The following is a 72089-nucleotide window of genomic DNA, read 5'->3' as shown; positions in this document are numbered from 1 at the left end:
TAAAGAAGAAGTCATTTTTTTAAGACATATTAGACATCAGTTGCGATAACACTATCCTGAAAATTTTAAGTTTTTGCATCTATTGAGAAAAAAATAATTTGAAACCTATTTAAACCTGCATCAAACAAGTTGGTTTACGTTTAAAAAAATCTCTTATATAAGATTAGCGTTTCAGATAAATAGTTCAGAACTATTTGGTTTCCCCAGCGACCATCATTTAGAAGTAGAAGTGAAGACTGACCGACTCGAAGTAGGTTGAGTATATTTCCTACTAAACTTTAAGCAATAAAATGGCTCAATACACGTGTATTCTCTCAAATTTGATTTCATTTTTTTTTTGCTTTACGACTTCTTACTATCTGCAATCATGTGTACATTTTGAACGATGATCTTTAACCTTTTATCAACTATTTCGGTTGTGATAAATTGTTGGCCTTCAAATATTTGGCTTTGAGCGTTCCTGATGAAGGTAGATCCAGAAAAGCACTTAGGACGCATGCAATTTTTAACGTTTTGTTTTCATTTTTTATCGATTGCATTACGATCATATATTGCCTTGTATCATTGATTTCAGTTCTAAGTATTGGTACGGTAGGAATGCTGAATTCATGGTGTCGCAATGAACGTTGCACTAGCCTCGAATGTGGGAGGTTGTTGATATCTATTTTACACTGCTACCCGCTATACATGCTGAATTTAAGAGTAAGATCATATATTAGTAGCTTGGAACCAATACATTGTTATAAGGTATCTGAATAAACTCATCATAGATACCAGGATGGAAATTTTGTATTTGCGCCAGACTCATCAGTGACGCTCGAATCAAATTTAGTTAAAAAGGCCAAATAAAGTAAACGTTACCATACAAGTCATAGTTCTGGTTTTGTAAAAGCTGAATACAGTCATATTATATAAACGTATACCATAAACATTATTTTCAGCATGCATATTTATGTAATAGTTGCCGCTGTACATTAAGCGCCCATCTATATCCATTTGTGGGTGTCGGCATTTTGAAATCGTGATTTGAAATAAATCTTTAAAAGTTCATATCAACGATAAATGGTAATCTATTCGGGAATCGGAAGTATAAATATTGTCAATCACCCGATCCTATTATGTTAGCTGCTACTATAAGGATTCTATTAGTGAGGTTAGTCTGCTAGTAGCACTAACAACGGCCGACTTTCATACTGTACAGTACAGATGTTACCACTAGTAGCGGCTAACAAAAGATGTTTGGTTCCGCTAATCTTCCGGAATTGTTTTAGAATATTCAGCATCAATAGCCATCCAATGAAAGCATTCCTTACAACATTTTCAAAAACATTCTAAATAATACCGTCTATCAGCAAGTTTATAAAGCACAAATAATTATTTTTCGACATTTGTTACAGTTTCAGATCTACAGTAAATATGATGGTAATGACCTTACACCAGTTACTAGATAACACAATATATCATTGACAAATGATCACAGTCATAGATGATGAAAGATCGAGTGGGTTAAACTATCATTGCTATAATTTTCGAACATACGCATAGTAACATTTGTGCCTTTATTATTTTCTAATTTACCGTAACAACAGCACTTTGTCTAGTAAACTCTGTAAACGTCATTGCCATTTTCATCATTTAAAATCCTTTAAATTATTTAACGCAAATTAAAAAAAATGATGCGACTTGTAGTGCAGTTCAAATAATATGAAGTCTTGTTGGCTATTTTCAGGAACGTACAGTCCTTGCTATTTTTATGTTTCTTGTCGCGACGTTCTGTGATAGTATTAGCTGCCAGACCGTCCTAGCGATAGTATACCATAATATTTGTTTAGAACCGCTAAGAAATGAGTTCCTAGTATGATACTCCTTTAATGATTTTAGGCTATTAATAATTAGAACCTAGAGCATTCTTTTTTGTTTACTATTAAGTACAATGGTAAAAACCTGTTTAAATTCTTCTTTTTCTTGTCAACTGAACAACATGTACACATCGAGAAAATTAGTGCTGGACTATGCTTTAGCTTGCATCAAAAGCGTGCATCAATGTTATGATACTGAAGCGAAACAGCTATGTCTATGATAAGGACATATATGTGATGACATTTTAGTTGCAGTCTCATCAGAAATGAGAACTGTAACTGTGTAGATATATTGTTGGTGGGATATGTACAGTGTACAGAGTATTGGTTCAATATTTTTATTTAACTGGTTTTATTTGTGCACCGTTGTTTTTGTGGCCGTGGATTTGTATATAGTGACAATTCATATGATTCCAAATCAAGTTTAATCTACACTGACAAAAGACAACAGTGTCAGCTAGTGGTTCATCTGACAGAGTTGGCAAATACAGAATAGATAGATACATCTAGATAGCAACACCTGAAATCGATTTAGAAATGGAAACGAGTAGAAAGATCACTAGAATAAACTTGATAAATATTAAGATTAGTTCAAAAAGAAAACTTTGAAATACCTTCAAATACAGGAACACACATACACTATGCCTCATACATTATAGATATGGCAGTGCGTATTGAACAACTAAATCTGTGAAAGCAGGAGCAATAAAGAGCAGATGCTTAAATCATACAGTCATATGAAATAGCCAGTTCGATCAAGAGACAAGACATATAATAATATGAGTATATCCCCAATATGCTTATTATGTAAATGTGAAGAAGAATATCTGTTATACTTCTTAGATCCTTGTACTAAACACTCACATGAACGACACCTCCAGAAAATAAGGTTATTTCTGCCTAAACAACTTGAAGGATGGTCTCTATCAGACCATGGTTGACTGACACATGCTTATACAAATTGTAATGCACTTTATGCATTTCATTATGTTCATACAACCTTACACAGCTGTTTTGCTATTCAGCTATGATATGCATACAAGTATAATGAAACAGATGGTGGACTAGTTAATAGGGGTTGATTATTTGTACATTGTTTAGTAGTGTTAATGATTTGGATTTCCGTATCTATTATATATTATTATAATATATCAGCATGACCAGTAGTACTTTAGATATGGAGCTGTGATGAACTGGACGTCAAAATATGGAAAGCCTCAGCTGTCATATATTAGAGATTTACAAAACGTTATGCTGAAGCTTAAAATGTAAAGTTAAGACAGCGTGATGTTGAATTGAGTCATCAAAATGCTTACTCTAAATTACAATATGCTAAGTTGAATCTGCGCAATGTTGACTTGCAATGACAAGTGCTTTAGTCGTGATAGTATAATGATAAGTCACGATGTTGTGATGATATGCCAAACACGCGTAACGTTGGGTTTAAAGTACTTGATGTGAAGTTGACGTTGCATGGTGTTAGCTTGCAGATGGATACTGCTCAGTCATCCACATCGACAGCTATGATAACAAATAAAATGAATAGCTAAAATGTATGGTGCTGACTTGATATTAATTAATGTTGAGCTGAGATAGTACCATGTTATATCATTGTGATATTACGATTGGTCTATCATGCAATCTGTTGATTTAAAACACCATGATGCACAGTTGAAAGTACATGATGTTAAGTTAAGATAACACGATGCTACACCACTTTATTGAAACGAAAGGCTTACCATACAATTTGTTGACTTAAACCAACACGATGCAACGTGTTAAGCTAAGATGCTCACTTGAAACTACAGGACGTACAGTTGAAATTTTTTAATGTTAAGCTACGATAGCACGATGTTATATCATTATAATGTCACAATAGGCTTATTATACAATTTGCTAATTTAAAACTACACAACGTACAGTTGAAAGTACGTGATGTTAAGTTAAGATGGCACGTTGTTATATCATTAGAATGTCACGATAGGCTTACCAAACGATATGCTCGTTTAAAACTACACGACGTACAGTTGAAAGTACGTGATGTTGAGCTATGATAGCAATATCTTATATCATAATGATATCACGATAGGCTTGCCATACAATATGCTCATTTTAAACTATACGACGTACAGTTGAAAGTACGTGTTGTTCAGCTAAGACAGCACGATGTTATATCATTATAATGTCACGATAGGCTTATTACACAATTTTCTCATTTAAAATTACACCACGTACAGCTGAAAGTACGTGATGTTAAGCTAAGATAGCACGTTGTTATATCATTAGAATGTCACGATAGGCTTGCCATACAATGTGCTCAGTCAAAACTACACGACGTACAGTTGAAAGTACGTGTTGTTGAGCTCAGATAGCACGATGTTATATCATTATGACGTCACGAGAGGCTTATCATACAATGTGTTGACTTGAAACTACACGATGTAAATTTGAAGAAGTTTGGTCTTGACTTGAAACAGTAAAATGTTAAGTTACAAAAACAGAACGTAAAGTCAAAATAAAACAATGATAGGATGACATGTACTTGTGCAGAATTGAAGATTTTTGGTGTTGACTTCGAATAGAGTACAAATATTAAATCGTTTTATGTTAAATTGAAAGACAATAACGATGCGTAGAAGTGCTGCAATTCTATGGAAAAGAATGAGGGACAAATCCCCAGGATTTTTTCCTCTTTATTTGCAAGTTGATGAATATTAATGAAATTTAACTCCGAAGTCAAAATGATATACAAAGAAAGTTTTCCATAAATTCATAAAGCAAAAGAATTACCCTTCGCTATATATTACACTTGAATACAGTTTTGCCTATATTTTACATGTTTTGTTTGGGTTTTTTTTTATGATTAAAAACCAGACTTTTTTTTATGAACAATATTTAAGAAAATATTTATCTATGTGGTGTTTTAATATATACAACATAATATTGCGCTTATAAGACTTCGGTTATGACTGTGAGGGTCAAATTTTACTCATATAAAATCACATCTATGTAAGAGTTAGCAGGGAAATTGTATTTACCACTCCCGTTTTCCACGAAATAAAACATAAGAATCTGGAGTCTTAATCTTAAAAAACAAAGATCAACTGATATGACAAATAATACCATTAGCGTTGGACTGAGATGGTGAGAGATATATTAGAATGTGACCCCCTCCCCCCGGTTTTGTTAGAGGTATCTGAAAATTTGTATTTTCTTTTCCACGAAATAAAACAAAAGAATCTGGACTTAATCAAAAGCGATGCGATTACGATTTCCATAGAATGTCAGAGACAGTTTGTCGACTAGTTCGTTGATAATTCGGCTAGGCAAGTAAAGTATGTCTTGTAACAAAGCAGGGTTTATTCATATTCATATCAAACTTACATGTTCTCGTCCTGATATGCATGTAATATTTGCCACTGTACGTAAAACGCATCCCTTTTCCCCGAAATAAAACCAAAAAATCTGGACTTAATCAAAACCGATGCTATTTGGATTTCCATAGATTGTCAGAGACGGTTTGTCAACTAGTTTGTTAGAAATTCGGCTAAGCAAGCAAAATATGTCTTGTACAGAGCAAAGATTTATTCATATTCATATCACACTTACATATTCTCGTCCTTATATGCATGTAATATTTGCCACTGTACACTAAATACAAATACATTTTCATCAATTCTTTTTTATGAAAAGCTAGGAGCCTATTTTAAGCATGTTCATCGATTTGACACCCTGTAGTTCATGTTTTTTTTTGGGGGGAGGGGGGGGGGGAGTTCCTCGAAAATTATAACACATTCCTTCTTTATTTGCAAAATCGCCAAGTGACGGGTGCCACATATGAAACAGGATCTGCTTACCCTTCTGGAGCACCTGAGATCACCCCTTTTTTTGAGAGTTTCGTGCTGCTCAGTTTTGTTTGGCTTTTGATCTTTTTTCTCTCGTTTATTTCGGCTGATGAGTTTTTGTGATGCCATTGTCAGTTTGGTTAAGATTTTTACTATCCCTTTTGTATCTTTCGCCTTCTTTTATCCATTTTTGTGTATTTTTTTTTCCGATTCTCCCCTCCCCCTGAACAGTATAATAGATAGATAAATGACCCTTTTCAACAAAAGGAGATCTACAAGTAACTCGACTTGACCGAAATGTTCTTCCTCATTAGATATATTGTCTTTAGGGTAGATCGGGTGTCTTCCGCCATCTTAGGGAGCTACCATTTGATTTTTATTGGGGGGCTAGAATGAAATTTGAGAAAAAGGCAGGACAGGAGTTTTGAGTTAAAAAAAAAGGCAGGATGAGCAACTTGGCATTAAAAAAGGCAGGATGACAATTTATGTAAAAAAAAAGTCAGAATAAACTAATTAAAAAAAATGCAGGACCAATAGAGGGAAAAATAAAAAGGCAGGACAGAGATTACAACTAAAAAAAAGGCAGGACAAAATTTTTCGTCCTAGCCAAGTCTGTTTTCGACTTATGAGTTTGAAATCCTTTTGGCATATTTCGTCTCTAATGATGGAATGTGTAGGGACTTTATCTATTTCGTTTTGTAGACAGAAAACGAGTCTCGTGATCCCAATTTTTATTTTTATTTTCTAACATTGAGTTTTCCATGTATAGTTTATACAAAATCTGACAATACTGCATAACCTGTATCTTGCAAAATGCTCTGTGGCCCAAACTTTTTATTATGTTTTTCAAAAAAGAATAAACTACATTTTTGCAAATAATTAAAAAAAAATCTATCGATTTTAATTTAGACCACACTCATGAAAACTATAAGAGAGAGAGAGAGAGAGAGAGAGAGAGAGAGAGAAAGAAAAACTGTTGACATCAAAAAACATATCTACAAATTAATCAAAGCAATACCAAAATAATTCATGGACTTTAACAATTTTTAAAGATTTTTGATTTTTTTCTTTTTCTTTGAAAACACATATAAATAGAGAGAAGCTGCAAAGAACCAAGAAAATCACTATGGACAAGAAAATAAGTGACGGAATTCATTAATTGGCTTCTTATTATAAGTTATAGGGGTCATTGTCCATCAATGACTTTACCAATTTAAAAAATAAAATATTCTCCGAGTGGATATATACATAAACCTGGGCACTATCTTACTTGGTGCTGGAAAAAATGGTTGGCACTGCTGTAAATGATGTATTTCTTTTTTTGAAATTTGACGATTTAGACTGGAGGCTCTAGGTCAAATTTCATTAGGTTTCATATAGACTTCATGTATAAGCGAAAAGTATACAACAGAATCTACCATACTTTATATTTGGGTTGTTCATAAAAAAAAGTCTAGTTTTTAATCATAAAAAAAAATCCAAACAAATCATGTCAAATATAGGCAAATCTGTATTCAAGTACAAATATATAGCGAAGGGTAATTCTTTTTCTTTATGAATTTATGGAAAACTTTCTTTGTATATCATTTTGCCTCCGAACTTGCAAATGAAGAAGAAAAAATCCTGGGGATTTGTCCCTCATTCTTTTTCATAGAATTGCAGTTTCAATTCACATAATTCTGTAATGTTTTACGCATCGTTATTGTCTTTCAATTTAACATAAAACGATTTAATATTTGTACTATATTCGAAGTCAACACCAAAAATCTTCAATTTTGCACAAGTACACGTCATCCTATCATTGTTTTATTTTGACTTTACGTTCTGTTTTTTTAACTTAACATTTTACTGTTTCAAGTCAAGACCAAACTTCTTCAAATTTACATCGTGTATTTTCAAGTCAACACATTGTATGATAAGCCTCTCGTGACGTCATAGTGATATAACATCGTGCTATCTGAGCTCAACAACACGTACTTTCAACTGTACGTTGTGTAGTTTTGACTGAGCATATTGTATGGCAAGCCTATCGTGATATTATTACGATATAACATCGTGCTATCATAGCTCAACATCACATACTTTCAACTGTACGTTGTGTAGTTTTAAATGAGCATATTGTATGGTAAGCCTATCGTGACATTCAAATGATATAACAACATGCTATCTTAGCTTAACATCATCTAGTTTCAACTGAAAATTATGTAGTTTTAAATGAGCATATCGTGTGGTAAGCCTATCGTAACATTCTAATGATATAACAACGTGCCATCTTAGCTTAATATCACGTACTTTCAACTGTACGGTGTGTAGTTTTAAACGAGCAAATTGTATAATAAGCCTACTGTGACATTATAATGATATAACATCGTGCTATCGTAGCTTAAGATTACAAAATTTCAACTGTACGTCCTGTAGTTTCAAGTGAGCATCTTAGCTTAACACGTTGCATCGTGTTGTTTTAAGTCAACAAATTGTATGGTAAGCCTTTCGTTTCAATATAGTGGTGTAGCATCGTGTTATCTTAACTCTACATCATGTACTTTCAACTGTGCATCATGGTGTTTTAAATCAACAGATTGCATGATAGACCAATCGTAATATCACAATGATATAACATCGTACTATCTCAGCTCAACATTAATTAATAACAAGTCAGCACCATACATTTTAGCTATTCATTTTATTTGTTATCATAGCTGTCGATGTAGATGACTGAGCAGTATCCATCTGCAAGCTAACATCATGCAACGTCAACTTCACATCATGTACTTTAAACCCAACGTTACGTGTGTTTGGCATATCATCACAACATCGTGACTTATCATTATACTATCACGACTAAAGCACTTGTCATTGCAAGTCAACATTACGCAGATTCAACTTAGCATATTGTAATTTAGAGTTAGCATTTTGATGACTCGATTCAACATCACGCTGTCTTAACTTTACATTTTAAGCTTCAGCATAACGTTTTGTAAATCTCTAATATATGACAGCTGAGGCTTTCCATATCAAAACGCACTGTATACAGTCAAGGGTCTAACTTAAATAAGTTATTAGAGAAAAATAACATACATGTCGTTGTTGTGGGCTAAAATATAAAAAAAACTGTGATAACATATGTATGTTACATGTTTCAAAGAGGAAATATAGTATTACATCCTTTACTTTGTTAAATTGTATACAAGTTCTATAGGTATTATTATTGTCTTTATGTATGAACTAAACTTTAGAAAGATATAACAGTTTATAATTTGCCAATCAATTATAGTACACTTATGTTATTACAGAAAATACATTCCTGTAATAACTCAAGGGTGCGCGTGCTATTAAAACTTCTCTTCATCTCTTCAAAGCCATTTCTCAGACATATATCACAATGTATTTTAATTTATTGTAAGAAATAATGATCAGAGCATGTAATGAGGTTCTGAGCAAGCTTCCCAGTAATTCCCAAGTGTCTCACTTTATACGTTACATGCCTGTAATAACTAAGCTTTGTTATTACAGCTTAGTGTATCCCTTAAAAGCCTTGTCTAATTGATTTACCATGGTTGATCAAAAATGTATTAATTGAATTGGAAAACTTATTATCAAGGTTATGCATTAAGTTTCTGCGCCAAGTTTCAAGAAATCCCAAGAGCCCACTAAAAATAAAAATATAGTTTGATATATTAACTAATGACGAACATATTTACTACAGATTAAGATATAAAGAGCAAACAACTCATGAAAGTATCTGTTATAACACTTGTATGTTATTTTTCTCTAATAACTTATTTAAGTTAGACCCTTGACTGGTATAATACACAACTACATGTACAAATGCATATATGTATATAATCATTATGTACATGTATCCATGTCGTATGTGCATGGATTGTTGGTTTAACAGCATGTCTTAGTGATTCTGATGATAAACAGCACACTTGTAATTAAGAACATTGACAAGGCCAAGACTGGCAGACAAACAATTTTAAAATATATGGAGCCTTCAATGTATGTAGTAATAATATTGTGTATTTGCTGCTACATGTACATGTTTAAATCAAGCTGAAGCAAAAAAAAAAAGAGCATACAATGACCCACATCCTTAAATATTCTAAATCGAATGGGTTAAATATTTTCAAAATGGTCACAAAGCCATAAATTTGCAATTTCTTTAATGAAAAATGTGCAAAAAAATGAAAATACCCATAACACTTCGGTTTTGTTTATTTCATGAGCAGAAGATTATATAATATAGTCAAATACGAACTTATAACCCCATCAAATTAGCATATTTCACATGAGTTTTAAGAAAATCAACCAAAAACTGACAAAAAAGACTTATTTTTGCGGAGTTATCTCCCTTTCCAATGTTAATTTCCATAAGAAATTAAAAATAAAAAATTTGAGTTTTCCTCAAGTTAGATTTTATGGGACTTTTTTCTGTGTATATTTGGGGCTAAATGCTATAGATTAGAACTAAAACATTTTATGTTGCAATTAGTTTGAGGTTTAAACTTAGTTTGACTGGACTATATGGGTTCCAAATAACAGCTTATGCCAATGCAGTGTATGTACATATTGTTTTTATATTTTATTTTGTGTATGACTGTTTAATTTGGCTATGTTTTAAGATATACTTTATTTTGCTTTATACTATGCTTTCAACTTTTATATGTCATTTATGGTATCTTACTACAAAATGTATGTTTAAATGTGTTGTTTTTATGACTTTTGTATGTGTGTATGTATTTTGCTTCCCTAATTAGCTGATTTGAAAAGCTCACTAGAGCTGACTAGAGCTTTTGTTTATGTAGATTATTGACTTTAGATAAAACTTTTAATTGATTGAAATGGCTCAGGTTTCTCCCTCAATCCTGGATTTTGAAGTAGCAGATAACAATTGGTCTAGATCTTTTATGAAATGTGCAAATTTTGAGAGTACTACTAGGAGATCCTAGGAGTATGTAGTTCATGTGTAAGACTTCTAATGTTAACATAGAAAATTATATGTGTTTTATCATATTTACGGCTGTTTTTTTTCTGAAAAACAGATTATGTTTTTGATGAATAAATGGAGAAAGGGAGGGAGGTATACGCCAATGATACAGTAACCCACACCCAACTACAAAACTAACCAAACGATTACAAGAGGCACCATACAGCCTTCAACCCTCCACGGAACAAAATGTTAACATGGACAACAGTTTAAACTTATTTTTTTAATAAACTATAAGTGAGATTAATATGAAAATTACTTCCAAAGTTCCGAATTTAAATATATGAAAGATTATAATTTCGAATAAGAAATAGGTCCATAATGTCCATTTTGACGAAGGAATAAAATGATTATGTTTTTGTCATATTGTATAAGTGTATTGTGTTGCATCACTTAACCCGTTTAAGCATTTTTTTATTTTATGCAATAAAGTCCCGATAATATAAAAAAAAAAAGCTCTTTCGGTCTAGTATTCAGTATGAGAAAATGTACCTTATCAAAATATGATTGAAAAAAAAGAATTAAAAATTCCAAGATACACGTGTCATTGTTGTTAGGTCAAGTACATTTAAACTGTGTACGGCCTTATTTTTTACCCGACTAGATGAAAAATCACAGAGAATAAGATGGATGAAGATGATTATTAACAGCAGAATTCTATTCTGAAATAAAAAGAAAAGAAACTTTTTGTTTTGGATTCATGATTTTTTATTACACATGTAGTTGTTTTTTGCTTGGAACTTCCAGTTAATGCAAGTGCTCACAGACCGGTTCTTTGTGTCTTTTGGTGTTTATGTCTTTGGTGTTTATGTGACTTGATTATTACTCCTTGTATCCATCTGATGAGTTAAGTCCTTTTCAACTGATTGTTTTAGTTTGTTGTTCTGTACCACTACTGCCCGGGGGTTAAGGCAACAAAAGGGGATGGGGGTGGGGGTAGCCTGCAAACATTTAAACTACGCCATAGTCTACATGTGTTTGTCGTAAGTCCAGAGTCTGTAATGCTGTGACTGTCGTTTGTTATTGTATATCATATATGTTTTTCGCTTATTGTTTTGAACATAAATCAGGCCGTTGGTTTTCTCATTTTGAATTGCTTTACCTTTAATTTTGTCGGAGCCTTTAATTTCTTGCTAAGAGGTATGGGGTTTGTTTTAAATTGTTGAAGGCCGTACGGCGACCTCACATTTACGTCATTTGTTTTCGGGAGGATATTTGTCTCATTGGAAATCACATCGTATCTACTTATTATATATTACTATGTACTTTTTTATGTCCTTTTGTATTCCGAATAGAACTACTTTTAAAGAAAATTGCTATTGAAATGCATTACTATATTACCCTCGTGATCTCTTTATACATGCGTGTTCTATAATTATGATAACTCTACTGATAATATCTTAATTTTACTGTAGACGACTTATTTCCTCGAGCGATGTATTTTTGCGAGTAGAAGATCAACGTTAATATGTGAAACTCAGATCTACTAGTATGGGAACATAAAGAAATGGCGACAATATATTGTCTCAAAAATAGGATAGAACGGGATAAACGCGAAAAAAAAGTTTCAGCGAAAATATGTTTAACAGTATTTCAGTAGTTGTACATAATGTCTACATATATAAGAAGATGTGGTATGAGTGCCAATGAGACAGCTCTCCATCCAAGTTACAATTTATAAAAGTAAATCATTATAGGCCAAGCTACAGCCTTCAACACGGAGCATTGACTCAAACCGAACACTAAGCTATAAATAAAGGGCCCCAAAAAATTACTAGTGTAAAACCATTCAAACGGAAAAACCAACGGTCTAATCTATATAAAAACGAGAAACGAGAAACACGTATAAACTACATATTAAACAGACGACAACTACTGTAATCAGATTCCTGACTTAGGACAGGTGCAAACATTTGCAGCGGGATTTAACGTTTTAATGGTACCAAACCTTCTCTCTTTTCTGAAACAATAGTATAACATTTTGATCGTTATTCTTCCATCATTGTATCACATAATTGAACCATGTCGAACATGAACTAAACAATGACACTACTTAACCAAACCATGACACCGAGTTTTCAGTAACCTTATATTGTGTGAAAATGTAGTTTTTTTTCGGAATAATTGACGGCAGGTTTATAGCATAACGAAATATGTGATGTAACAGACAGTAAACAAATCACTCTTCTTTATGCATAAGAAACGAATACCAACTTGTAAATTTTGACACACGCAAGCATTATTCTGTGTAAAATTATAACTATATAATATACATTTTAGTGTACTAACATATTAGCCATAAACAAAGTCTTGTATGTTTTTTTTAAATATAGTTCATTTATATGTTCGGAGTTTAGTTCACTGAACTAGTACACAATTTTATTTAGGGGCCAGCTGAGGACCACCTCCGGGTGCGGGATTTGCTCGCTGCGTTGAAGACAAATTGGTGGCCTTCGGCTGTTTTCTGCTCTTTGGTCGGGTTGTTGCCTCTTTGACATATTCCCCATTTCCATTCTCAATTTTACCAGCTTGAATTTATGTTCAGAAGTTCTTTAGCAAAAAATCCGAATGTTTATATTGTGTCATTGTTTGTCATTTAAAACTCTTAACACATTCATGTCCAACTTAACAAAATTATGACATAATCACTGTACTAAACTCTCATCGATATGACGACGTTACTACCCGTATTGTCTTTCAAGAAACGACACACTGATTTTCAAAAGACAACATATTGATTTTCAAAAGAACTAGAATAGTCATTAATGATGCAAATAGCACAATTATTAATTGGTGTGTCAGCGCTCATGGGATATTTTCCAACAAGGACACTCCAACCGGATGTTATTATTCATGTAAGTACCGATGCATTAACCACTGAACTGATGATACCCTCGGAAACCAGCAATATATGATACGATTGTCAATGATAAACAAGAAACTATATGCAATTGAAGTTTGCAACTATTGGTCTTCAGTGGCGTAGCCACTGGCAAATACATTGTAAACAGGGATCTAGGGGGCGGAAACCAACCCCCTCCCCCACAAGCTGAACGATTATAGTAAAATTATTATTGAACAAAATGCTTACAATACTACACTGGTGCTACTGGTCTTTAAAAAATGAACAAAGCCCGTACCGCAAAGCAAGCTATTAAGTTAGCAGTCCTCATGCAGAGCATCGAACAATCTTTTTATATAAAACATAGAGTAATAGGTATTACGAAATGTATATATATATATGTCTGCAAATGCTTCCCTCTTCAAACAGAGTAATACATTAGTCAACTAGAAGGCTGATGTACGGGGAAACACACCATGTATTTATAGCTTCTTAGTAACAAGTATGTAGAACATCTTTATACAAGTTTTCTCTAATACGGTAACCCCGGAAGATTTTCGACTTCAATATACTCAAATATTGTTAAGGATGTACTTAGGTGATGTTTAGGAATTTTTGTCAGATGTTGAGACTCCTTGTGTTTTTTTCTACGATACAGGGCAAAATATTTTGTCCCATATCACCCATTTTTCTTTTCACAAAAGACTTCAATAGCTCATAAAAGGTCATTTACCAAAATTTAAGCAAATTCTAGATTTCTTTTCTTTAGACTTGAGACCCAAATAATACCAATGCAAATAAAAGTCCGGTGCAGTCTTTTCCCGCCATTTTTCAAAAGTTAGAACTCTCGAAAAGGAGCTCCATAACCTATCAATATGTTTAGCTTATTTTATTCCTTAACTAATGCTCTTTTGACTTATAGTATCAATTCTAAATTCTAGATTTTTTTAATTTCACCTTACATCCTTCAATGCATGTTACATGTAAGGAACACGGCGGGAAGTATTTAACCACCATTGACGACAATTTTATGTTTTTCGATTAACGTAATTTGAGCAAGAGTTATTTCCCCTGACGACAAAAAACAAAATCAACTTCTTAACCTGACCGGTAGATTATTATTCTCTGAAAAATATTCATAATTTTAAGTCTTGTATATCTTATCTCCACGATCACATGCAAGGGTATCCAATCAGATATGATTGCACCATTTGGCATAGTTTAATTTGGTTTAACAATGGCGCCCAACGAATGTAATTTAAACTGAAATTACGTCATAATGAAAACATCTACAATTTCTACTCACATTTTCTATTTTTTTTTTCTTTTAATAAATATCGGGACAAGAAAATTATGTGCGAAAACAGCACTTTATTAGTCTGTTTTAGAAATTAAATTCAAATGACCGTCTTCCATTAGAGCCTGTTTATGATATACTTAGCAATCACCATTTAAAATTATCATATTAGCATTTTCGAAGAACTCTCAAACAGAACTTGTCAATGTGTTTTAAAACTGTAAATAAAAATCATGCAGTTGTTCTTAAATAAATCATGAATATATTATACTCCTACATCCATCCACTCACAGCACTGTAAAGTAGATTTAACACGATGCTGTAAAAATACCATTTTCATTGCCTCATACAGGATCTTTTGAAAGTTGGGTCGTATTTCCAGACAGTAGAAACAAAGTGTGACAATTTTATTCTAAAAAATCTTATAAATCGTAAGGTTTTAAATTTTTTTGGAGATCAAAAAGGAGTACGCCCTTTGGGTCCATTTCCGATTTTTTTTCTCTAAGCCAATCGTGACACAGAGATGTGTATTCAGTTCACACGAATGGTTCAAGTCCTACCGTCTCCAGCTCTCTCCGTAGAGGTCAATGGTTCAACACCTCTACCGTCTCCATCTCTCTCCGTCAATGGAGGAATCACATGAATATAACGGGACAACCATTTTAATTTTCTTCGAGAGTTTTATTACATTAAGATGTTTAATTATAGCTCGAACTGTCTCACATTTTGGTAAAATTTCGGAAAATATAAACTTTGTGCTTATAAAGTATATGTGTTGTGTTTTATTGAGAAAAAACAATATTCTTTTGTTAGACTAGAGTGATGTCTTATGAGCACAAAGTTTATGTACTAAAATCGATGCGCGAAACATCGAAAATAACGGATATGCGAAGAATTTTTGTCAAAGTCAAATAAATCGCACAAGTTTCTGTAGCTGAATGAGTCCTATACGAAAGAATATTCACTGAATATGCAATGATAATCTGGTATGGTTGGGTACTTAGGGTAAGAATGTAACAAAAAACAAAAGAGGGTTGGGAGCAGTAAGGAATTTAGTTTTCTTAACTTGACTTAAGCATGTATTTCAGTTGTCTTAATTAAAATTGAAAGTTAAGTAAGTTAAGTTAAGTAACATTTAAGTTAAGTAAAGTTACGTTTAATAAAGGAAATTCTTTGTTCATCCCCGGCAGTGATGTTTGAACACGCGATCTTTCTGGCGTTAGATTGTTCATCTTGCCACTGAGCCACAGAAACCATAGTTAAAGACATGACATTTAAGTATCTAAGTCCACTTCTCTGGAAGAAGAGAAACAAAATTTGGAAGCATCATCCAACTTTTTCTCTCTAAGGAAGCTGCTTTTGCAAATTCCTTTATTTTCAAGAAAATATAGGAGAAAGAATTTCAGAAATGTTCGTATTTTTCATAGGTATGTAACTATTTCTTCATTTAAGCGATACGGTGTCCAACATCCTCATAATCAAGCATTAAAGAAACAAAGTTTTGTTACTGCTATTCCGACTCCGCTAACAAATTTCAGGACATATGTTAGATGTTTTCTTCTCTTTTGCCAAAAAAAAAAATGGACAAAGAGAAATTTTGAGTTCGTTTCAAAAATGTTACATTGAGTTTGTCTTAATGGTGATACTCTATGAATCAAATATTTCATATATGTACAGGTTTTAATAACAGTTTTAATAGTATTCTTGTAACAGAACACGGCACAGTTATCAAAAATAGTCATTTTATTTTTATAATAATCTGTGAAAATAATCTATCTGTAAAAAAAGATAAAAATAGTTTTCTCACACAATAATCTTGTCAATAAAAAGCAAACTGACATAATACATTGAATGATACAAGTGTCAGGTACATCATGCAGCTGGTATTTTGAATATTAATTTGAGCCCTCAACCACATCTGTACGTCAACGAATGTCAACGATCATACAAGACTTCGTGCAAACTAGTTTTCCAAAAATTTGGCTTATCGGTCAAAATGACCGATAGGAACGTTATTAAAAGGGTTAAGTTGGTGCTATGTTTTTTTTAGAATTAAACGCACTATCGTTTGTTGATGTGGTTCATAAGTGTTTAGACCGTTGGTTTTCCCGTTTGAGTGGTTTTACACTAGTAATTTTTTTGGGGGCCCTTTATAGCTGGCTGTTCGGTTTGAGCCACGGCTCCGTGTTGAAGACCGTACTTTGACCTATAATGGTTTACTTTTATAAATCTTGACTTGGATGGAGAGTTGTCTCATTGGCACTCATACCACATCTTCTTATATCTATAATATACTCATCTACAAGGTATGTTGGTCTTTTACCAGATAACCAAATTTCCATTGTACTTTTAAAGGCGGTGTGAATTTATTACCACAGCATCACAAACGACTAAAGAAGAATGAAAACAATATCAGTCGTTGGTTTATTTATTTCACACTTTTGTCATCGCCTGAATACAATTAAAGTCGTTTGTTTATTTATTTCACACCTTCGTCAACGCATAAAAACAATCCATCCAAGTTGACTAAACAAGAATCAGAATCCTAACCAATGAGACCAGCATTGCATACCTGAAATCAAATTGTAATGCGTATAAAGATATTACACTGCGTCTTAAAATATCATGGGAAGCTGATTTTAAATGCGAAGAAATCAGAACGATAAGAATAAAATTTATAAATTTAAAAATGTCAACTTAAAATGGAAGGACATTTTGAAAATGACCCTACCTCTGTGATTAAATGGTTGATTGTTTATAATTGTATGATTCCAAAATATATTCATTGACAAACTTGTTATTAATGAAAAAAGGCTCTAAATCAACGAATTTAAATTTGGTAAATCTAAGTTGAAACTATGTGTACAATATAGATATTAACTTTCAATGCTTGTTACTTACTACTGGTAACTCGCAAACATAGAACTCCAGATCTGCACAATCATCAGCTTCCCAACCCCAAACACCGTCACTGTTAAGATCTATTTCTACACAGCTACCACGCATGTCCGATTCATTTTCTAAAAAGAGAAATAAAAAAACAAATTATTTTAAATATTTTAGGTGTAATACCACCATTGATTTTCCACTATTAGTCTTTGTTAAATTTGCACTTTTCAAAAAAATGTGCAGAATTTATCTTTGTTTCAAATAAAGAAATACTTGGCATGAGTAAAGTTTTATCCTGTCCAGTACTATAGAAAAAATTTCACATAACATTTCATTGCATATATGAAAGTAATCATCACTGGAAGTTAACCAATCAAATTTTCCTCTTTTTTTACCTGTGTACAAGCTTTAGTAACCATGTAACCTCAAGTTTCCAAAATATTTTAAAGAAACCCCAAATAAAAAAATAATGGTGCTTTGAAATACCCAAGATTTATGTTTATGACCCAGAAATGTTTTACTGCAATGAAATGTAGGATCAATTACCTGCAACTGTCAAATTCAAGGGAATATTTTTTTTCGACCTATTTTCGTATGCAACCATTTGTGACGTACTATGATTTGGTGGTATTACACCTTTTAAGATGTTTGTAGAAAGAAAAATTATTCAAATTATATTCAACAGCTGATATACAACAAATATCTACTACTTAGGTATCTATGAGGGTCTGGATGGGGTTACAGAATACGGAATAATGGGCAAAAAGTGCAGATTAAAGTCCAAAAAATAAAAAGAATACAGAAAACGAGGGCAAAAAATTAAAGAATAGAAAATAATGGGCAAAAAATATAAAGAATACAGAAAAATTATCTAAGGAATTAAAGAATATTAAAATGAATTACACCCCATCCAGACCCTCGAGTATTTCCGTGTTAAACACGCAATCTGATTGCAAACCTTCATTAAGTTACTTCACTTAAACAAGAGGACTGGTGCAATAATAAACCATAAGTCGAAAAGTAATGAACAAATGATTTGATGGAGGTAGCCGGAAGCAAAGACTTTCGTTAAGAAAACTGACAATCCTAATTAATTAAGATTTGATTACAACATGCAGGATTCGAACTCACAATCTCAATGTTGACAGGTTAGTGGTACAGTAGATCAACTACTTAGACCACTCAGCCACCGAGGCCACTTATTAACGACAGAAATAGTGGTATAAAGAACAAAAACGAGGTATAAACAAGATTTGAGCAACGCGAATCCGAACAACAATCGTGGCTAAAATAAGGTGAGTTGGAAGGATCTATAGGATCCTGCACACTATACTAGTGTCACGTGTCGCAATTAAATATCCGATGATGTCAAGCAAGAGGAAAAGAAAATGAAATTTTGATCAAGACAAGTCGAACATATCTGCGAGGATAGTTAACGGTGACACAAATAAATGTAAATCCAGAACTGTCAACTGAATTATGATGGCGTCTGTAAAATGTTAGAAAAGATATGACTTTAATTTAACTAGTATGCACCTTTGTAAACTATGACAATTCATTTTCATATCATTTCACCATACTCTTGTACTAAGTATATATTGAACAAGTTCTGAGGTCCCTTGTCATAATACTAACCTACTCCAAATGGCAGAGCGTTGAAGTTAAACATTTTGTTGTTTACTTTAAACATAAAGTTCCCGGAACTCCTTAAATCGTTGGCACCAGTCCAAACGTCACCGTCGTTGTCACCTGGGTGATAGTAAATGTAAATTACATGATTTAGAATTGAATGCTTCGTTTGTAATTTTACATGGTTCTAAAAGAGTTAAACGTGCGCAAATTTGTTGTATGAAGTGCGGAACATTACATTTTTCTGCTACAACAATCATGAAATTGCTAGTTAAATTTCGGGTTTTTTTGCCTTGTTTTAACGTTGTCATGCAAAGCACGTGCAGTCATTCATGTTGCATTGTATCAGGAAATAAAATGTAGCTTTTGGAATGCCTCCGTCAATCAAAACTTCGGAATCGTATGAAACTTCCTATTTAATTTTCTAGTGATTATATTTAAGAGAGGATGACAGTAACCATTGAGCATTTCACTGTAAAAGCATGGAAAGTTGTAAAATATTTTGTTTACGGAATCTGTTGATATTGAAAGTTAATGAGGGAAAAAATCACTGAAAACAGTAAAAGTTATGTGTTTCTCTCAATTTCAGTAATAAACTGATTTAAATGTGACAATACAGTTAAAACCGTAAAGATGGCTAGTTTTCCCATTTTTGATTCATATTTTAATCTTACTATCAATAAAGTGATTCTTAATGATGTAACTACCTTATTAAAAAAATATGCTTATGAAACAGTCTTGGTAATTTTCTATTCAGTTTTAATCATTCTTTATGCTCTGAAAAGTATGCAATTGTGGCTAAATTTTCGAAATATTTTATTAAAATATGCAGCCATTTCTGCTGGTGGCAATAGTTTTTATATATCAAGCATGGTTGTGTCTTTCTAAATAAATAATAAAATAACTGTACAAAGTCTGTTTCTATGAAAAAACCGATTCAAATTGGAAGAAAATCACCATTTTTGCACGCAATTATCTCCCTTGTCGGAACTCTTCAGAAAGAATAAAGAAGATACTGAGCACCAAGGTCAGACTACAGAGGCCTGAGAGCAGACGATGTAATCATTCCAGTACACTATGCAGTGTTGGCAGGCTGTGTAGCTTATTTGACTAATTTTGTATTCTAAGTAACGAGTTTACAGATGGACAATATTATAATTTACTATATATACATGAATTTTCAACATATATTTCTAGTTCTGACATGAGTTGAACTGTTGACATTTTACAGCTACAGTAAATGTCATATTGGTCCGAATTTGTACATAAAAAGAAATATGCAATACAATAAATATCCTATTCAACAACATTGAGATTAAGGGAACAACTGTTTCAACCTGAAATTTGTGAGAGAGAGAGAGAGAGAGAGAGAGAGAGAGAGAGAGAGAGAGAGAGAGAGAGAGAGGGGTGGGAGGTTGTGAAAAAAAAGATAATGGTTAAAAATAGTACCGAAGCGATAATTATAAACCCACACCTCAGTCAACTACTGGTTATTCAGAACTATAATATAAATCTGGTTTAAACTCACTGACTGTGAAAATGATTCCACAGCCTGGTTTCTTTTTCCCAGTGCACAAGATTGTGGTCAGAATGTGAGATTTTATTTTGGTTTTCAAAGGTAATTAAAGTCTCAAATTAACTTTCAATATGTGTGATTCTCTCAGGAACTGTCAATAACAGGATTTAAGCCACACAAAAAAAACAGTATAAAAACTGTGGCATTGTTTACTTAGGAAATAAACAAATGTACCAAATTTCAGTTACAGAAAAAAAATTAAAATAGCCTTTCAAGACGTCATAATTATTTGGACTAGTAAGGCCCTTAAATTCTGGTAACCTGAGCTAACCTAATTGTATATCAACCCTTTTTGGCCATGTGAGCTGTTGCTATTACTAAGTTTGCATCTGTCATCTGTCGTTTGCTAACAATTTAAAAAAAATAATCTATTAAGTAATGGCCAGAATTAAATGAAATTTGTATTAGGTCCAGGGACACAGTTCTCGTCCTTTGATTTACCTTGCATAAAAAAAGAGTCCAAATTGGACAGTGTAAAACTTTCAAATTGAAAAGGTTAAAAAAAGTATGTCTGAAGCTGTCAAACTGAATTACAGACCCCCTTAACATGAAATTGTCCATATTTTGAGTTAGCACTTGTCTATTGTATTTTCTATGATTTTGATATAATTTGGACCAAAATAGTACACTACACTAAAAATATTTTTGGATCACATGGATACTAGAGCAGGTGGACTTTTTTAAATTTTCGTTTCTTAGTCTAAAAGAAATGCGCTACAAAATAACTGTGTTCTTGTGTCTGTATGATTGTTCCTAAGGGAATCCTTTATTTAAGATCCATTGATAAAATATGTAGCCTGGCTCTTTTTTGTTTTGTATCTGATTATATACTCTGCGTCGGTTTTAACTTCAAAATCAATTTAACCAAGTAAAGGACTATGTCAGAGCCACCTATTTTTCCAAAGCCCAGTGTTATTTCAGAAACCATGGTTATTTCAGAGCCAATTGTTATTTCAGAGCCTTGTGCTTTCATGCAACACGTGTGAACTATGGCAAGCAGTTTTACTATTCATTCTAACTTCAATATATCTAATAAACTTATAAGATATTTCATATAGTTTATAAGATATCTTATATAGTATAAGATATCTCATATAATTTTCGTTATAAGATATCTTATAAATTATATGAGATATCTTATAAATTATATGAGATATCTTATAAACTATATTAGATATCTTATATAGTATAAGATATCTCATATAATTTTCGCTATAAGATATCTTATAAATTATATGAGATATCTTATAAACTATATGAGATATCTTATAAACTATATGAGATATCTTATATGTTATATGAGTTATCTTATATATTATATGAGATATCTTGTATATTATATAAGATATCTTATATATTTTATGAGATATCTTGAAGTTCGAATAAATAGTAAAACAGCTTGCCACAAATAACCGTTGATAATCACATCGTCGCTGCTTTAATTTTAAAGGAAAAGTAGACGTTAAAAAAGAGGCGGAAGATGTCATAGATAGTACACGTTCGTAGCTTGATTGAAAATTTCATGGCCTTGTGTAACGATGAATACCTACATATAAGTCCTCAGCGCAGGTTACTGACACTGGACATACATGTATATGCATCTACCAATTATCTTTTGGTACATCATTATTTTCATACAGTCAATGCATTACATCGGTACAGAGAATGTACCGGGGATGGGCGGCATGGTTTTTTAAGTAAATTTCAAATCTTTTCAGAAAGATAAATGGTCAGTGCCTTAGCCTGCTCAGATGGTTACCTAAATTATTCATAAAAGATTTACAAAATGTATAAAAGTTAATATATTAAACTGATTTTTACTAACCTCCCTTTACTAGAGCCTCACTTTTATTAGAAAGAAAATTAAGACACACTTACCGATGCCAAATTTCTTTCTGAGAGCTTCCATCTCATCTTGACTATCAGGTACTAAGAGATGAGCTCCATTAGTACTGGTACATACGGCCTGAAATTTAAAAAGAAGTCAATTCAACTCATTCAAAGCGTAACAGACTAAAATATACCTTATACCTTCTCTCGTTTGATTTACATTGATCAGGGCCTTTCATAGCTTATTATACGTTATAGGTTTGCTCATAGTTGGACCGTACGGTGACCTAATGTTGGTTACCTCCACATGGTCTCTGGTAGACATCACTGGCAATCACTGCATCCTCAACATACCTCTGTATTGGTTCACTTCACTTCCCGTCCCGGATTTGCAGGAAGTTTTTTTGACGCTGATCGATTTGCAAGCAAAAATTAATAAATAATATCAACAAACATTTCAACTGGTAGAAAGTCTAGGTTCTTTTTTATAACGGCAAATGGAAATGAGGACTAAAGCGTCTTGGTAGACATATTGTTTTAACACATACTGTTATAAAATTTGTTGATGTTTGTGTTATGTAATTTGTAATTTGTCACACACTGTCTAATTCATATTGTTAACTTAAAAATTAAAAAAAAAATAGTTTGAGCATGCAAATATATCATTTTGGTTTTATTATCAGAGTGTTAAATATGTGTTAAACGCTACTTTCAGCGACCTTGATTACATTATGACGGCTATTTTGTAGGGGCCTTGGTGGTCGAGTGGTCTAAGTAGTCCAACTACTGTATCACTAGCCTGACAACACAGAGGTTGTGAGTTCGAAACACGCACGTGTTTCGATCCGGGTACTCCGGATTCCTCCACCAATTAAAACTGAGCGGCACGAAATAGCACAATAGTGCTAAAAGTGGCGTTTAACACAAATCAATCAATCAATGTATTGGTGGAGAAAGTCGTGGTAACCCGGAGAAAAATCACCAAGCTTCGGCAAGGAAAAGTGACAATCTTTGTAAATGAGGATCGGATATACAGTTTATAATGAATGATGTTAGAAAACCACAAAAACGGCGTTGACGTGCTATTGATCCTTGTAATTCGTTTATGTAGACCTCTTGGTCATCGACCCCCTCCTCACAAAAATACCCCCTAAAAAGTATCAACAGAAACATAATTCTTATACATCAGCAGAATGCCAAGTCCTTGCAATGTTTCTTCCACCAAATGAATAACAGTTAGGACTGATTCGTTGGTCATCAAGCTTGGAATAACCAGTTGGGCACGTTACTGATGGACAAACTGTACCTGTTGTAACTGAAATCAAATTAATCTGTCAATATATTTTGTTCAAAATTACTATTGAAATACAATTTTCTTTCTTTTAGAAATATTACTGTATTAAACATTAGGAATACGAACAGAAAGATTGAACAAGATTTATTATTTGGAATTGGTTGAGACTTTATTTATAAGAATTCTTTATTTTTACGAATTGTTTTGTATGTGTTTTGGTTTCAGTTTCACACACACGCTGCTGATTGCGTTTTCGTTTTTTTCTTAAAATGTCCTGTACCAAGTCAGGAAAATGGCCATTGTTATATTATAGTTCGTTTCTGTGTGTGTTACATTTTAATGTTGTGTTTCTGTTGTGTCGTAGTTCTCCTCTTATATTTGAGGTGTTTCCCTCAGTTTTAGTTTGTATCCCGGATTTGTTTTTTTCTCAATCGATTTATGAATTTCGAACATCGGTCTTTATTTATTTGCATGTCATGTTATTTTCAAATGCTGTATGAGGATAGACACATACAATCAGTTACAACAATGTTAAAGATTATCAAATATTGTAAATAGGGATAGAATGTGTACAATGAAAAACTATGAATACCAACATGAAAGTAAAAAATACGTGTTTACCTAAAGAAAATCATTTTTTGAAAAGTGCAGATCTTCACCTAGTAAATATGTAAGTATCAAATACTTATAACTAATAGTAAAAAAATAAAGTAATCAATATTGGGTGTCACTAATGGAACAGAAACAACTGTTTTTCCTCCATTTTTTTTTGGGGGGGAAGGGATCATTTTTTTTCTTCCGGGTTCAAGCTGCCCAGTCTGTTGTTTTCTGTGGTGTTTTGTGAACTTGTTTGTACTGTTTGTCTTTTTTCTTCCTTATCAACGGTGTAGTATAATATAAAACTTTAGATTTCGATTGTTCTCATTGTATTGCTTTTAATTTTGACCCTGTTTGTTTTTTCCGAGTGTCCCCTTATTTTTTGCCATTTATTTGTTTCCTATCTCATTAAAATGCTGATCATGTATCCATGCTTAGCGTACAGGGATCTGAAAACGCTCCATTCTTCTTTCTGTTCTAAAGACTTTTCGGGATTTTAGGTTTTGTTGCAATAATACGCACATTTTAAAATTTGGAGGCAAACATTTCATCGGGTGATATAAAAGTTATCAGAACAGAGAGTAGCACATAGTGTTGTTACATCCCTGGTATTCACTTACTTGGAGAAGACATAATGGTAAACAACGATGGAACTATAGACAGTAAAACCAAAAGTCCAAGAATACCAGAAAAACCTAAGCATACAATAAATAGATAGATGAAAGTATTGTTCATTTTACATTTTAATTCATTGCCGATTCTTCGTAGTTGAAATATTTGACTTTTCACTTGTTCAGTTGAATTTTGAAAAACATTTGTATTGTGATATTTGTTTAAAATGCGTTAAAAAATGTCTTTGATAGCGTTTACTTTTCAATAGTTAATTTATTGAAACGATGATAAGTTAAACCAACCAATCTATTGACATAAAATGTATGCTATTTTCAATATGCCCTATTTCATCATATGCATACCCCAACTAAATAAAGGCGGCTTCAAACTTTCAATGTTTTTTTTAATAACTGATTCAAATAGAATCAGAATATCGTTTAAAAGTTTGTCGTGTTTGAACATAATCACTTTCTATAACGTCGGTGTAGTGTTTTGTAAATCGCTGTTTTTCATTTTCTCTTTGCCTTTTTTCATGGGTTTTATTTTGACTTTCGGTCGTTATTAACGATGCTTTTCGTAATATTGTTTACCTCCCTCATTTTGTCCGTTCCCAGTTTCTTCATTTTCATTTAAAAGCACAAGTTGTCGGGTTGCTTGATCTGGACCACGCGAGATGAAACTTTGTCCGCTTACAAAAAATGTCTTTTGAAGGAGTATACCAAGTAATACTGTCAGGAAGATCAGTTGGTGCTTTGAAAAAAAAAATATTAATAAAAACAGCCATTGTTGCATTCGGTTCACCTTGGCAGATCTGTAGGGTAGCGGAATCTGCTGAAGTTTGCCGATTGCCATTTTTGGACATTACTTCGGACATCTGGCGAAGTAATTATACACTGCGTTTAAAATTTGCCATGCAAAGTCACTAATTAACTAGATTCGTTTAAACAGTATTTTTTAATGAAAAATTATAACAATGATGTAGTACAATTTTAAATAAAATTGATTTGGAAACAAATTTGGAAAAACTTTTATAAATTTGACTCCCGAAAAAAAATTAACTAGAATGTTTACGTAGTCCTTCTTTCTCATGATTTTATATTTTTAACTAACAAATGGCTAAACGACCAATAAAGGCTCGAAATCGTAAGAGCTTTGTTAAAAAAAACTGCCAGTCTATAGAAAGTTTTGTTGTTTAAGTGTGAGTTGCAGAAGATAGTATACTACAACTGATATTTAACTTCGATTGAATAGTTACTTAATTTCGATGTTATACGTGTCGGTAAGAATTTAATTGAATACTTAAATGCGTTGTAATAGATAATAATTATTTTTCTTATTATAATAATAATTATTATGGTTACCTTAAATCGTTCAAAATATGTCTAAAATATATTTTTACTCGAACTGTTTATTGATTTGATATGAATACAAAACCAAATCACGCACACACATATATACACACACACACACACCAACACACACACAGAAAAAACTACAAAGAACATACACTAACATTGATTTTCGAATTTGATTAAAATATTTTTTACTGGATCCAAACTTTTTTTCTAATTTCCATTCTGGAACCATTTTTTTCAAAGAAATTAAGAATCAAGTAATACATAGAGGGACAAACCCCAAAAAAGATAATTGATCACTTATGGAATATTTCACAATGGACATTTGCTTTGACAAAACAAAAAACAAATGAATGATAAAAGACAGCTTATGCATATAAAATATAATAAGATTACCGACCTGGAAAGACCAAATCATTCTGCAATAAACAAGTTCTCAGAAATTTTACATGCGTCAGTTTATTTTATACCATTTATTTTTTTCCTAAATATATATTCGTCCTTTGGGGGATAAACATATTTTTTCCGTTTTCTTAATCATTAATATACTAATAGAGATTTTAAACACAAAATTCACCGCAATATAAACATATTTCTATGCTTAATACAAATGACATTTAGGTCTAGACATTTGTTATTTTTTCAATCATCAAGTCATCAATTACATGTACAACACTCAAAAGAAACATCTATAATTTTGTAGAACACTCGTTTGTGTTTAAATTCTTTTTCAAGAGAAGTTGAAGAGTGGGACATTTCTTCACCCGTCTATAAAAAAAAAAAGTTTTAAAATAAGGGGAAGGAGATAAAAGCATAGGGAAACAAAAAGAAAAGAAGTTTTAAGCTTCCAAACGCATTTTTGTATTCATTCTACTAGTACTGAAAACGTAATTTTGACAAAAACCATTGAACAAACATTTGTAGTAGTCTATTAAAGAAGGTAAATCTATAGAAAGTTCTCCGGACGCACTAAATATATGGAATTTTATTTCTTTCTCTAGTGAGTCTGTTTCAGAGACAAATTTTTGACGCTACCAAATATGTTTATATTTAGCTTTTGTGTGAGTCAGGTTTTTATTCTCTGAGAACAAACTTTGTTAAAAAATATTTGTTTACTGGAATCAAACTTTTTTAACTTCCTTTCTGAAACTTTTTTTTTAAAGAAATTAAGAATCGAGTAATGCATATTGAGACAAACCCCAAAAATATAAATGATCACTGCTTAAATACTTATGGAATATTTCACGCTGGACATTTTGCTAAGAAATAAAAACAATAACAAAAAAAACCAAAAAAATATATGAAAAAAGACAGCGTATGCATATAAAATATAATAAGATTACAGACTTGGAAAGAACCAATCATTCTGCAATAAACTGGTTCTCAGAAATTATACATGCGTTAGTTTATTTTTTCTACCTTTTATTTTTTTCTAAATGTATATTCGTCCTTTGGCGGGTAAAACTATGTCTTCCGTTTTCTTAATTATTGATATACTAATAGAGATGTTAAACACAAAACCCACCGGAATATAAACATATTTCTATGCTTTATACAAATGACATTTGGGTCTACACATTTGTTATTTTTTTTTAATTATACCACGTCATCAATAACATGTACAACACTCAAACGAAACAGCTATAATTTTCTAGAACACTCGTTTGTGTTTAAGTTTTTTTTTAAGAGAAGAAGTTGAAGAGTGGGACATTTCATCATCCGTCTATGAAAAATAAAAAAAGGGTTCTAAAAAAGTGGAAGGAGATAAAAGCATAGGGACACAAAAAGAAAAGAAGTTTTAAGCTTCGAAACGCATTTTGGTATTCATACTACTAGTACTGAAAACGTAACTTTGACAAAAACCATTGAACAAACATATGTAGTAGTCTATTAAAGAAGGTAAATCTATAGAAAGTTCTCCGAACGCCGCACTAAATATATGAAATATTATTTCTTTCTCTAGTGAGTCTGTTTCAGAGACAAATTTTTGACGCTACCAAATATGTTCTTATTTAGCTTTTGTGTGAGCCAGGTTTTTTTTTCTCTGAGAACAAACTTTGTTAAAAAATATTTGTTTACTGGAATCAAATTGTTTTAACTTCCTTTCTGAAACTTTTTTTTTAAAGAAATTAAGAATCGAGTAATGCATATTGAGACAAACCCCAAAAATATAAATGATCACTGCTTAAATACTTATGGAATATTTCATGCTGGACATTTTGCTATGAAATTAAAACAATAACAGAAACAAAACAAAAAAAATATATGATAAAAGACAGCGTATGCCTATATAATATAATTAGAATACAGACCTGGAAAGACCCAATCATTCTGCAAAAAACACGTTCTCAGAAATTATACATGCGTCAGTTTATTTTTTCTACTAAACATTTATGTTTTTTCTTAATGTATATTCGTCCTTTGTCGAGTAAAACTATGTCTTCCGTTTTCTTAATTATTAATATACTAATAGAGATGATAAACACAAAACTCACCGGAATATAAACATATTTCTTTGCTTAATACAAATGACATTTAGGTCTAGACATTTGTTATTTTTTCAATCATCAAGTCATCAATTACATGTACAACACTCAAAAGAAACATCTATAATTTTGTAGAACACTCGTTTGTGTTTAAATTCTTTTTCAAGAGAAGTTGAAGAGTGGGACATTTCTTCACCCGTCTATAAAAAAAAAGTTTTAAAATAAGGGGAAGGAGATAAAAGCATAGGGAAACAAAAAGAAAAGAAGTTTTAAGCTTCCAAACGCATTTTTGTATTCATTCTACTAGTACTGAAAACGTAATTTTGACAAAAACCATTGAACAAACATTTGTAGTAGTCTATTAAAGAAGGTAAATCTATAGAAAGTTCTCCGGACGCACTAAATATATGGAATTTTATTTCTTTCTCTAGTGAGTCTGTTTCAGAGACAAATTTTTGACGCTACCAAATATGTTTATATTTAGCTTTTGTGTGAGTCAGGTTTTTATTCTCTGAGAACAAACTTTGTTAAAAAATATTTGTTTACTGGAATCAAACTTTTTTAACTTCCTTTCTGAAACTTTTTTTTTAAAGAAATTAAGAATCGAGTAATGCATATTGAGACAAACCCCAAAAATATAAATGATCACTGCTTAAATACTTATGGAATATTTCACGCTGGACATTTTGCTAAGAAATAAAAACAATAACAAAAAAAAACAAAAAAATATATGAAAAAAGACAGCGTATGCATATAAAATATAATAAGATTACAGACTTGGAAAGAACCAATCATTCTGCAATAAACTGGTTCTCAGAAATTATACATGCGTTAGTTTTTTTTTTCTATCTTTTATTTTTTTCTAAATGTATATTCGTCCTTTGGCGGGTAAAACTATGTCTTCCGTTTTCTTAATTATTGATATACTAATAGAGATGTTAAACACAAAACCCACCGGAATATAAACATATTTCTATGCTTTATACAAATGACATTTGGGTCTACACATTTGTTATTTTTTTTTAATTATACCACGTCATCAATAACATGTACAACACTCAAACGAAACAGCTATAATTTTCTAGAACACTCGTTTGTGTTTAAGTTTTTTTTAAGAGAAGAAGTTGAAGAGTGGGACATTTCATCATCCGTCTATGAAAAATAAAAAAAGGGTTCTAAAAAAGTGGAAGGAGATAAAAGCATAGGGACACAAAAAGAAAAGAAGTTTTAAGCTTCGAAACGCATTTTGGTATTCATACTACTAGTACTGAAAACGTAACTTTGACAAAAACCATTGAACAAACATTTGTAGTAGTCTATTAAAGAAGGTAAATCTATAGAAAGTTCTCCGAACGCTGCACTAAATATATGAAATATTATTTCTTTCTCTAGTGAGTCTGTTTCAGAGACAAATTTTTGACGCTACCAAATATGTTCTTATTTAGCTTTTGTGTGAGCCAGGTTTTTTTTTCTCTGAGAACAAACTTTGTTAAAAAATATTTGTTTACTGGAATCAAATTGTTTTAACTTCCTTTCTGAAACTTTTTTTTTAAAGAAATTAAGAATCGAGTAATGCATATTGAGACAAACCCCAAAAATATAAATGATCACTGCTTAAATACTTATGGAATATTTCATGCTGGACATTTTGCTATGAAATTAAAACAATAACAGAAACAAAACAAAAAAAATATATGATAAAAGACAGCGTATGCCTATATAATATAATTAGAATACAGACCTGGAAAGACCCAATCATTCTGCAAAAAACACGTTCTCAGAAATTATACATGCGTCAGTTTATTTTTTCTACTAAACATTTATGTTTTTTCTTAATGTATATTCGTCCTTTGTCGAGTAAAACTATGTCTTCCGTTTTCTTAATTATTAATATACTAATAGAGATGATAAACACAAAACTCACCGGAATATAAACATATTTCTTTGCTTAATACAAATGACATTTAGGTCTAGACATTTGTTATTTTTTTTATTATACCACGTCATCAATTACATGTACAACACTCAAACGAAACAGCTATAATTTTCTAGAACACTCGTTTGTGTTTAAATTTTTTTTTAAGAGAAGAAGTTGAAGAGTGGGACATTTCATCATCCGTCTATGAAAAAAGAAAAAAGAGTTCTAAAAAATGTGGAAGGAGATAAAAACATAGGGACACGAAAAGAAAAGAAGTTTTAAGCTTCGAAACGCATTTTTGTATTCATACTACTAGTACTGAAAACGTAACTTTGACAAAAACCATTGAACAAACATTTGTAGTAGTCTATTAAAGAAGGTAAATCTATAGAAAGTTCTCCGGACGCACTAAATATATGAAATGTTATTTCTTTCTCTAGTGAGTCTGTTTTAGAGACAAATTGTTGACGCTACCAAATATGTTCTTATTTAGCTTTTACGTGAGTAAGGTTTTTTTTCTCTCTGATAACAAACTTTGTTTAAAAAATATTTGTTTACTGGAATCAATTTTTTTTAACTTCATTTCTGAAACTTTTTTTTTAAAGAAATTAAGAATCGAGTAATGCATATTGAGACAAACCCCAAAAATATAAATGATTACTGCTTAAATACTTATGGAATATTTCATGCTGGACATTTTGCTATGAAATAAAAACAATAACAAAAACAAAAACAAAACAAAAAACAATACATGATAAAAGACAGCGTATGCATATAAAATATGATAAGATAACAGACCTGGAAAGACCCAATAATTCTGCAATAAACAGGTTCTCAGAAATTATACATGCGTCAGTTTATTTTTTCTACTAAACATTTATGTTTTTTCTTAATGAATATTCGTCCTTTGGCGAGTAAAACTATGTCTTCCGTTTTCTTAATTATTAATATACTAATAGAGATGATAAACACAAAACTCACCGGAATATAAACATATTTCTTTGCTTAATACAAATGACATTTAGGTCTAGACATTTGTTATTTTTTTAATTATACCACGTCATCAATTACATGTACAACACTCAAACGAAACAGCTATAATTTTCTAGAACACTCGTTTGTTTTTAAATTTTTTTTTAAGAGAAGAAGTTGAAGAGTGGGACATTTCATCATCCGTCTATGAAAAAAGAAAAAAGGGTTCTAAAAAATGTGGAAGGAGATAAAAACATAGGGACACGAAGAGAAAAGAAGTTTTAAGCTTCCAAACGCATTTTTGTATTCATACTACTAGTACTGAAAACGTAACTTTGACAAAAACCATTGAACAAACATTTGTAGTAGTCTATTAAAGAAGGTAAATCTATAGAAAGTTCTCCGGACGCACTAAATATATGAAATGTTATTTCTTTCTCTAGTGAGTCTGTTTCAGAGACAAATTGTTGACGCTACCAAATATGTTCTTATTTAGCTTTTACGTGAGTAAGGTTTTTTTTCTCTCTGAGAACAAACTTTGTTTAAAAAATATTTGTTTACTGGAATCAATTTTTTTTAACTTCATTTCTGAAACTTTTTTTTTAAAGAAATTAAGAATCGAGTAATGCATATTGAGACAAACCCCAAAAATATAAATGATTACTGCTTAAATACTTATGGAATATTTCACGCTGGACATTTTGCTATGAAATAAAAACAATAACAAAAACAAAACAAAAAACAATACATGATAAAAGACAGCGTATGCATATAAAATATGATAAGATAACAGACCTGGAAAGACCCAATAATTCTGCAATAAACAGGTTCTCAGAAATTATACATGCGTCAGTTTATTTTTTTACCATTTGGTTTTTTTTTTTCTAAATGTATATTCGTCCTTTGGCGGGTAAAACTATGTCTTCCGCCTTCTTAATTATTAATATAATAATAGAGATGTTAAACACAAAACTCATCGGAATATAAATATATTTCTATGCTTAATACAAATGACATTTAGGTCTAGACATTTGTATTTATTTTTTAATTATACCACGTCATCAATTACATGTACAACACTCAAACGAAACAGCTGTAATTTTCTAGAACACTCGTTTGTGTTTAAAATTTTTTTTAAAGGAAGAAGTTGAAGAGTTGGACATTTCATCATCCGTCTATGAAAAATAAAAAAAAGGTTCTAAAAAAAGTTGAAGGAGATAAAAGCATAGGGACACAAAAGGAAAAGAAGTTTAAAGCTTCCAAACGCATTTTTGTATTCATTCTTCTAGTACTTACTGAAAACGTAACTTTGACTAAAACCATTGAACAAACATTTTTAGTAGTCTATTAAAGAGGGTAAATCTATAGAAAGTTCTCCGGACGCACTAAATATATGAAATGTTATTTCTTTCTCTAGTGAGTCTGTTTCAGAGACAAATTTTTGACGCTACCAAATATGTTATTATTAGGCTTTTGTGTGAGTCAGTTTTTTTTTTTTCTGAGAACAAACTTTGTTAAAAAATATTTGTTTACTGGAATCAATTTTTTTAACTTCATTTCTGAAACTTTTTTTTTAAAGAAATTGAGAATCGAGTAATACATATTGAAACAAACCCCAAAAATATAAATGATCACTGCTTAAATACTTATGGAATATTTCACGCTGGACATTTTTCTATGAAATAAATACATTAACAAAAACAAAACAAAAAAAATATATGATAAAAGACAGCGTATGCCTATATAATATACTTAGAATACAGACCTGGAAAGACCCAATCATTCTGCAATAAACAGGATCTCAGAAATTATACATGCGTCAGTTTATTTTTTCAACCATTTTTTTTTTTTTTTTTCTAAATGTATATTCGTCCTTTGGCGGATAAAACTATGTCTTCCGTTTTCTTAATTATTAATATAATAATAGAGATGTTAAACACAAAACTCATCGGAATATAAACATATTTCTTTGCTTAATACAAATGACATTTAGGTCTAGACATTTGTTTTTTTTTTTAAGTATACCACGTCATCAATTACATGTACAACACTCAAACGAAACAGCTGTAATTTTCTAGAACACTCGTTTGTGTTTAAATTTTTTTTTAAGAGAAGGAGTTGAAGAGTGGGACATTTCATCATCCGTCTATGAAAAAAGAAAAAAAGGGTTCTAAAAAATGTGGAAGGAGATAAAAACATAGGGACACGAAGAGAAAAGAAGTTTTAAGCTTCCAAACGCATTTTTGTATTCATACTACTAGTACTGAAAACGAACTTTGACAAAAACCATTGAACAAACATTTGTAGTAGTCTATTAAAGAAGGTAAATCTATAGAAAGTTCTCCGGACGCACTAAATATATGAAATGTTATTTCTTTCTCTAGTGAGTCTGTTTCAGAGACAAATTGTTGACGCTACCAAATATGTTCTTATTTAGCTTTTACGTGAGTAAGGTTTTTTTTCTCTCTGAGAACAAACTTTGTTTAAAAAATATTTGTTTACTGGAATCAATTTTTTTTAACTTCATTTCTGAAACTTTTTTTTTAAAGAAATTAAGAATCGAGTAATGCATATTGAGACAAACCCCAAAACTATAAATGATTACTGCTTAAATACTTATGGAATATTTCATGCTTGACATTTTGCTATGAAATAAAAACAATTACAAAAACAAAACAAAAAAAATATATGATAAAAGACAGCGTATGCCTATATAATATAATTAGAATACAGACCTGGAAAGACCCAATCATTCTGCAAAAAACAGGTTCTCAGAAATTATACATGCGTCAGTTGATTTTTTCTACTAAACATTTATGTTTTTTCTTAATGTATATTCGTCCTTTGGCGAGTAAAACTATGTCTTCCGTTTTCTTAATTATTAATATACTAATAGAGATGATAAACACAAAACTCACCGGAATATAAACATATTTCTTTGCTTAATACAAATGACATTTAGGTCTAGACATTTGTTATTTTTTTAATTATACCACGTCATCAATTACATGTACAACACTCAAACGAAACAGCTATAATTTTCTAGAACACTCGTTTGTTTTTAAATTTTTTTTTAAGAGAAGAAGTTGAAGAGTGGGACATTTCATCATCCGTCTATGAAAAAAGAAAAAAGGGTTCTAAAAAATGTGGAAGGAGATAAAAACATAGGGACACGAAGAGAAAAGAAGTTTTAAGCTTCCAAACGCATTTTCGTATTCATACTACTAGTACTGAAAACGTAACTTTGACAAAAACCATTGAACAAACATTTGTAGTAGTCTATTAAAGAAGGTAAATCTATAGAAAGTTCTCCGGACGCACTAAATATATGGAATGTTATTTCTTTCTCTAGTGAGTCTGTTTCAGAGACAAATTGTTGACGCTACCAAATATGTTCTTATTTAGCTTTTACGTGAGTAAGGTTTTTTTTCTCTCTGAGAACAAACTTTGTTTAAAAAATAATTTGTTTACTGGAATCAATTTTTTTTAACTTCATTTCTGAAACTTTTTTTTTAAAGAAATTAAGAATCGAGTAATGCATATTGAGACAAACCCCAAAAATATAAATGATTACTGCTTAAATACTTATGGAATATTTCACGCTGGACATTTTGCTATGAAATAAAAACAATAACAAAAACAAAAACAAAACAAAAAACAATACATGATAAAAGACAGCGTATGCATATAAAATATGATAAGATAACAGACCTGGAAAGACCCAATAATTCTGCAATAAACAGGTTCTCAGAAATTATACATGCGTCAGTTTATTTTTTTACCATTTGGTTTTTTTTTCTAAATGTATATTCGTCCTTTGGCGGGTAAAACTATGTCTTCCGCCTTCTTAATTATTAATATAATAATAGAGATGTTAAACACAAAACTCATCGGAATATAAATATATTTCTATGCTTAATACAAATGACATTTAGGTCTAGACATTTGTATTTATTTTTTAATTATACCACGTCATCAATTACATGTACAACACTCAAACGAAACAGCTGTAATTTTCTAGAACACTCGTTTGTGTTTAAAATTTTTTTTAAAGGAAGAAGTTGAAGAGTTGGACATTTCATCATCCGTCTTTGAAAAATAAAAAAAAGGTTCTAAAAAAAGTTGAAGGAGATAAAAGCATAGGGACACAAAAGGAAAAGAAGTTTAAAGCTTCCAAACGCATTTTTGTATTCATTCTTCTAGTACTTACTGAAAACGTAACTTTGACTAAAACCATTGAACAAACATTTGTAGTAGTCTATTAAAGAGGGTAAATCTATAGAAAGTTCTCCGGACGCACTAAATATATGAAATGTTATTTCTTTCTCTAGTGAGTCTGTTTCAGAGACAAATTTTTGACGCTACCAAATATGTTATTATTAGGCTTTTGTGTGAGTCAGTTTTTTTTTTTCTGAGAACAAACTTTGTTAAAAAATATTTGTTTACTGGAATCAATTTTTTTAACTTCATTTCTGAAACTTTTTTTTTAAAGAAATTGAGAATCGAGTAATACATATTGAAACAAACCCCAAAAATATAAATGATCACTGCTTAAATACTTATGGAATATTTCACGCTGGACATTTTTCTATGAAATAAATACATTAACAAAAACAAAACAAAAAAAATATATGATAAAAGACAGCGTATGCCTATATAATATAATTAGAATACAGACCTGGAAAGACCCAATCATTCTGCAATAAACAGGATCTCAGAAATTATACATGCGTCAGTTTATTTTTTCAACCATTTTTTTTTTTTCTAAATGTATATTCGTCCTTTGGCGGATAAAACTATGTCTTCCGTTTTCTTAATTATTAATATACTAATAGAGATGTTAAACACAAAACTCATCGGAATATAAACATATTTCTTTGCTTAATACAAATGACATTTAGGTCTAGACATTTGTTATTTTTTTTAATTATACCACGTCATCAATTACATGTACAACACTCAAACGAAACAGCTGTAATTTTCTAGAACACTCGTTTGTGTTTAAATTTTTTTTTAAGAGAAGAAGTTGAAGAGTGGGACATTTCATCATCCGTCTATGAAAAAAGAAAAAAGGGTTCTAAAAAATGTGGAAGGAGATAAAAACATAGGGACACGAAGAGAAAAGAAGTTTTAAGCTTCCAAACGCATTTTTGTATTCATACTACTAGTACTGAAAACGTAACTTTGACAAAAACCATTGAACAAACATTTGTAGTAGTCTATTAAAGAAGGTAAATCTATAGAAAGTTCTCCGGACGCACTAAATATATGAAATGTTATTTCTTTCTCTAGTGAGTCTGTTTCAGAGACAAATTGTTAACGCTACCAAATATGTTCTTATTTAGCTTTTACGTGAGTAAGGTTTTTTTTCTCTCTGAGAACAAACTTTGTTTAAAAAATATTTGTTTACTGGAATCAATTTTTTTTAACTTCATTTCTGAAACTTTTTTTTTAAAGAAATTAAGAATCGAGTAATGCATATTGAGACAAACCCCAAAAATATAAATGATTACTGCTTAAATACTTATGGAATATTTCACGCTGGACATTTTGCTATGAAATAAAAACAATAACAAAAACAAAACAAAAAACAATACATGATAAAAGACAGCGTATGCATATAAAATATGATAAGATAACAGACCTGAAAAGACCCAATAATTCTGCAATAAACAGGTTCTCAGAAATTATACATGCGTCAGTTTATTTTTTTACCATTTGGTTTTTTTTTCTCAATGTATATTCGTCCTTTGGCGGGTAAAACTATGTCTTCCGCCTTCTTAATTATTAATATAATAATAGAGATGTTAAACACAAAACTCATCGGAATATAAACATATTTCTATGCTTAATACAAACGACATTTAGGTCTAGACATTTGTTTTTATTTTTTAATTATACCACGTCATCAATTACATGTACAACACTCAAACGAAACAGCTGTAATTTTCTAGAACACTCGTTTGTGTTTAAAAAATTTTTTAAAGGAAGAAGTTGAAGAGTTGGACATTTCATCATCCGTCTATGAAAAATAAAAAAAAGGTTCTAAAAAAAGTTGAAGGAGATAAAAGCATAGGGACACAAAAGGAAAAGAAGTTTAAAGCTTCCAAACGCATTTTTGTATTCATTCTTCTAGTACTTACTGAAAACGTAACTTTGACTAAAACCATTGAACAAACATTTTTAGTAGTCTATTAAAGAGGGTAAATCTATAGAAAGTTCTCCGGACGCACTAAATATATGAAATGTTATTTCTTTCTCTAGTGAGTCTGTTTCAGAGACAAATTTTTGACGCTACCAAATATGTTATTATTAGGCTTTTGTGTGAGTCAGTTTTTTTTTTCTGAGAACAAACTTTGTTAAAAAATATTTGTTTACTGGAATCAATTTTTTTAATTTCATTTCAGAAACTTTTTTTTTAAAGAAATTGAGAATCGAGTAATACATATTGAAACAAACCCCAAAAATATAAATGATCACTGCTTAAATACTTATGGAATATTTCACGCTGGACATTTTTCTATGAAATAAATACATTAACAAAAACAAAACAAAAAAAAATATATGATAAAAGACAGCGTATGCCTATATAATACAATTAGAATACAGACCTGGAAAGACCCAATCATTCTGCAATAAACAGGATCTCAGAAATTATACATGCGTCAGTTTATTTTTTCAACCATTTATTTTTTTTTTTCTAAATGTATATTCGTCCTTTGGCGGATAAAACTATGTCTTCCGTTTTCTTAATTATTAATATACTAATAGAGATGTTAAACACAAAACTCATCGGAATATAAACATATTTTTATGCTTAATACAAATGACATTTAGGTCTATCCATTTGTTATTTTTTTTAATTATACCACGTCATCAATTACATGTACAACACTCAAACGAAACAGCTATAATTTTCTAGAACACTCGTTTGTGTTTAAATTTTTTTTTAAAAGAAGAAGTTGAAGAGTGGGACATTTCATCATCCGTCTATGAAAAATAAAAAAAAGATTCTAAAAAAAGTTGAAGGAGATAAAAGCATAGGGACACAAAAAGAAAAGAATTTTAAAACATCCAAACGCATTTTTGTATTCATTCATCTAGTACTGAAAACGTAACTTTGACAAAAACCATTGAACAATCATTTGTAGTAGTCTATTAAAGAAGGTAAATCTATAGAAAGTTCTCAGGACGCACTAAATATATGAAATATTATTTCTTTCTCTAGTGAGTCTGTTTCAGAGACAAATTTTTGACGCTACCAAATACATGTATGTTGGTATTTAGCTTTTGTGTGAATCAAGTTTTTTTTCTCTGAGAACAAACTTTGTTAAAAAATATTTGTTTACTGGAATAAATTTTTTTAACTTCCTTTCTGAAACTTTTTTTAAAAGAAATTAAGAATCGAGTAACGCATATTGAAACAAACCCCAAAATATAAATGATCACTGCGTAAATACTATGAAATAAAAAAAAAATGATAAAAGACAGCGTATGACTGTATAATATAATAAGATTACAGACCTGTAAAGACCCAATCATTCTGCAATAAACAGGTTCTCAGAAATATTACATGCGTCAGTTTATTTTTTTTACCATTTATTTTTTTTTCTAAATGTAAATTCGTCCTTTGGCGGGTAAAACTATGTCGTCCGTTTTCTTCATTATTAATATACTAGGAGAGATGTTTAACACAAAACTCACCGGAACAGAAAACATATTTCTATGCTTAATACAAATGACATTTAGGTCTAGATATTTGTTATTTTTTTTTATTATACCACGTCATCAATTGCATGTACAACACTCAAACGAAACAGCTATAATTTTCTAGAACACTCGTTTGTGTTTAAATTTTTTTTTAAGAGAAGAAGTTGAAGAGTGGGACACTTCATCATCTTTGAAAAATAAAAAAATGTTCTAAAATAAGGGGAAGGAGATAAAAGCATAGGGACACAAAAAGAAAAGAAGTTTTAAGCTTCCAAACGCATTTTTGTATTCATACTTCTGGTACTGAAATGTTATTTCTTTCTCTGGTGAGTCTGTTTCAGAGACAAATTTTTGACGCTACCAAATATGTTCTTATTTAGCTTTTGTGTGAGTCAGGTTTTATTCTCTCTGAGAACAAACTTTGTTAAAAAATATTTGTTTACTGGAATCACATTTTTTTAACTTCCTTTCTGAAACTTTAAAAAAAAAAATTAAGAATCGAGATGAAGAGTGGTGTCCCTTTATTGCTAGATGAAGAGTGATGTCCTTTTATTACTAAGGCTTAGTGAGATACCGCTCCAGAAAAAATATAATTTTCATAACGTTAAACTCCATGATGGAACCTGAAATTGAAGCATTATGTAAACAAATGTCCAAAGATCGTTTTAAACGTCTTCTAGAAGATATGCAGGGTAGGCAAGAAGAGTGGTTAGACCCCGAGGTGGACATTTCCAATCAAAACAAAACAAATATGGCGTCATATTCCGAGGTACTGTCAAATACAAATACCAACACAAACCAAAACAAAACAGTTGGGGCTGATAATGTTACAGGTGAATCAAGTGATCCCAGTGACTATATAAAACCTATATTTCTAACGGATACCGATGTATTTGGTTCTGTTAAACCACCGAGACCCCTATGGCTTACGAACATAGAAATATACAACGCCATTGATACAAAAATTCCAGCTGAACGGATAAAAGGTATTCAGAGAATCCGTGATATGTGGCGCATTTACATGGATAACGAGGAAGACAAACCGTCTTTGTTAGTGACAGGAATGAACTTGCGTGGCAGGCAAGTTCCCCTGCACTCTCAAAATCACCGAAATCCAGGCAATTTACAACCAGATACCATCAGAATTACAGTGAAAAACGTGCCGATTTCTGCTGATGATGGGCAAATACATAGAGCCCTTACATTACAGGGCTGTGACATACAGAGTCTCCATAGAAAACGGTTACGGGTTAAAGGCAAACTCACTAACTGCCAAACTGGAGACAGAATGATAATAAGTAAGTTGTTAGACAAACCCATAGCCAGAAGTTTACAAATAGGCAAATACATGGCCATAGTTATGCATAGTGGGCAACCTGAATTTGAAAACAGAAGCTCTAACAATGATGGCACTACAAAACCATGCTATAAATGTTTACAGGTTGGTCATTTTGTGTATGAATGTCCAAATGATTGGGTGTGTAGAAAATGCAAATTACCAGGCCACAAGATGATGGATTGTCCAAATGCATTCCAAGTAGTAGGCAATACTGAAGAACAAATAGTGACCACTGATGAATCTGTAAATGATTCTCAGTCAACTTAACAGTCTGAGAAACTGAAACCAAAGACAAATGTGGCAAATAAACCAAAAGGCAGAAATCCAAAAACAACAGATGCTAATTCAAACAATGCAAATAAGCCAAATTCTACAAAACCAGGAAAGGGAAAGGTTAGTGTGAATGAGACAAATTCAAGCAATTCTGACAAAGGACAATCATATATAGACAAATTTATGAACACACCAGGAATCTGTCTCAGCATCATACCCCACCTACACCCCCATAGAACTTACATGACAGGACTACTGGTAATAATGGCCCCAAGAAGGCCAAAGCTCAACTGTAGTCATATAGACAATGTAAATATTACAGTACAATGATCTTTTATCTATATATAATATAAACAAAACAAAAAAATGAAAATGAAAAAAAGCTTTAAGCTCTTTAAAAGAGTTTACTTCAAAGTGTTGATGTTGTTGATTGTGAAGTTGACTATTGGTCATAAATGCAACTCATGTGCATGTTTTTATAAATGCAAACTCAAAACCTTCATTTTAAAGGCTTTGATAAGCTATAACAAAAGATATATAAAGTGTGAGATTTGTAGGTCAATCGCTGAACAAAATCGAACAGCGAACATTTATTGATATATTTAGCATATTACTATTATGTTGGTTTTTATCTGTGCTATTTTTAGCTCAAGTATACAAATGCTGTGTGCTATTAGTAGTGAATGAACAATTGTGGACATTAAGTAAAACACTGAATACAACCATATACAACTTTTCACTGTTTAAAATGTATAAATACTTACCTTACTGTCAGCGTATTCATCCATACAGACCATACTGTATTTGTAATTTAGCAAAATATATTTTTGAAACATATTTGAATATAGTACGTGTAATAAATCCACGAAATGCACTATTGGATATTCCTTTACACTTCCTACTAGATACATGTAAAGTATCTTGCAAACAGTTTGCTTCTTTAGTAAACATAGCCAACAAAATTTTAAAAGCAAACGGTGAAGTTGACATACGTTATTATCTTAAATTTGTTTACATTCTAAATTTTACTTATCCAAATAAAAGTATATGCACACATTATGTGAATAAGACATGTATATCAGAAATATATTTACACCCCAGTTCTATTGTTATACTTCATAGTTTCTATTTCTGAAACAAGTGTAAATTGAATAGATCTATTGTTACGAATACCAATGGATTTTGACTACAGGGTGTGACGAGCGGGGTTTCTGGAAACCCCTGCTTCTACATCCCGCAAACAAAGTCCATTGTTATTCGTAACAATAGAAATTGATTTTAAATAGCATGAACATAAAAAATTACTAATAGTGTGCACTACAAATTGTTTCAAGATATTAAAAAAACACAATTTAGGAAATTCCAATAGCGAAAAAAAAATTAAGCATCTATTTTGAATACAAAATTATCCTTTAAATACTCCTTTGCTTGAAGGTATATTTTTTTTTATCCCAGTCATATGTCTCTATTCTAATTTCTAAAGCATTGAAAAACGGGGATTCTAACTCCCGGACCCCTCCCCCTCGGTTACCCAGTGGCCGATCAAGGGGTGGAGGTTCCGCGGGTTAGACCCGACTTTTATTTAAAAGATCAATGCAATTTGAATGGTTGGACCCCCCCCCCTTTTTTTTCTCTTGAGTTGGGAACCCCTGGCTGGATCAGCCCTTGATTGCCCCCAAAAAGGGAGTTCCTAAATATTAAATCTGTATCTTTGTGTGTTGAGCGTGTCTGGTAGTCGGGTTTCTAATGCAGACACACCTATCCCTTAGTATGTCTGAATATGATTGGGGTTTTTTTTCCCCGAGAAGAGGGGGGAGGAGCTTTTGTTCTATAAAACCGTATTAAAGATATAAAATAAAGTTATGATAACCTTTATTAAACTGATACAGGTAAGTACTTTGGGTTATAATATTGTCTTCATCTTTAGTCTCTCCTACCAAACCCAACGCTTGCCACAAAATGTCGTCTGTCTTATACCCGTCCATCTTGACAACTGAATACAAGGAGCATGATGTATTTTTTGTTAGTAAGAAGAATACACGAAACAGTCAACCTTGACCTGCTGATCCATATTAGCACATGGATTTAACGGGAATATGTAAAACAACTTTAACATTTGTAAAATATACTCACTTGTCAAAGTTTGAACGAAGATAATCAAAGAAAGGGGACTAGTGGGGTTTCATGTAATAAAAAAAATACTTATAAATAATGGTTTGATATTATCAATAAATATGCTATCGTTTTTTTCATTTTTTTTTTTTTTTTTCATTTAATAATCAATTTTAACAAATATAGGGTTTAGAATGGGGTGTAAGTTAGTTATACACCTCGGGTTACGGCGTGTCTGGATAAGAAACCCCTCCGGCCTCCGGCCGACGAGGTTTCTTATCCAGACACACCTATCCCTCGGTGTATAACTATTACATCCATTCGAATAGTTATTGTAAGGCTGTAACAAATCACACGTGGATGTTGATTATTTCAGTGTCAATTTTATTGTCTATTGATTTTAACATAACAAGGTCAAATCGGGCCAGTAAATTAAATGCCGTATTCACAGGTAGCGTGTTTTATTTGTTACCTGTATTTATATGTAGCCTGATGAAATGTACTTTTTATGTTTGTAGAAATAGATTGATATACATTGTCGATTTCTGTATGATTGTTATAAGCATGTGTTTTAATTGTACTGTTTGTAGGCATGTACAGTTATGTGAGGAAATAATACAAAAATATGAAATTATACTTTGAATTGGCATCTAAATTTTTAATAAACTTAAGTAGTTTAAATGTAAATGGTACTAAAAATAAAGCTAAAAGAGACAGAGTAATTGAATGGATTAAATGTCAAAATAGTTCTATTTGTTTTTTACAAGAAACTCATTTTGATGAAAACATAGAAACAGAAATAAGAAATAATTCAGAATTTAATATATTTTGCAGTCACGGAACGACCTCTAGTAGGGGTGTGGCTATTTTCATTAAAAAGTCACTGAATTATAAATTGATAAATAAACATACCGATGTAGATGGACGATTAGTTCTTCTTAATGTAGAAATTGATGAAAGCGTGTTTACACTAATGTGTATATATGCACCTAATTGTAAAAGTAATAGAAATAAATTTTTCAAAAAAGTAAATAATATTTTAAAAGAACAAGGGATAGGAATTACGATAATGGGGGGAGATTTCAATGATACGATGAAAGCGATAGACAGAACAAATACTCGTTCAGAGGTAAAAAATATTCAATCAGTAAATAGTTTAAAATCTTTAATAAAAATAAATAACTTAGCAGACATTTGGAGATATTCAAATAAAAATAAACAACAATATACTTGGCGAAGAAAAGATAAATCTCAGGCAAGTAGGATTGATATGATTCTGATAGGTTCAGACTTCATACCACTAGTCGAATGTTGTAAAATTAAACCTGCAGTTATTGATTGTACGGATCATCAAAGTGTTTTTATGAAATTTAGAACTGGTGCATCAGAAAAGGGAAGGGGGTACTGGAAAATAAATAATTCTATATTAGAAGATAATGACTACATACAATTAGTTAATAAAGAAATGAAAAGCTGCTTTATGAGTAATCGTAATTTAAAAAACCTTGGTTTAGCATGGGATATATTTAAAATAAAGGTAAGGGAGGCAACTATAGCTTATTGTAAATCTAAAGCAAAATTTACAAGAGAAAACTTACGAACTCTTGAAAAATTTAGAAATAAAATTGAAAATTAGAGATGAGCAAGAATCTGAGAATAATTACTTAGATAAAGATATTGAAGAACTTGAAAATAATATTGCCAAAATTTACGAACAAAAGGCTAAAGGGGCTCAAATAAGATCACGAGAGAAATGGTTTGAATTTGGGGAAAAAAATAACTCATACTTTTTAGGTTTAGAAAAACAGAGACAGGTAAAAAGGTCAATCAATAAATTAAAAGGGGAAAATGATGAGATTTTAACGCACCAAAGTGATATACTATGTAGTATTAAAGAATCTATAAAAAGTTATACTCGACGCAAAGCCCTGATAAAACATCAAGCGATAAATATATATTTGAGACAAAACTCGAGAAAGAAATGGATAAAAATGATAAATCACTCTGCGATGGGGATATTACAGTAGAAGAATGCTCAGATGCTATTTATAAAATGAAACTTAATAAATCCCCTGGATTAGACGGTTTAACAGTTGAATTTTATAGAAAATTTGGGGATAAATTAAAGTTCATAGTAGTAAACATTCTTAATATTGGATATAACGATCAAACATATATATACTCACAGCGTACAAGTGTATTAACGCTATTATTTAAAAAAGGTGATCCATTGTCACTAAATAATTACCGTCCTATTTCTCTTTTAAATATTGACATTAAACTTCTATCATACGCTCTAGCACAACGATTGAAAAAAATCTTACCAAAACTTATTTAAGAAGACCAGATTGGATATGTAAAGAATAGATTTATTGGTTTTAATCTTCGACAGATACAAGATATTATTGATTTCACTGATTTATACAAAATTGAGGGGGCTATAGTCTTTGTTGATTTTTCTAAAGTGTTTGACTCTCTAGAATGGAATTTTATGTTTTCAGTTTTAAAACATCTTGGATTTAATGAATCTTTTATCAGATGGGTTAAGACTTTATATAGTGATATTCAAACATGTGTTATGAATAATGGTTGGATATCTGATGTCTTTAAAAACACCAGGGGTATACGACAAGGATGTCCTTTATCTGCATTATTATTTGTTTTATTATTTATGAAATTATGGCTTCAAGATTAAGAAGCAATACTGATTTTAAAGGTATCAGAATCAAATTAGATTGCAAAAATCATAGTATAAAAATTTCGCAACTAGCAGATGATACTACTTTATTTTGTTATTCTAAATATGATGTTCAAGTTGCTATGAACGAAATTGAAATTTTTGGTTCTTATTCAGGATTGAAATTAAACAGAAATAAAACAGAGGGGTTATGGGTAGGAAAGCTTAAATCATGTAAAGACAACATTGAGGGAATCAACTGGAGCAATGGACCAGTTAAAACTCTTGGTATATACTTTGGGCATTGTAGAGAGGAATTAGAAAAACTAAATTGGGAAAATAAAATTGAAAAGATGAATAAATTATTTTGTGCTTGGCAAAAAAGAAATCTTACTATTTTTGGAAAAATTTTGATTATCAAAACACTAATTGTGCCCATTTTTACTTTTGTGGGATCTACCTGCATAGTTCCAGAGAAATATTTAAAAGAAATAGAAAAAAGTTGTTTTAAATTTGTTCGGGATAATAAACCAGATAAAGTAAAAAGAAATTCAATTATTGGTCTCTATAAAAAGGAGGGATTGGATATGATAGATATAAGGAGTTATTTCACTGCTTTAAAAGCTATGTGGGTAAAAAGACTAGTAAATGATTGTGAAGGAGGTTGGAAAATTATACCTCAGCACTATTTTTATAATTTTGGGTCAAACTGGTTAGAGTTTCAAACAAACAGTGGGGATAAGCCAGACGAAAGCATTGAACACATCCCAGATTTTTATAAAGATATCATTAAATGTTGGAAATTAACTGGTGGAGGTCTAACAAAAAAACCAGAAACATTTACAGATATAAGAAAACAAATATTATGGAACAATAAATTTATTAAATTTGAAAATAAAGCTATATTTTTAAAAAATTGGATTAAAAGCGATCTTATTTATGTAAATGATATCATAGATGAAAAAGGCTGTATTTCTCAAGACATAATTTTAAATAAACTAAAAAATAAATCAAACTGGATAGCTGAAATTAATTTAGTAAAGAAATCAATACCAAAAGACTGGGGAGCAATTTTAAAATCGGAAAATTCTGTAAAAAGTATTGTTAATATAAAAAGAAACCAATTTATATTGGAAGGTTTACCTATAAAATTAGAATCACTAACAAATAAACTTTTATATGAGTCTCTGATAAATAAAAAATTTGAACCAGCTATCGGACCAAAAAAATGGCTGCGCATATTTGATATAGATGATGTGTTATATCAAATCAATTTATATAAATTTTCATTTAGAAATTTAAAACAAAATAAACTTAGAATTTTTAGATGGAAATTACTACAACATATTCTACCTACAAAGAAATTTTTATGCAGGTGGAAAATTGTAAACAATAGTTCTTGTAATTTTTGTACACAAGAAGAGGATTATGATCACTACTTTATACTGTGTCCGTATTTAAAACTTTTTTGGAATAAAATAAATGAAGTTTTAAAGAACAGTAAAATAACTTTTAAGATAAAACTAAAACACGTGGTATTTGGATATAAAACTTTTGACGAAGAATATTTTGACTTTAACTATTTTTTAACGATTGTTGGCTTTTCAATTGACAAAGCCTATTACATATCTGATCAAAAGACAAAAAATGTCAATGTTTTCTTAATTTTTCTCAATGAGTTCAATAGAAGAGTATGTTTGAAAATTTAAAGTAATATTTTAGCAACTATTAGAAAACATATGAATAGTCATATTAAGTGATATTATTTAATATATATTTGATGTACAAATGTAATATGTATTTTACAACTAAGCACTACCCTGAGTGATTAGTGGATTGTAACAGGGAACATCAGGAGGAGTTTGGACTCCTGAAGGATATTGTAACAAGCCAATATTTGAAATAAATATTTAATTATGTTGTTAAAAAAAAAAAAAAAAAATCGAGTAATGCATATTGAGACAAACCCCAAAAATATAAATGATCACTGCTTAAATACTTATGGAATATTTCACGCTGGACATTTTGCTATGAAATAAAAGCAATAACAAGAACAAAACTAAAAAAAAAATATGATAAAAGATAGCGTATGCATATAAAATATATTAATAAGATTACAGACCTGGAAAGACCAAATCATTCAGCAATAAACAGGTTCTCAGAAATTATACATGCGTCAGTTTATTTTTTCAACCCTTTATTTCTTTCTAGATGGATATTCGTCTGCCCTTTGGCGGGTGAAACTATGTCTTCCGTTTTCTTAATTATTAATATACTAATAGAGATGTTAAACACAAAACTCACCGGAATATAGACATATTTCTATTCTTAATACAAATGACATTTATGTTTTTTAATTATCAAGTGATCAATTACATGTACAACACTCAAAAGAAACAGCTGTAATTTTCTAGAACACTCGTTTGTGTTTAAATTCTTTTTTTTTTAAGAAAAGAAGTTGAAGAAACACTTACTACTGGGCAGATGGTACCCTTGTGGACTGACAGTACACATTGACACACTTACTACTGGGCTGATGGTACCCTTGTGAACTGTCAGTACACATCGAAACACTTACTACTGGGCTGATTGTACCGTTGTGGACTGGCAGTACACATTGAAACACTTAAAACTGGGCTGATGGTACCCTTGTGGACTGCCAGTACACATTTAAACACTTACTACTGGCCAGATCCCAACATTGCTGATTCCTTCTCCTCAGCTATAGTTAGAAAAGATAGAAATAGCTTTGGTGGTGGTGGTTTACTCATATATGTTAAAGATGGTATCGGACTTAATCGTATAAATGCACTCGAAACAAAAGAAGATGAATCCCTTTTGTGAATATTCATGTCAAAGGTCAAAGCTTCTTATTGTGTCACACGTATCGATCGCCTAATTCAGATAATAACTACTAGACACGATTAAATCATTCAATCTGGATGGGTTTGCAGGTCAATGATAGGATGGTTTTTACGGCCGATTTAAACTCTGACTCACTTACTACGCATAATAACAAACTGGTTGACACATTAAATTTGTTCAATCTAACCAACGTTATAGAATTATTTACTAGAGTAACGGACCATAGAAGCACTCTGCTAGACCCGATTATAATAAAAAGGGACGAAAGATACCAGAGGGACAGTCAAACTCATAGATCGAAAACAAAGTGACAACGCCATAGCCAAAAATAAAAAGACAAACAGACAAATAATAGTACAGATGACACAACAAAGAAAACAAAAGACTAAGCAACACGAACCCCATCAAACACTGGGGGTGATCTCAGGTGCTTGGGAAGGGTAAGCAGATCCTGCTCCACATGTGGCACCCGTCGTGTTGCTTATGTTATCACAAATCCGGTAAATAGTCTAATTCGGTAGGTCACATTCGTGAATGTGTACTACCGAATTTGATTTTTTCCTTTTATAATGTTTCAGCTGGTGTTCCCCAGGGATAAGTTATGGGCCCTCTTCTCTTCGTCTTATATATTATTGATATTGCTGATAAGCTTACATCACCGTGTCGGCTATTTGCTGATGACACATCATTCAGTTATTCTGGTAACGACGGAAAACAGATTAAATCTGTTATTGATCGCGACCTGAAAGAGCTGGATATTTTGATATTCTAACTGGCTTATGTCATTTAACCCAGATAAAACCGAAGTTATGATTTTTTTCAAATATTGAGACTCCAGACCTTAGCTTTTCCTTAAATGGTAAAAATATACCTTTAAGTACATCTCATAAGCACCTGGGAGTTAATTTCAGTAGTGACGCAAATTGGAACAATCATATCGAAAGTATGATTACAAGTGTAAAGAAACACTTGAATGTTTTACGTAAACTTAAATACCGATTATCTCGATACAACTTAGAAAAACTATACTAAGTTTTTATTCGACCCATTTTTGAATATGCCACGGCAGTGTAGGATAATTGTGGAATATGCTACTCACATAAACTACAAAATTTTCAATTAGGGGCCGCTAGATTAGTAACCGGTCTACCAATATTCACTAAAACTGAAACCTTTATATTCTGAGGTTGACTGGGAATCTCTTTTTGTAAGAAGAAGGAGAAAAAAATTACAGATGTTTTATAATATGAATAGAAAAATGCACCAGAGTACGTATGTAATCTTGTACCTCCATGTGTACAAAGTACAACCAACTATCCGTTACGAAATGATCATGATATTGTTGTTCGATTTTGCAGACTATCCCTTACTACTGAATCTTTTATTCCCTCTACAATACGTGAATTGATTAAACTTGATCCAAAAATTCGCAATGTCGACTATATTTCTAAATTTAAAAAATAACTGAAAAACGATAGTCTACTAAGTAAAATCGAAACGTTTTATTTCTACGGCCCTAGGAGATTGAATATTATCCTAACGCAATTGCGATGCTCCGCTTCATTCTTAAACTATGACTTTTTTCGAGGTAATATTATAAATGATCCTTCTTGTCAATGTGGGTCAGATATTGAGGATATTCATCATTACTTCTTCGTATGTCCAAAATACACTTCATGTAGAAAAACCGTATTCAATAATCTTAACTGGCATTTCGAAAACTTTGTTTTTGATACAAAACTATCAATTTACGGACACTTGGAACTTTCGAACAAACAAAATATTCAAATTTTCAAACATGTTCAGAATTCATCAAAAGATCAAACAGATTTCTTTTGCCTTCATAAAGCGATAGTGATACTGACACGAAACATCATCATCATCATCAACCTTCACGTCATCATCACATAATTATATGACTTTTCAAACTTACTTTTTCTATTTTGTTTTCTCTCTCTTCTTGTTTTACCTATGATAGCTAGTAATATATTCTATAAACTGTTTGCTTTACATGCATGTCCATTATATTATACTATTATTGTAATTTTATATTGTGTTATTGAGACTTCATTAGTATGATTTACTTGTGTCTAATTCATTTTTCTTTAATTCAGCAAATAAAATATGTTAAAAATGTAATTACATGACGTCATAATGCAGTATTTTTGGTGTCACTTCACGTTCAGAATTATGGATTTTTAAATCTTAAAATAATGTTCGCTTGGTTTACTCACGTAAAATGAACCAGCGTAGTCTTGCCCCAATACAATATTTTGTCATGTACCGATTTCAACAAAATGCATCTTGTATTGTGTTTAAATATGTTCCTGCAACGCTGTGCTCATACTGAATTTAAGTGAAAACATTGCAAAAAGACATTAGATTCTCGCTTTTATCGTAAGAATGGTGCACTGGTCAAAATGAATTTAAATTAAACCGTGTTATCTGTTATATGTTTTAGTGCATTATTTATAATTGATTATTTCAATACTATTAAACAGACAATAACCACGCTGAAGTACGTCCATTATTCATTTTTCATTATTCAAAATTCAATAATGAATAATGAAATAGTTCACTATTCACTATTCAATATTAAGTGATGAATATTGAATAATGAAATAGTTTATGTTTCATTATTCAAGTTGAAGCGGTGAATACTGAAATAAAAATTAAAAAATTGAGTGTGACACTATAGCTATATCCCGTATTTCTAAATTAGTCTTTTTGATGTTATCTAACAAGTATTCAAATTGTATTAGAAAAAATAAATAAAAACACTCTTTAAATTTTAATTTGATTTATTTATCTGGTTCCTAGTTTCGGAGGATAAACTAGTGGGTTTTCCTAACTATTTTTAACAGAAATTCCTTGGTTCAATGTATGGACGACCTGAATACCAAAACATGTATATATAAATTAAAATACTCTACGTGGTCTTTTTTTTATTTTCACTGGACCTTTGCTATTCTTCATCCTCTAATTAAAGAATAACAAGTCGATTGTTCAGCAATGACCATTAGAGGGGTTACGGAGGACCTAAATGCCAAAATACGCGTGAAAATTAAGAAATAGCCAATTTTGAATAATGAAATGGATATTTTGAATAATGGAATGGACTGCTGCAACCCTTTAGCCCCTAATTATAGATATACCTTATAGCTCATTCGAAAGCTTATTAAGAGAGAAACAAAATTTATATAGTCAATATGTTCCGCAACGCATATTAGAGGAGTAACGAGGGACCTAAATATCGAAATACGCGTGAACATTAAGAAATAGCTTATTTTGAATAATGGAATGGACTGCTGCAACCCGTCAGCCACTAATCAAGGAAAAATGTATACACCAAATTAAAGCTTATTGATAGAGGAATAAACTGAGTATAAACGATATGTGCCGCAATGACCATTAGAGGGGTTACGGAGGACCTAAATGCCAAAATGCGCGTGAAAATTAAGAAATAGCCAATTTTGAATAATGAAATGGATATTTTGAATAATGGAATGGACTGCTGCAACCCTTTAGCCCCTAATTATAGATATACCTTATAGCTCATTCGAAAGCTTATTAAGAGAGAAACAAAATTTATATAGTCAATATGTTCCGCAACGCATATTATAGGAGTAACGAAGGACCTAAATATCGAAATACGCGTGAACATTAAGAAATTATAGCTTATTTTGAATAATGGAATGGACTGCTGCAACCCGTCAGCCCCTAATCAAGGAAAAATGTATACACCAAATTAAAGCTTATTGATAGAGGAATAGACTGAGTATAAACGATATGTGCCGCAATGACCATTAGAGGGGTTACGGAGGACCTAAATGCCAAAATACGCGAGAAAATTAAGAAATAGCCAATTTTGAATAATGAAATGGATATTTTGAATAATGGAATGGACTGCTGCAACCCTTTAGCCCCTAATTATAGATATACCTTATAGCTCATTCGAAAGCTTATTAAGAGAGAAACAAAATTTATATAGTCAATATGTTCCGCAACGCATATTAGAGGAGTAACGAGGGACCTAAATATCGAAATACGCGTGAACATTAAGAAATAGCTTATTTTGAATAATGGAATGGACTGCTGCAACCCGTCAGCCACTAATCAAGGAAAAATGTATACACCAAATTAAAGCTTATTGATAGAGGAATAAACTGAGTATAAACGATATGTGCCGCAATGACCATTAGAGGGGTTACGGAGGACCTAAATGCCAAAATACGCGTGAAAATTAAGAAATAGCCAATTTTGAATAATGAAATGGATATTTTGAATAATGGAATGGACTGCTGCAACCCTTTAGCCCCTAATTATAGATATACCTTATAGCTCATTCGAAAGCTTATTAAGAGAGAAACAAAATTTATATAGTCAATATGTTCCGCAACGCATATTATAGGAGTAACGAAGGACCTAAATATCGAAATACGCGTGAACATTAAGAAATTATAGCTTATTTTGAATAATGGAATGGACTGCTGCAACCCGTCAGCCCCTAATCAAGGAAAAATGTATACACCAAATTAAAGCTTATTGATAGAGGAATAGACTGAGTATAAACGATATGTGCCGCAATGACCATTAGAGGGTTTACGGAGGACCTAAATGCCAAAATACGCGAGAAAATTAAGAAATAGCCAATTTTGAATAATGAAATGGATATTTTGAATAATGGAATGGACTGCTGCAACCCTTTAGCCCCTAATTATAGATATACCTTATAGCTCATTCGAAAGCTTATTAAGAGAGAAACAAAATTTATATAGTCAATATGTTCCGCAACGCATATTAGAGGAGTAACGAGGGACCTAAATATCGAAATACGCGTGAACATTAAAAAATAGCTTATTTTGAATAATGGAATGGACTGCTGCAACCCGTCAGCCACTAATCAAGGAAAAATGTATACACCAAATTAAAGCTTATTGATAGAGGAATAAACTGAGTATAAACGATATGTGCCGCAATGACCATTAGAGGGGTTACGGAGGACCTAAATGCCAAAATACGCGTGAAAATTAAGAAATAGCCAATTTTGAATAATGAAATGGATATTTTGAATAATGGAATGGACTGCTGCAACCCTTTAGCCCCTAATTATAGATATACCTTATAGCTCATTCGAAAGCTTATTAAGAGAGAAACAAAATTTATATAGTCAATATGTTCCGCAACGCATATTAGAGGAGTAACGAGGGACCTAAATATCGAAATACGCGTGAACATTAAGAAATAGCTTATTTTGAATAATGGAATGGACTGCTGCAACCCGTCAGCCACTAATCAAGGAAAAATGTATACACCAAATTAAAGCTTTTTGATAGAGGAATAAACTGAGTATAAACGATATGTGCCGCAATGACCATTAGAGGGGTTACGGAGGACCTAAATGCCAAAATGCGCGTGAAAATTAAGAAATAGCCAATTTTGAATAATGAAATGGATATTTTGAATAATGGAATGGACTGCTGCAACCCTTTAGCCCCTAATTATAGATATACCTTATAGCTCATTCGAAAGCTTATTAAGAGAGAAACAAAATTTATATAGTCAATATGTTCCGCAACGCATATTATAGGAGTAACGAAGGACCTAAATATCGAAATACGCGTGAACATTAAGAAATTATAGCTTATTTTGAATAATGGAATGGACTGCTGCAACCCGTCAGCCCCTAATCAAGGAAAAATGTATACACCAAATTAAAGCTTATTGATAGAGGAATAGACTGAGTATAAACGATATGTGCCGCAATGACCATTAGAGGGGTTACGGAGGACCTAAATGCCAAAATACGCGAGAAAATTAAGAAATAGCCAATTTTGAATAATGAAATGGATATTTTGAATAATGGAATGGACTGCTGCAACCCTTTAGCCCCTAATTATAGATATACCTTATAGCTCATTCGAAAGCTTATTAAGAGAGAAACAAAATTTATATAGTCAATATGTTCCGCAACGCATATTAGAGGAGTAACGAGGGACCTAAATATCGAAATACGCGTGAACATTAAGAAATAGCTTATTTTGAATAATGGAATGGACTGCTGCAACCCGTCAGCCACTAATCAAGGAAAAATGTATACACCAAATTAAAGCTTATTGATAGAGGAATAAACTGAGTATAAACGATATGTGCCGCAATGACCATTAGAGGGGTTACGGAGGACCTAAATGCCAAAATACGCGTGAAAATTAAGAAATAGCCAATTTTGAATAATGAAATGGATATTTTGAATAATGGAATGGACTGCTGCAACCCTTTAGCCCCTAATTATAGATATACCTTATAGCTCATTCGAAAGCTTATTAAGAGAGAAACAAAATTTATATAGTCAATATGTTCCGCAACGCATATTATAGGAGTAACGAAGGACCTAAATATCGAAATACGCGTGAACATTAAGAAATTATAGCTTATTTTGAATAATGGAATGGACTGCTGCAACCCGTCAGCCCCTAATCAAGGAAAAATGTATACACCAAATTAAAGCTTATTGATAGAGGAATAGACTGAGTATAAACGATATGTGCCGCAATGACCATTAGAGGGTTTACGGAGGACCTAAATGCCAAAATACGCGAGAAAATTAAGAAATAGCCAATTTTGAATAATGAAATGGATATTTTGAATAATGGAATGGACTGCTGCAACCCTTTAGCCCCTAATTATAGATATACCTTATAGCTCATTCGAAAGCTTATTAAGAGAGAAACAAAATTTATATAGTCAATATGTTCCGCAACGCATATTAGAGGAGTAACGAGGGACCTAAATATCGAAATACGCGTGAACATTAAAAAATAGCTTATTTTGAATAATGGAATGGACTGCTGCAACCCGTCAGCCACTAATCAAGGAAAAATGTATACACCAAATTAAAGCTTATTGATAGAGGAATAAACTGAGTATAAACGATATGTGCCGCAATGACCATTAGAGGGGTTACGGAGGACCTAAATGCCAAAATACGCGTGAAAATTAAGAAATAGCCAATTTTGAATAATGAAATGGATATTTTGAATAATGGAATGGACTGCTGCAACCCTTTAGCCCCTAATTATAGATATACCTTATAGCTCATTCGAAAGCTTATTAAGAGAGAAACAAAATTTATATAGTCAATATGTTCCGCAACGCATATTAGAGGAGTAACGAGGGACCTAAATATCGAAATACGCGTGAACATTAAGAAATAGCTTATTTTGAATAATGGAATGGACTGCTGCAACCCGTCAGCCACTAATCAAGGAAAAATGTATACACCAAATTAAAGCTTATTGATAGAGGAATAAACTGAGTATAAACGATATGTGCCGCAATGACCATTAGAGGGGTTACGGAGGACCTAAATGCCAAAATGCGCGTGAAAATTAAGAAATAGCCAATTTTGAATAATGAAATGGATATTTTGAATAATGGAATGGACTGCTGCAACCCTTTAGCCCCTAATTATAGATATACCTTATAGCTCATTCGAAAGCTTATTAAGAGAGAAACAAAATTTATATAGTCAATATGTTCCGCAACGCATATTATAGGAGTAACGAAGGACCTAAATATCGAAATACGCGTGAACATTAAGAAATTATAGCTTATTTTGAATAATGGAATGGACTGCTGCAACCCGTCAGCCCCTAATCAAGGAAAAATGTATACACCAAATTAAAGCTTATTGATAGAGGAATAGACTGAGTATAAACGATATGTGCCGCAATGACCATTAGAGGGGTTACGGAGGACCTAAATGCCAAAATGCGCGTGAAAATTAAGAAATAGCCAATTTTGAATAATGAAATGGATATTTTGAATAATGGAATGGACTGCTGCAACCCTTTAGCCCCTAATTATAGATATACCTTATAGCTCATTCGAAAGCTTATTAAGAGAGAAACAAAATTTATATAGTCAATATGTTCCGCAACGCATATTAGAGGAGTAACGAAGGACCTAAATATCGAAATACGCGTGAACATTAAAAAATAGCTTATTTTGAATAATGGAATGGACTGCTGCAACCCGTCAGCCACTAATCAAGGAAAAATGTATACACCAAATTAAAGCTTATTGATAGAGGAATAAACTGAGTATAAACGATATGTGCCGCAATGACCATTAGAGGGGTTACGGAGGACCTAAATGCCAAAATACGCGTGAAAATTAAGAAATAGCCAATTTTGAATAATGAAATGGATATTTTGAATAATGGAATGGACTGCTGCAACCCTTTAGCCCCTAATTATAGATATACCTTATAGCTCATTTGAAAGCTTATTAAGAGAGAAACAAAATTTATATAGTCAATATGTTCCCCAACGCATATTAGAGGAGTAACGAAGGACCTAAATATCGAAATACGCGTGAACATTAAGAAATTATAGCTTATTTTGAATAATGGAATGGACTGCTGCAACCCGTCAGCCCCTAATCAAGGAAAAATGTATACACCAAATTAAAGCTTATTGATAGAGGAATAAACTGAGTATAAACGATATGTGCCGCAATGACCATTAGAGGGGTTACGGAGGACCTAAATGCCAAAATACGCGTGAAAATTAAGAAATAGCCAATTTTGAATAATGAAATGGATATTTTGAATAATGGAATGGACTGCTGCAACCCTTTAGCCCCTAAATATAGATATACCTTATAGCTCATTCGAAAGCTTATTAAGAGAGAAACAAAATTTATATAGTCAATATGTTCCGCAACGCATATTAGAGGAGTAACGAAGGACCTAAATATCGAAATACGCGTGAACATTAAGAAATAGCTCATTTTGAATAATGGAATGGACTAAGGAATAAAATGCAGGTTTTGTCTATTATCTTGAAAACTGCTACTAATTGAGGCAATAGAGAAAAATAGACAAATAGAAAGAGGTTGAAATGTTCAAAATGATGAGATCTACTTATTATCTATTATTTCAAAACTTTTGGCTAATATTCCAAAAACGATCAAAGCACATAGTCGAAATCGTCAGACGACTCTCGAGTTATTGTGCTCTAATGACGTTTTTTTTTATCAATTTGAAAAACTGTAATCAGATAGATAAAAACATAAGAAAGCAAAAATGATCAGCAAGTCAAGTACCACAAATAAGTTTTTGTAGAAGTTACTGTCGATTTTTACCAATATTTTACGTCTTTGCCTACTATCTTGAAAACTATAAAAAAAAAAAAAAAAAAAGAATAGATAGACACTTAAAAAGCAAAAATCAGTGTATATAATGTGCGAATCCTGAAATACCATTTTTGCTGTATCCGTTATGAATTTCTAATATAGAATGATAAATAAACAGATGATTTTTGAATGAAATAAGAAATAATACATCATGTGTACTGTTTTTATAAATTCACAATATAGGTATGAGATGCGGACGGGTTTTCATCGCGCCTACAGCCATCCAGGTGTAAAATTGATACACAAATAGATAAATATTAAGAATAGTTAACGAACAGAGCGTGCAAGAGATTGAAACGCAGCAGTTAAGGTTCATTTGCTGAAAAATGTACCTTTTAACATAATTATTCATGTTGTATAACCTAAAACAGGTTTTGTTATTCAGCATGTTGATATTGAATTAAATTCCACTATTCTGTTTTCGTTATGCGATTCATGTTAACTGTCGAATAATGATACTAGACTTCATTTTCACTGTAGGGGCGATTCATTTCTATTGTACATGCGATGCATTTTCACAGATGGTAATTAATTAATTTTCATCATATAAAGTCTTAATTCAGCCGACTTTCTAGCAAAAATTGTGAAGTCAGAAGGATTGATTATATATGCATACTTTGTGAGTGAAAGTCTGGGGTAATATATCAATAAATTCCAAAAAAATAGCATTTATTGCTAATATTGTCCATTCTATTTTCTGTAATAATTTTTCCAGATTCAGATCTATATGTAGGATAAAATTTATCCTTTCATATGACACGCCATCATTGAATACATATATCTTGGACAGTTAAGGCAATCCACGTCACCGAAAAAGCAAAGTTTTCGGTTTCGGTCTAAATCTACATCACATACAAATAAAACGTCATTAGAGCTATTTTCCTAATGCTTGTAGTTTAAAGGTGCGGTTGGCTTGCTTGCTTTGTTTGTATAAATGTTTGCTTAGGCATTGAAATTAATTTGAGCAAACATTTATAAAAACAAAGCAAGCATGCCAACCAAACCGTTAATCTACAAGAATTAGGAAAATAGCTCTAATGGATGCATCTTAGATAACAAAGAGCATTCAAAAGACGATCTTCATTTCACGATTGAATGAGTGGTAACGTTTTCATCTTGCACAAACAATTGCTTTGCATTTGACGCTTGGATGACTGAATAATTGATATTTCTCATGCCATTGTGTATACATCTTATACAGTAAAGAAAGTTCGAGCAACAGTTGAGTCACGTTAATTTATGTTTGAATTTCTTATAAATCGTTGTTACAAATAAGCAAATACGTAATTGTAAGAATACAAGGATATATTGAATACAGTTTATTATTACATGTTTAAATTGTTCGGGGTATAACCGCCGTACAGTTGATTATTGGTAGATAAACCGTCCTAATATTTTCACCAAAGACTAATTGACGTACTGTTCAGTTAAGTATTCGATGTTTATGAAATCAAAGTTTACTGCCCCTGACAGCATTATATATTGATAAAAACAAAAACTCTGTGTAACTCAAACTTGATTAAACTACAAATATAGCATAGTTGGTTGGCTCTTACACTAAATGCGACCGTGTATTTTGTGATTTGTTGTTGATTAAAATACATAATGCGAATGAGAAACCCGTTGTTTTATTCTATTTGCAGACATTTATTTGAAAAACTGACCTCAGAATTTTGGCACTGTACGATTTATTCTCTTTGTAGTTTGTTTGCTTTCTTTAGAACCGTTCGTTGTACATTCTTGTACTGTTCGTTGTGCAAAAGCCTATCAATATGGAGGAAATATGTATGAAACGGTGTGACAAATTTTCAAAGCTTACAAAGCTTTAAAAAAACGTCATAGTCATTGATGTTCTATTCCAGTATATTTCCGGATCCACGACACACTAATAGCAAACTCATCAAAAAATATTTGAATATGCATGATATGAACGTGTATCATCTTAAGGCGATGTGACGCATATTACCCTGACCTTCGTATGAGCTTGACCTTTGAACTCAAGATCAAAATACTGGATTTAAAAAAAAACTGGATTGCAATCAGGCGCTGCCGATGAGTGGGCTTCTCTAGCTCCAGTAAGTCTGTTTCACGTCAAACAAATACAAAATTCAGGTTGTTTTAATCTTCAATATGAAATGTTAGAAATGTTAAATAGTTTTAGTAGTTTCAAATGCTTGCGAACAAAAAATAAAGATAGGTATTTCAATAGAAACAGCTAATTCTGTTCTCGATGTTTTACTAACGAACGGTACAGACCTTTGACGAAAACACGCAACAAACGTACTGAAAAAAAAATTGACGAACGGTATACAACGCACAACGTCCGGAATCAACCATACGTTGGTTATACCCGTGTATATTTAAGTAAGCATCTGCATAGCTTGCATTTCAAATTGTAAATATCATCAATATTAAAGTCATTAAAAGACTATTTTCAGTGGTTGCATGTCGAATTATCATATAAAACAACAATGAAAATTCATCGCACCTCCAAAAAATCCACATCAGAAATGATCGCACTTATAGTTAAAATGAATCGCATTCAGTAATCAATATTATGGATTCAGCTGCTTTAGTTACACTTTTTTGGACTTCAATCCTGTTTTTATACATTACAAAGTTATATTCTAATGAAATTGTGTTAAAGCATACTTTCAAATCAATTATTTTTTATTTTCAAAAAGTAAACAAACGCAGTTTTTTCCATCATCTTTTTTTTTCTACAATAGACATACTCGCATACGACAGTGAAAATGATTCCCGTAAAAGTTGCACACGGAAACTCTATACAAAAATTTACGACAAAAGAGACGATTTATTGTTAATTTTCGCCTATAGAATGGTGGCGTTCCTTTCGCCCCTACTTACGGTGTGTATTTTCAACAATATGTTCTCTTTGCCCATGTCTGTAGTCATGTTTTAGATTTCAATGAACGTAATTCATGTTTAACTGATAGATTATTAAGTCAGGGATTTCGTTATCAAAAATCAATTAAAACCATCCAAATTCAATATTTAGTTTAGAAGTTTGGCTGTATCTGAAGAGTTCTTATTAAAAATGGAATACCACATCCTAATGTTTACGACAATGTTGATTATAAAGCCCGTAAATTTAAATACGATCAATGTAAACTAATTGATCCTATATATAAACTTATCATTAAAGGTTATAAATTTACCACAGTAGAAAAATCTTTAAAGATTGTTTTTATTGGTATTAACATTGAGTTTGTTTTTGATAAAATTGAACCATGAAAACTAAATATATATTGCTATATATATTCCTACATCCTGTCGATACTGTTAACATATATTTGGGCATTGCACAGGGTAATGCATTTCTAAGACTGTTTATGACGTCTTCACATTAAATATGTTGGATGTGTAAAGATTGATATATAAGTCTGGGATAACATAATTTATCTTTTACTGGTAATTGGGTTTGAGTAACTGCGAGTACTCTTATTTCGATGCTTTATGTTGTGATGTAACACCACTTACCCAGGTTAGGGGAGATTGAGCGCTTACAAACATGTTTTAACCAGTCATATTCTTTATGTACTTGTCCAAAGTCAGGGTTTTTTTTATTTCAGTTGTTGTCGTTTGTTCATGTCTGTCATATTTGTTTTATTGTAAACTGTTTTGTTATAAAATAGGCCGTTAGTTTTCTCAATTGAATTGTTTCACATTTTTGCATGTCGTGGCCTTTTATAGCCGACTACAAGGTATGTTTTCCCCCTCATTGTTGTAGGCCGTACAGTTGACTATGATTGCTTACATCCACTTCGTTTGAACTTTGAAGGATAGTTTTCTCATTAGCATTTCGTTCATTTTTTGTACATAAATTAGGCCGTTAGTTTTCTCGTTTGAATTGTTTTACATTTGTTATTTCGGGGCCTTTTATAGCTGACTATGCAGTATGGGCTTTGCTCATTGTTGAAGGCCGTATTGTAACCTATAGTTAATTTCTGTGTCATTTGGTCTCTTGTGAAGATTTGTCTCATTGGCAATCATACCACATCTTATTTTTTATATCAACACCAAAGACATGAAAAGAAATAAGACGAAATCATTAAAAGGGGGCAATGTATAATAAGCAACATGGTATCAGTCGAGCGCAAAAACACATACATACGCGCTAATAGGGCAATTTCACCTCTACGAACCAAGAACAAAAACCAAGAAAAGAAAAGGAAATAAAGCATTAACAAGATGCAACGTATAAAAATCGAATAAGGAACAAATAAGTAGCGAATAAGCAACATGGTATCAGTCGAGCGCAAAAACAGATACATACGCGCTAATAGGGCAATTTCACCTCTACGAACCAAGAACAAAAACCAAGAAAAGAAAAGGAAATAAAGCATTAACAAGATGCAACGTATAAAAATCGAATAAGGAACAAATAAGTAGCGAATAAGTAACAGGGTATCAGTCAAGCGCAAAGACGGAGACATCCGCTTTAACAGGAAATATCAACTCACCGAACCCATAGCTAACACCAAAGACTAGAAAAGAAAGCATCAAAAAGGGGTAGCGTATCAAAAGGAATAAGGAACGAATAAGTAGCGAACAAGTAATAAGGTATCATTCGAGCGCTGAAACGGGTACATACGCGCTTACAGGTTATTTTTACCTCCTCAAACCAGAGTTAAGGAAAAAAAAGAAAGCATTAAAGGGGGGCAACATATGAAAAGATTATAAGGAAAAACAAGTAACGAATAAGGAATAATGATTCAGTAACGAATAGGTAAGAAATACGGAATTAGGAATAAAGAATAAGTAACGAATAATAAATTAGTAATAAGTAAACAAATTCGCGAACCTAAGGGTCGCAGCAGCGCAGCAGTTCATTCCATTATTCAAAATCGTTTTTCCATTATTCAAAATTGGTTATTTCTTAATGTTCACGCGTATTTTGGCATTTAGGTCCTCCGTAACCCCTCTAATGGTCATTGCGGCACATATCGTTTATACTCAGTTTATTCCTCTATCAATAAGCTTTAATTTGGTGTATAAATTTTTCCTTGATTAGGGGCTGACGGGTTGCAGCAGTCCATTCCATTATTCAAAATAAGCTATTTCTTAATGTTCACGCGTATTTCGATATTTAGGTCCTTCGTTACTCCTCTAATATGCGTTGCGGAACATATTGACTATATACCTTTTGTTCCTCTCTTAATAAGCTTTCGAATGAGGTATAAGGTATATCTATAATTAGGGGCTAAAGGGTCGCAGCAGTCCATTCCATTATTCAAAATATCCATTTCATTATTCAAAATTGGCTATTTCTTAATTTTTCACACGTATTTTGGCATTTAGGTCCTCCGTAACCCCTCTAATGGTCATTGCGGCACATATCGTTTATACTCAGTTTATTCCTCTATCAATAAGCTTTAATTTGGTGTATAAATTTTTCCTTGATTAGGGGCTGACGGGTTGCAGCAGTCCATTCCATTATTCAAAATAAGCTATTTCTTAATGTTCACGCGTATTTCGATATTTAGGTCCTTCGTTACTCCTCTTATATGCGTTGCGTACATATTGACTATATACCTTTTGTTCCTCTCTTAATAAGCTTTCGAATGAGGTATAAGGTATATCTATAATTAGGGGCTAAAGGGTCGCAGCAGTCCATTCCATTATTCAAAATATCCATTTCATTATTCAAAATTGGCTATTTCTTAATTTTCACGCGTATTTTGGCATTTAGGTCCTCCGTAACCCCTCTAATGGTCATTGCGGCACATATCGTTTATACTCAGTTTATTCCTCTATCAATAAGCTTTAATTTGGTGTATACATTTTTCCTTGATTAGGGGCTGACGGGTTGCAGCAGTCCATTCCATTATTCAAAATAAGCTATTTCTTAATGTTCACGCGTATTTCGATATTTAGGTCCTTCGTTACTCCTCTAATATGCGTTGCGGAACATATTGACTATATACCTTTTGTTCCTCTCTTAATAGGCTTTCGAATGAGGTATAAGGTATATCTATAATTAGGGGCTTAAGGGTCGCAGCAGTCCATTCCATTATTCAAAATATCCATTTCATTATTCAAAATTGGCTATTTCTTAATTTTCACGCGTATTTTGGCATTTAGGTCCTCCGTAACCCCTCTAATGGTCATTGCGGCACATATCGTTTATACTCAGTTTATTCCTCTATCAATAAGCTTTAATTTGGTGTATAAATTTTTCCTTGATTAGGGGCTGACGGGTTGCAGCAGTCCATTCCATTATTCAAAATAAGCTATTTCTTAATGTTCACGCGTATTTCGATATTTAGGTCCTTCGTTACTCCTCTAATATGCGTTGCGGAACATATTGACTATATACCTTTTGTTCCTCTCTTAATAAGCTTTCGAATGAGGTATAAGGTATATCTATAATTAGGGGCTAAAGGGTCGCAGCAGTCCATTCCATTATTCAAAATATCCATTTCATTATTCAAAATTGGCTATTTCTTAATTTTCACGCGTATTTTGGCATTTAGGTCCTCCGTAACCCCTCTAATGGTCATTGCGGCACATATCGTTTATACTCAGTTTATTCCTCTATCAATAAGCTTTAATTTGGTGTATAAATTTTTCCTTGATTAGGGGCTGACGGGTTGCAGCAGTCCATTCCATTATTCAAAATAAGCTATTTCTTAATGTTCACGCGTATTTCGATATTTAGGTCCTTCGTTACTCCTCTTATATGCGTTGCGGAACATATTGACAATATACCTTTTGTTCCTCTCTTAATAAGCTTTCGAATGAGGTATAAGGTATATCTATAATTAGGGGCTAAAGGGTCGCAGCAGTCCATTCCATTATTCAAAATATCCATTTCATTATTCAAAATTGGCTATTTCTTAATTTTCACGCGTATTTTGGCATTTAGGTCCTCCGTAACCCCTCTAATGGTCATTGCGGCGCATATCGTTTATACTCAGTTTATTCCTCTATCAATAAGCTTTAATTTGGTGTATAAATTTTTCCTTGATTAGGGGCTGACGGGTTGCAGCAGTCCATTCCATTATTCAAAATAAGCTATTTTTCTTAATGTTCACGCGTATTTCGATATTTAGGTCCTTCGTTACTCCTCTAATATGCGTTGCGGAACATATTGACTATATACCTTTTGTTCCTCTCTTAATAAGCTTTCGAATGAGGTATAAGGTATATCTATAATTAGGGGCTAAAGGGTCGCAGCAGTCCATTCCATTATTCAAAATATCCATTTCATTATTCAAAATTGGCTATTTCTTAATTTTTCACGCGTATTTTGGCATTTAGGTCCTCCGTAACCCCTCTAATGGTCATTGCGGCACATATCGTTTATACTCAGTTTATTCCTCTATCAATAAGCTTTAATTTGGTGTATAAATTTTTCCTTGATTAGGGGCTGACGGGTTGCAGCAGTCCATTCCATTATTCAAAATAAGCTATTTCTTAATGTTCACGCGTATTTCGATATTTAGGTCCTTCGTTACTCCTCTTATATGCGTTGCGGAACATATTGACTATATACCTTTTGTTCCTCTCTTAATAAGCTTTCGAATGAGGTATAAGGTATATCTATAATTAGGGGCTAAAGGGTCGCAGCAGTCCATTCCATTATTCAAAATATCCATTTCATTATTCAAAATTGGCTATTTCTTAATTTTCACGCGTATTTTGGCATTTAGGTCCTCCGTAACCCCTCTAATGGTCATTGCGGCACATATCGTTTATACTCAGTTTATTCCTCTATCAATAAGCTTTAATTTGGTGTATAAATTTTTCCTTGATTAGGGGCTGACGGGTTGCAGCAGTCCATTCCATTATTCAAAATAAGCTATTTCTTAATGTTCACGCGTATTTCGATATTTAGGTCCTTCGTTACTCCTCTAATATGCGTTGCGGAACATATTGACTATATACCTTTTGTTCCTCTCTTAATAAGCTTTCGAATGAGGTATAAGGTATATCTATAATTAGGGGCTAAAGGGTCGCAGCAGTCCATTCCATTATTCAAAATATCCATTTCATTATTCAAAATTGGCTATTTCTTAATTTTTCACGCGTATTTTGGCATTTAGGTCCTCCGTAACCCCTCTAATGGTCATTGCGGCACATATCGTTTATACTCAGTTTATTCCTCTATCAATAAGCTTTAATTTGGTGTATAAATTTTTCCTTGATTAGGGGCTGACGGGTTGCAGCAGTCCATTCCATTATTCAAAATAAGCTATTTCTTAATGTTCACGCGTATTTCGATATTTAGGTCCTTCGTTACTCCTCTTATATGCGTTGCGGAACATATTGACTATATACCTTTTGTTCCTCTCTTAATAAGCTTTCGAATGAGGTATAAGGTATATCTATAATTAGGGGCTAAAGGGTCGCAGCAGTCCATTCCATTATTCAAAATATCCATTTCATTATTCAAAATTGGCTATTTCTTAATTTTCACGCGTATTTTGGCATTTAGGTCCTCCGTAACCCCTCTAATGGTCATTGCGGCACATATCGTTTATACTCAGTTTATTCCTCTATCAATAAGCTTTAATTTGGTGTATAAATTTTTCCTTGATTAGGGGCTGACGGGTTGCAGCAGTCCATTCCATTATTCAAAATAAGCTATTTCTTAATGTTCACGCGTATTTCGATATTTAGGTCCTTCGTTACTCCTCTAATATGCGTTGCGGAACATATTGACTATATACCTTTTGTTCCTCTCTTAATAAGCTTTCGAATGAGGTATAAGGTATATCTATAATTAGGGGCTAAAGGGTCGCAGCAGTCCATTCCATTATTCAAAATATCCATTTCATTATTCAAAATTGGCTATTTCTTAATTTTTCACGCGTATTTTGGCATTTAGGTCCTCCGTAACCCCTCTAATGGTCATTGCGGCACATATCGTTTATACTCAGTTTATTCCTCTATCAATAAGCTTTAATTTGGTGTATAAATTTTTCCTTGATTAGGGGCTGACGGGTTGCAGCAGTCCATTCCATTATTCAAAATAAGCTATTTCTTAATGTTCACGCGTATTTCGATATTTAGGTCCTTCGTTACTCCTCTTATATGCGTTGCGGAACATATTGACTATATACCTTTTGTTCCTCTCTTAATAAGCTTTCGAATGAGGTATAAGGTATATCTATAATTAGGGGCTAAAGGGTCGCAGCAGTCCATTCCATTATTCAAAATATCCATTTCATTATTCAAAATTGGCTATTTCTTAATTTTCACGCGTATTTTGGCATTTAGGTCCTCCGTAACCCCTCTAATGGTCATTGGTGAACAATCGACTTGTTATATCTATAATTAGTGGATGAAGAATAGCAAAGGTCCAGTGAAAATAAAAAAAAGACCACGTAGAGTATTTTAATTTATAAATATATGTTTTGGTATTCAGGTCGTCCATACATTGAACCAAGGAATTCCTGTTAAAAATAGTTAGGAAGACCCACTAGTTTATCCTCCGAAACTAGGAACCAGATAAATAAATCAAATTAGAATTTAAAGAGTGTTTTTATTTATTTTTTCTGATATCAATTTGAATATTTGTTAGATAACACCAAAAAGACTTATTTAGAAATACGGGATATAGCTAAAATGTCACAGTCAATTTTTTTATTTTTATTTCACTATTCACCGCTTTAACTTGAATAATGAAACATAAACTATTTCATTATTCATTATTCATCACTTGATATCGAATAGTGAATAGTGAACTATTTCATTATTCATTATTGAATTTTGAATAATGAAAAATGAATAATGGACGTACTTCAGCGCGGTAATTGCTGAGGTGAATTTATTTTAGATATTTACTTATATTTATTTGGTAAGTATTTCCTACGAAGTTGAAATACGAAATTGTATTAATTTGGTGCTTTTGTAACAGAGTTTTAAAGAGTAATTCGACAACAAAAGATTCGTTTAAGACATGTGATGTATTTAAAATATACATGAAAATAACCAAAGAACATCAGTATCTTTCTCAATCCAAAGTATCAAAAGGTCTGAAATAATTTATATATGTGATGAAATGGTAAATCCGTATTGAATACACTATATTGTTCTTCTCATCATTTACTTGTCATCACAGCGAAGTTAAACGTTTTATTCTGGTTCGTTTGTCGATTTGTTGCCTTCAATGAACTAAACATTAGAGAAATTGATAAGCAGATGCGGATTAAGGTTGCAGGGCCCCTTATATGGAGTTATATATTTGATAATGCATTACTTTTTACAAGGATTACTTCAAATATTGGCTTGCTTGGGGTCGTCTCCATTTTTCAAAATCCTTTATCCGCTCCTGATAAGAATACATGATATCTGGTGCTGGTTACAAAAAACTTATTTTCATATTTACGTTCTCTACGATTAAGAAAAAGGTTTTGACCTTGAATCATCTAACGGAAATTAAATATACTGAAATCTGGAATATATTATGATTTACAAATATATTTTTTACATATGAAAATGCCTATCATTTAGACCACTCTCCTAGGTTTGATTTTGTGGTTCGTATTGACCACACGTTGAAATCGAAAATATGTTGCTTGCAATGACGAGCGTAAAAATATGGCATGCTGTAGATAGAGAAAATTTAGATGTGATGTCTACGTTTTTTCAATATAAAAATAAGAAGATGTCGTATAATTTCAACAAACAGCTCTCTCCCAGAGACCGAGTCATTATACAAGTTAGCAATTATAGGTTAACTTACGGCATTCAACGATGATAAAAACCTATATCGCATAGCTATAAAAAGGTGTGTCAATCTGTGCGTCCGTTCGTCACACAAATGTTTTTGTCACTCTTTTATCAGAAAAGTCTCAACACTTATAAGGGAAATAAACTCATACATTTGTACCTTTAAAAGAAAAACATGCAATGATATATAAGTCCAAGGACTGCATCATCCATTTTTTTCTAAAATACAAGTTTGTAGGAAAACTGCCCCTCAGTATTACAAGGAACAGACTCATATTTTGTCAGTTGTTTGACAGTTGACATTGTTGAATCGTAAGGTGTGAGTTATTTCCGAGTTTGGCAATACAAACTTCATGTTTGCTGATAGTTTGGGTGTTTTCAATATTTCAGATTAATGTAGAAATGTTGTCTTCAATACCACTTATTGACTTAATATTAAGCCAGCGCTTTTTTGGGACTACTAAACACATACTTAATTTTAGAATGTCAACTTCAGATGTTTCGATATAACGAGTGTAACAGTCAGATTTCCAACACCTTAAGTTTGAATCATGTGATATTGGATACCATTCAGATTATTTTATAATCGTAGCAACGGCTTACCTATATTATCAACTTAAGGATTGACACTACAACTTGCAATAGCTAAATGACGTATTCCAGCAAGATATAACTTGATAGTAGAATATTTCAACCCTTACACTGACTTGCAATATGATACAAAACAGATGAGTACACTCAGAAATATTAGACATTAAATTTCCATGATTTCTTCCCCCTCGAATTGGTAGGTACGGAACTTAAGAAAACTCTTATATCCAGATGCGTATACATCTGTTGTATGTTATGTTTTTACTCAACAAATTTTTAATTATACTACCTAATTCCACAGAATTTCTATGTGGAGTGGGCAGTGACAAGGCTCGATTGATGCTGTGTGAAACAGTTTACGAAAACGGTCCATCTGAAATCGAGAAAGAGCATCTGCAATAGTATTACATTTTCCTGCTGCATGAGTGGCGTGAATAATACAATTAAATTTTTCTGGAACACCAAGTTAGACGTCTCATCAATTTCATAATTTCTATGATTTATCTTCCTTCCTTTATAGTTAAGGCAGTGGCCGTACTATCAAAGTAAAAATATGATACGCTTCCCTGACCACTCATTGCCCATATAATTGCTTGCAACCAGCGATTTTTTAAATAACCTCCAAATCCCACGGTTGACGTAGCTTCAGTATATAAATCAAAATCAGACATATTTACTATATTATCATCAATTCAACTGCTCTAAGAACTTATACCACAATTATAAATCATTTCTACAACCAGAATTCAAAGTGACTTTATGACGAAGTTCTTTAACAGAGTGAGTGATGTTACGCAGATACGATATAAAAGTCCTCTCTGGAATAATGAATCATAAGCAAAATTTAAATGCCCAAACTACCTTAACAGATCACGTTTTGTGTATGTTTGCCGATTGTTGAAAAGAAGTAGATACTCCTTGATTGGGCATATTTTATGTGCGGGTAATCTAACAAGTATTCGATGCATGTTACTGGTCATAAAGTTTTATGTGTTGAAATGCGGATTTGAAGTGAAGCAAACTAAGATTTTCAAAGTAGTGTCGGCGTTTGCTTAAGGTTTGTCGATTGCAGAAATCCATCTGGTAGATGCAGAACTTTTTTAATACCATAAGTATTGTGTAAAACCCAACACATGGCGATAGATAAATTGTCAAAAAATTAAGGACTTGAACGACATTCAAATGCTAATCTAGTGTAAAAATAATACATATTTTTTCCATTTAAATCCATATAAATGACATAAACTCGGATGAAAAGGAATTAATTTAAGTGCATTAGATACGGTAATTTACAACACCCAGAGGAAACAAACGTATTCTTTGATGATTGTAATGGTAACATCAATTCTAATATACGAAAGCGAACAATTCTCTGTGTCGATGAGGTCGTTGACACTACTATGTTCCTCATGATTGTAAAGTTCAGATACATCAAGTATCAGTCTTTTCTTTTTAGAATAATTACCTTCAACAATGCCGACAGGACTAACCCTATATATACCAAAAGGTACTTTCGTAAATGGGCCTATAACAACATTGTTGTCAAACTCTGTTTTAACTAATATCTGAAACATCATCTGAACATTTTCTAGTAGAAAGCAGGTTTTTACATTCTAAAACTTTTAAGGGCAAAGATGAAACGTCAGAAAAAAAATCGCTACGTAACTCGCTAATTAATGAATAAACGAAATATCTATCTGAATGTATTTGTTGCTCCCCAAGCTAATTTATCTACATTAATTGGTGTCGTGGCATACATACACATATTATCGTTATCTAGTCATTTATAAGCTTGTTTAGTAGTTTTTTATACAATTGTCGAAGGTTTTGCTTTGAGATGACGATTTTGTATTAATGTCAACATGAACATAGCGACATGAGGATCCACTATAGCAATTAATAGTGAGATAATAATTGAAAATTACGTTCCCTTTGTGAAATAGCTTGGGTCTTCCGTATAGGTCAATATCGACACTTGCTTGTGGCTTAGAATAGCGTGTTGTAAGAATGCGCTTTTGTGGAGAGTGGTAGCTTTTGACCTGTGACGTTTCGGATTAGTAACACCTTTCAGTACTATGGAAAAACACGCCACATGTATTTATAGCTCTCCCTAAGCAAACTGAAGAATAGAATTTCTCATCTGTAATCGACAAGTCAATGGCCAATTCATTAATTAATTTGATTGCTTCAACTTTCTTTGCAAACGCTTTATTGTATTCATAGAACATGTTCACTTTAGATTTAGTCGCCATTTCTATGGTATCTTGTAAAACATGTCGGGTTCTACACGACGATCTTCAAATCCACAAACAATGTTTTTGAAAATGTTAAATGCCTCAATGTAATCATGTATTGATAAATCACGTTGCAGGTGACGATCTTAGAGTTTAAGATGAAAAAGGACCATTTTTCATGTGCAGGAATTAACAGAGAAACTAAATAAATGTACTTGCCTTCTTTGATATTTTGTCGCTAGGTTTGAGAAACTGTTTGCATGTGCGGGAACATGCCAGCAGACACTTTCATAGAATCACTATTTCCCAGTGTTTCAATTAGAGCAGACGTTTTGTGACTTTAATTACATGATAAATGATTTCCGACAGCATTCTTCTGAAGGTCCACCACATTTTAG

The 72089-nt window shown here is 32.0% G+C and overlaps 1 protein-coding gene across 1 annotated transcript; it reads right to left on the bottom strand.

The window, feature by feature from the left end:
* Positions 1-17240: 17240 nt before the first annotated feature.
* On the bottom strand, positions 17241-25339 carry LOC127709415 (tetranectin-like protein). The gene is made up of 6 exons (XM_052214953.1): positions 25269-25339; positions 23942-24072; positions 22806-22893; positions 19358-19471; positions 17735-17853; positions 17241-17405 (listed from the first exon to the last, which is right to left on the bottom strand). The coding sequence occupies exons 1-6, from the start codon at positions 25279-25281 to the stop codon at positions 17379-17381; spliced, it is 492 nt and encodes a 163-aa protein (XP_052070913.1). The 5' UTR covers positions 25282-25339; the 3' UTR covers positions 17241-17378.
* Between the last annotated feature and the right edge of the window lie 46750 nt (positions 25340-72089).

Source organism: Mytilus californianus, unplaced genomic scaffold, assembly GCF_021869535.1.
Source record: "Mytilus californianus isolate M0D057914Y unplaced genomic scaffold, xbMytCali1.0.p SCAF_7, whole genome shotgun sequence".
In the NCBI taxonomy this organism is placed as follows: Eukaryota; Metazoa; Mollusca; class Bivalvia; order Mytilida; family Mytilidae; genus Mytilus; species Mytilus californianus.
The sequence above is the reverse complement of the archived record's forward strand: the minus strand, read 5'-3'. Positions and strand labels throughout refer to the sequence as shown.

Excerpts from the sequence above, each read along its gene's own strand:
- LOC127709415 (XM_052214953.1), bottom strand. Across the intron at positions 22,894-23,941 it reads GGACTTGGCATTCTGCTGAT|GCCGTATGTACCAGTACTAA; the intron begins GTATAAGAATTA and ends TTTAAATTTCAG. Across the intron at positions 19,472-22,805 it reads CAGAAAGAAATTTGGCATCG|GTGACAACGACGGTGACGTT; the intron begins GTAAGTGTGTCT and ends ACTATCACCCAG.